Source organism: Urtica dioica, chromosome 4 (assembly GCF_054948205.1).
Source record: "Urtica dioica subsp. dioica isolate 48M chromosome 4, U.dioica_male_clone48M_v1_H2, whole genome shotgun sequence".
NCBI lineage: Eukaryota > Viridiplantae > Streptophyta > Magnoliopsida > Rosales > Urticaceae > Urtica > Urtica dioica.
The window spans coordinates 20,869,384-20,941,033 of NC_142759.1; the positions used below are offsets into that span (position 1 = coordinate 20,869,384).

General features: G+C 36.7%; 6 protein-coding genes and 1 non-coding gene across 11 annotated transcripts in view; 3 read left to right on the forward strand and 4 right to left on the reverse strand.

Annotated features, from left to right (window-relative positions):
• Nucleotides 1–11,650: 11,650 nt before the first annotated feature.
• Nucleotides 11,651–16,859, reverse strand: LOC149401150 (TCP-1/cpn60 chaperonin family protein). Its single transcript, XM_089611589.1, has 14 exons — nt 16,642–16,859; nt 16,092–16,352; nt 15,178–15,303; nt 14,899–15,102; nt 14,535–14,704; nt 14,312–14,447; nt 13,741–13,857; nt 13,496–13,615; nt 13,297–13,395; nt 13,117–13,206; nt 12,484–12,571; nt 12,308–12,396; nt 12,132–12,206; nt 11,651–12,038 (listed from the first exon to the last, which is right to left on the reverse strand). Exons 1-14 carry the CDS (start codon nt 16,654–16,656, stop codon nt 11,943–11,945), a joined length of 1,686 nt encoding a protein of 561 aa, XP_089467715.1. The 5' UTR covers nt 16,657–16,859; the 3' UTR covers nt 11,651–11,942.
• A 432-nt stretch (nt 16,860–17,291) lies between these two features.
• Nucleotides 17,292–17,365, forward strand: TRNAI-UAU (transfer RNA isoleucine (anticodon UAU)). The gene has a single exon. It is a non-coding gene; the product is annotated as a tRNA-Ile (tRNA).
• Nucleotides 17,366–17,628: 263 nt separating this feature from the next.
• Nucleotides 17,629–20,094, forward strand: LOC149401152 (protein IQ-DOMAIN 10-like). 4 transcript variants are annotated; one of them, XM_089613580.1, is made up of 7 exons: nt 17,630–17,671; nt 17,744–17,793; nt 18,039–18,144; nt 18,217–18,321; nt 18,411–18,713; nt 19,211–19,324; nt 19,789–20,094. In XM_089613580.1, exons 1-7 carry the CDS (start codon nt 17,645–17,647, stop codon nt 20,062–20,064), a joined length of 981 nt encoding a protein of 326 aa, XP_089469706.1. In that variant the 5' UTR covers nt 17,630–17,644; the 3' UTR covers nt 20,065–20,094. The 4 variants fall into 4 exon arrangements, with proteins under 4 accessions (XP_089469709.1, XP_089469706.1, XP_089469707.1 ...); XM_089613581.1 differs by having other exon boundaries at nt 18,066–18,144; XM_089613583.1 differs by having other exon boundaries at nt 17,629–17,793; nt 18,076–18,144.
• Nucleotides 20,095–24,186: 4,092 nt separating this feature from the next.
• Nucleotides 24,187–26,957, reverse strand: TCP3 (TEOSINTE BRANCHED 1, cycloidea and PCF transcription factor 3). Of its 2 annotated transcripts, XM_089612363.1 has the most exons (3): nt 26,233–26,957; nt 24,651–26,153; nt 24,187–24,532 (listed from the first exon to the last, which is right to left on the reverse strand). In XM_089612363.1, exon 2 carries the CDS (start codon nt 25,674–25,676, stop codon nt 24,687–24,689), a length of 990 nt encoding a protein of 329 aa, XP_089468489.1. In that variant the 5' UTR covers nt 25,677–26,153; nt 26,233–26,957; the 3' UTR covers nt 24,187–24,532; nt 24,651–24,686. The 2 variants fall into 2 exon arrangements, with proteins under 2 accessions (XP_089468489.1, XP_089468488.1); XM_089612362.1 differs by having other exon boundaries at nt 24,651–26,957.
• An 8,744-nt stretch (nt 26,958–35,701) lies between these two features.
• On the reverse strand, nt 35,702–38,694 carry LOC149401154 (exosome complex component RRP45A-like). Its single transcript, XM_089613631.1, has 8 exons — nt 38,243–38,694; nt 37,667–37,762; nt 37,430–37,544; nt 37,266–37,346; nt 36,985–37,173; nt 36,441–36,691; nt 36,288–36,346; nt 35,702–36,170 (listed from the first exon to the last, which is right to left on the reverse strand). The coding sequence occupies exons 1-8, from the start codon at nt 38,587–38,589 to the stop codon at nt 35,959–35,961; spliced, it is 1,350 nt and encodes a 449-aa protein (XP_089469757.1). The 5' UTR covers nt 38,590–38,694; the 3' UTR covers nt 35,702–35,958.
• Nucleotides 38,695–61,131: 22,437 nt separating this feature from the next.
• On the forward strand, nt 61,132–66,017 carry LOC149401155 (P-loop containing nucleoside triphosphate hydrolases superfamily protein). The gene is made up of 9 exons (XM_089613449.1): nt 61,132–61,746; nt 62,663–62,877; nt 63,129–63,279; nt 63,829–64,020; nt 64,121–64,283; nt 64,458–64,693; nt 64,808–64,987; nt 65,072–65,191; nt 65,526–66,017. The coding sequence occupies exons 1-9, from the start codon at nt 61,351–61,353 to the stop codon at nt 65,796–65,798; spliced, it is 1,926 nt and encodes a 641-aa protein (XP_089469575.1). The 5' UTR covers nt 61,132–61,350; the 3' UTR covers nt 65,799–66,017.
• A 4,037-nt stretch (nt 66,018–70,054) lies between these two features.
• The window catches only part of LOC149401156 (uncharacterized), a 1,696-nt gene continuing 100 nt past the window's right edge, over nt 70,055–71,650 (reverse strand). Inside the window, exons 1-3 of the mRNA XM_089610606.1 lie at nt 71,085–71,650; nt 70,634–71,030; nt 70,055–70,149 (exon numbers count right to left, since the gene is read on the reverse strand). The exon at nt 71,085–71,650 is cut by the window's right edge and continues 100 nt beyond it. Of these exons, the coding sequence (XP_089466732.1) occupies nt 70,055–70,149; nt 70,634–71,030; nt 71,085–71,650 (1,058 nt within the window). The remainder of the gene's footprint in view (nt 70,150–70,633; nt 71,031–71,084) is intronic.

The window sequence follows — 71,650 nt, forward strand, 5'->3', positions numbered from 1 at the left end:
TTTGTTATGGGTATTTTATGTGATTTTTTAAAAGAGAAGTTGCAATCCACGAAATAAAACCCTAGGTTCGTTTTTTTTTTCATTTTTTCGGGTATAAAAAAAGTTTTTCATCTTGAAATAATGAAGTTTTTGTTGTTTAAAAGCATGAGTTTGTTATGGGTATGTTATGTGATTTTTGAAGATGACGTTCATTATTTGTTGACATATATGTCAACAATGTTGACATTAGATGTCAACAATGTTGACATAAATGCCAACAATGTTGACATAAATGCTAGTAGACAAGTTTGTTAATCTATATGGTTAGCTCTTTTATTTCATTTTCTCTGACAAGTTCACCTCAATTTGAACTGACATGTGACTGTTATGTTAATGCATTGTGATTAATACTTGAATCAGATTTTGTTCATTTGCTTGCATTACATGATGGTGAGTTTTTGTTCTATATTACATGTTTTTGTGACTGTGAATCAGAGTGTGGGGTTTTGCTTAATGTTGGTGTGAACTTGTGAGATGGAAAGCCGTTGGAAGTCTTGTTGACATTAGATGTCAACAATGGACGTCAACTGTTGACATCAGATGTCAACATTGTAGACTATGTCAATATTGTTGACATCTATGTCAACAATGTAGACATCAGATGTCTACAATGTACATCTAGATGTCTACATTGTTGACATAGATGTCAACAATGTAGACATCAGATGTCAACATTGTTGACATATATACGTTGTTGACTTCATTGTTCATAACTATATCTAATCAACCTTTTTTGTATAATAGGTCAGACCATCTTCAGTCAACGAGTTTGAGGTAGTAGACAGAGAGGGGATCGTATATGCCGTTAATTTAGATGATAGAACATGTTCCTGTCATCGATGGCAGGCGCATGATTTTATTTGTCCACACGCAATCGCGGCTTGCCGAGTTCGCAACCGTCCAGTTGAGAGCTTTATTTCGAAGGTATATACGACAGAGTATTTGCGGGCAACCTACGCAGCTGTACATCATCCTCATGGCGACATTTCGAGTTGGGATATTCCCCCTGAGGTGGAGAATATCACGTTCTTGCGCCTCAGCACCAGGCACGTACTGCCGGTAGGCCAAAAAAGCGAAGAATACCCTCTCAAGGAGATGATGTTATTAGGCGCAAGTGTGCGCGTTGCGGGGAAATTGGTCACAATCGTCAAACTTGTAATAGTGCAACTCCATTGACCTAACCTCCTTTGTCAACCTTTTTTTGTTGATTTCAAAGAATTGTCTATTTTGTTTGTGATTTCAGATATTATACTATCGTGTACTTTGTTTGTAATATCAGATATTATTGTGAGTTCATACTTGTTTGGTTTTGTGATTTCAGATGTCAACAATGTTGACATACATGACAACAATGTTGATATGTAGGTCAACAATGTTGATACTCGGATGTCAACATTATTGATACTCGGATGTCAACATTGTTGACATACATTGTTGATACTCGGATGTCAACATTGTTGACATCTGAGTATCAAACATTGTTGACATATCTATGTACACAATATCATAATAAAGTACATATATAATGAAACTGAGATTATGTTAAGGTTTTACATACCATAATCATTAAAGTACCATACTTTTTACAAAACACTAAGATTAAGTTAAAGTTTTACATACCATAATCATTAATGTACCATAATTTTAACAAAAACTGATACTAAATAAATAAGAGTTTATGAATCAATTTAGCTCATTCATCCTTGTCGTTGTCCGATTGGGCCTCTCTTGCAATTTTCACCGCCCCGTGTCGGTAGAGGTCGATGGTGTACTTTTGTCGGTACATCTTTAAATAAAGCATCTTCGCACTCCTCCTCGCCATCATACCTACCAACCCTCATTAGCAAGTGGTTGATAATCTTCGAAGAGCGGTTGATTTTTGGTAGTTGCAGAAACTGGCCAAAGCAGCAGTTGCTAAACAATGACCTCTCTTCTTCGTTCATATCTGCAGCTTCCTCGAATTTCTCGAGGGATCCAAAGAAACTGAAATTATGGTCAACAATGTTCCCTTCGGGAACAAATCTCGACCAACCCTGAAAATAAAGATTTAACAGATCAGGAAATGATATGAGAATCAAGAAAAAAAAAACAATAAATTGTTGACATCTATGTCAACAATGTTGACATCTGATGTCAACATTGTTGACATCTGATGTCTACATTGTTGACATCAGATGTCTACAATGTTGACACATCTGATGTCTACATTGTTGACATCAGATGTCTACAATGTTGACATCATTGTCCACTGTTCTTATAGATTTCAACAATGTTGACATAACATATATGTCTACAATGTTGACATCGATGTCAACATTGTTGATATCTACTCAGAGACAAATACAACTACATTATGAGTATTCAGAGACAAATACAACAACAATACAGACCGATTCTCATGTTCAGAGACAAATATTCCAACACGTATTCAGAGACAAAATCACCAACAAATATTCAGAGATGAACCGATTCCCATGTTCAGAGACTAATATTCGGAAAAATCAAGAAAATTTCATCAACAACACTAACCTTTGAAGTTCCCATTCTTGTACGGGGTTTTTTGGAAACCAGTTCTTCCTCTTCCGTGTCGGACGAACTCGCCATGATGTTCTTCCTCTTTGGGGGCTTCGCCGCCGCGATTTTCGTCCGGGGTTTGGGTTTGGGCGAAGTTGTTGTTTTCCGTTTCCGAGCCGGCATTGGACTTGCCGGCTCCTCCGGGACTTTAGTTACGATTCGAGGACTCCAACGCGGGGGTGTCGGACGCAGGGGTGATGGACTTGAGTCCGCCATTTTTCTTCTCGATGTTAGGGGTTCGGGTGAGAAGTGATGGGTTTGAGTGGGTTCAGAAAAGAGAGTTACTGTAGAGACGAAATGGGTGGGTTTGAGTCGAGGGTTTCCCGGAGGTTACATGCAGTTACAGAGAGAGAGAGAGAGAGAGAGAGAGAGAGAGAGAGAGAGAGAGAGAGAAGTTCGACGGTTTTGACGTGAGAGAGAGGGAAAATGAGAAAAGTTTGAGTTTGATATGAGAAATAGGAGAACAATTCGGTCTTCATTTCGGGAGAAAATGGCTGAGTAAACATAGATGCCAATTTGTAAAGAAAATAGATAGTGAAGGGCAAACTTGACTTTTTACACTTGTCTTGGTGGCATTTTGGGACAAATTAAGGTTTTAGTGGAATGTGGGAAAAAGTTATCAAAAGAGTGGCAAATAGGGCAATTTCTCATTTATAAATACTTCGCCTTTTTCATATGATTGATTTCGCTGATATATATAATGAAACTCTAAACAACTAAATTAGTGAACTGAATCTGTACAAATTAAGAAAAAAAAAGTCTAATAAAAATGTAAACAACAAGAACAAATTATAAATACGAAAAACTTTCAAAACGAGGTGTTTTTAAAATAAAAATAAGAAACGGGTTATTCTAAAAGATTATATTGAAATGTTTCCGCTCGATATGGTTTAGGGTTGGTTTAGGGCTCTATGTGATCCATATGAAGTGTCAAAGAAATATAAAATTGGAGAATTATAGAAAATAGAGGAAGAGATGAATTTAAATCAAAATATTATCTAATTAAACCACCAACACTAAGAGAATTGCTAAGTAGCTCATTTTTAATAAATTTTAGGTAAATTATCACAATGATTACGTGGCAGCATGTGAATGATTTACGGTTTCCAAGTTTGCCCTTCTTTATATTTTTACTTGTATTTGCGTTTGAATTTTCAAATTTATTACTCATTATTATGTTCAATTAATTTCAAATCCCTAAAAATTAGCATTCAGTTATCTTAAAATACTGCTTCTCTCTCACTCACACACAATTTCTCATATCTCTTCTTCTTCTCGCTAGCGATTCCGATGATATAAGCGAGGGCAAGGAGGGTTAGACCGTGCATTTGTCGACGGCGGCGAGGACATCGCGGGATCTGACGAGGCCGAGGCGGAGGGTGCGGAAGAGCATGGATTCGAGGCAGGACGACTAAGGGAAGGACTAGCCGAATCGAGGGTGGTGCTCGCCTCAAATATCTCTCTCTCTCTCTCTCTCTCTCTCTCTCTCAATTTTCAAATCTCTTCTTATTCTCGCACGAGATTAGAAGAGATTCTAGCGAGGGCGACGGGGTGAGGTGTTACCACTTATCGACGACAACGAGGACGTCGCAGGATCCGATGAGGTTGAGGCTGAGGTTGAGGGCACGGCGGGAAGGACCCGCATGTGCCTGTGAAATCGTGTTTCATCTTTTTTTTGCTCGATCGATTGATGTATTTCAATACGACATGGAGCGAATCACAGTGCAGACGGCCATCATCCTGGAACTTGAAAAAGTTCATATGTGTAAATAGTTGTAAATTACAGGTACAACATGTCAAAAAACATTAAAAAAAACAAATTAGGAAAATAGCCAAGTTAAACGTTTGACATTGCTAAATAGCCAACGTATGGTAAATCTTAGATAAATAACCACTTCAAACATAAATCTTAGGTAAATAGTCAACGTTTGGTATAGGAAAATAGCCAATTTAAACATTTGACATTGCTAAATAGCCAGCATTTGATAAATCTTAGATAAATAGCCACTTTCAGACGCAAATCTTATGCAAGTAGCCACTTTCATATATCAAACGTTGGCTATTTACATAAGATTTACGTTTGAAAGTGGTTATTTACCTAAGATTTCTATTAATAATAACAATAATATTAATTGATAGTTCTTGTATTAACACCATACACATTAGCAAGTTGAGTTATATAATACGGGAGAAAAATTACGTTTAAAAGGTTGACTGCAAAAATGTTCATAAAATACATATTAGTAGTTGTAAATAGTTATTAACATGTAAGAAAAAAATCAATAATTGTAAATAGCCGTTTATAACTGCTCGAATTATTGGTCATTTTAAATAATAATGTGTAATGACATTGGACGGAAAGTTGAATAGGGTATTTCTGCTAATTTACGCGTGCAAGTAATAGTTTATGGCTATTTACCAAAAATTTATTAAATATTGGTTAAATGGCAAACTGTAAAGTTAAATATGGCTACATATATGTACGTGGACCTATGATGAAATGAAATTGTTCTTACTTTGCATAAATACTTAGGTCCTGTTTGGTAACATTTTTGTTTTTTGTTTTTAAAAATACAAATTATGTTTTGTTTTGTTTTCTAATTTTTAAAGAATAAAAACATGTTTGGTAGTCGTGTTTTTGTTTTTTATTTTTAAAAATAAAAAATAAAAACATGTTTGGTAATCATATTTTTGTTTTTTGTTTTTAAAAATAAAAAACAAAAACATGTTTGGTGATCACATTTTTTTAATAAATATGCTTTTAATTGTTTTTTTTTTTTTGAAAAACATGAACGTGTCTTACGGGACTTTTTTTTTCGGGATTCAAGAACTTTCCGATATCAAACTATAAGCAAGACCAAAAAAAGCTATAAACAAAATAAAATAAAAAAAGCAAACCGGTTTTAAAGAAAATAAACTTATGTCTAAACAATTGTTCTTGAAAAAAAATTATTCTCGCATAAGCAAATAAAGGAATTCAAATGTCAATATAAATTCGTCTTAAAAAAACAAATAATAAGTCTCAATTGTTACGGCGGCGTTGATTTCCATTCCATATGCGCTCCGCTATTTCATCTCGCATGTGAGCCATTTGACGCAATTGTCCTTGAGTGACATTAATCTCTTCAACATCTTGAGTTGTGGTGGTAGATTGGACATCATCTTCCTCACCTTCAATGTCAATAATTTCATATTCTGCAAACAAAGCATCTTTATTGTTGTTCATTCTTATGAAATTGTGAATCGCACAGCAAGCAATCACAATATAACGTTGTGTAGAGAATTTATAAGAAGGCATTGCTTTTAGGATGGGGAAGCGAGCTTTCAACACACCAAATTAACGTTCAATGACATTTCTTAGTGAAGCATGTCGACGATTAAAAAGTTCTTTCATTCTTTGAGGAGGTCCACCTACCCTATAATGACTTAAATGATACCTCTCCCCACGATATGGTGAAAGAAAACCAGGCATATTTGTATAGCCAGAATCAACAAGATAATATTTTCCTAATTAGAAAAAAAAACACATGTTGGTATAATAATACAAATATATCAAATGTTTATACGTTAATAATTTTAATTTAATGAAAACTAACCTCTCGGGGCCATCGGGAATTGATTCTCTGGCTTTGTAATAGTTTCTAGAAGAACTCGAGCACCATTTGCCGTTCCTTCCCAACCAGCCATCACATATGTGAACCTCATATCAAATGAACAAACACATTATATTTTGAGTGGGTTGTACTTTTCTACCCCGATATGGTATTTGTTCATTTACAGGAATATGTGCATCAACATGTGTCCCATCTATACCTCCGATGCAATCCTGCAAAGATTAATCCACTTAATTAGTTTACTCATAATGCTATTATAAAAATAATTAAATAAAAAAAAATATATTAGAATTACCTTAAAGAATGTGTAATACTTTGGATTTGATCGAATTTGTTGGGGAATTATGTCAAATGATGGCGGGATAATGATCTCTTTTCCAAGGCGACATATTGCCTTCAAGACCTTATGAAAATAATGAGATGTAGTTTCTAATGAATGTTGATAACGTTCCGCAACTACACGATGTCGTTGATTGTGAGAGAGAACATATAAGAACATTGCAACTTGTTCCTCCACAGTAACATATCTTGAATTTTCCAACCACTCTTTTTCCTTCAACACATCACACAACTTACGAAATACACTCTTCTTCATCTGAAATGACTCGTAACACCGGATTTCATGCCCTTTCAAAACTTCAAATATATAATCATGTCCACTAAGTTCGGAATCTCTGCATGGTTTCTTTGAAAAATATGTTCTATGATATTTCTCTAAAGCACAAAGTAGTCATCTTCAATCAATTCCCGAGTATCATTTGAACTTTTGAAGGTTATCGACATCTTTACAACCTAATAAAATACATGTTAAACGATTAGAAACATATACATATACGTATACATATATACACATATAAGACTAAGAGAAGATCACTTATACATAAAGAGAATCACACGAAAGATAATCAACTAGGAAAATAACATACCCTTAAACAAAATATAAGAAACATATAAGTCATAGAAATATCATAGTGTATAATTAGACAAATCACATGGTCACTCAAAACATAGCATACTAGAGTACTATTACACAAATCGCACGATCAAACAAAGGTTACTTAACATGTCTACAAGTGTACTAAAATTTATCATTTCAAACTCAACACCCAATCATTTCTCCTATGCTCCGGCATCTCTAAAAACAACGCTCTCCAAACTTCATGTTGGAATTTATCTATTGCTTTAGCATAAAATTCTCCATCAATTCCTTCTATGCTATCCAATGCGCTAACACTCTCCTTTAGTAGGTTAAAATGAGACCCCTCATGAACATCACCGCGAGATGCCATCATGTCTATTTTTTTCTTAGAAACTTCACTATACTGACGCAAGACAAAAAATAGAGTAATGATCTTTACCCGCGAAAGTTTATCTCACACATCCTCTGTGGCAGTAACTTGTCCAGACACCGCATTATATCCAATACCGATTTGTTGCAATAATAACTTGAAATCCTTTTGATTTTGCTTTAGAAGGTTAAACTTGTTCCTCAGTTGTACATCGCTATAGCACCTCTTTGTTTGAGCATAAACATTGTCATGAATGCGTCGCCATGCGGACTTTGAAAATGTCGTAGTGCTCGTATTTCCTTTCAAGACCTCTTCTTCCATAATATTAATGAAAATCTCTTCATGTCTTGAGTTCCATGTTGTAGCTTCTTCATTATTACTAAGGTCAATGATATCGTTTCCTATGTTTTCCATCTATAAAACACCTATGGATTTATTCCAAATGCATAAAGAATTATCACATCAATCAAAATACATAACATGACCAACAAAACACCAATCAATTGCATGAATCAAGTCCAGAAATTAAAAAGCCCTTAACCTAAAAAATGAACCCTAATTCTCGGATGTTCTCTCTCTCTCTCATTTCCGGTGGTTTCATCACCGAACAGAAACGAACCCAACATTTCTAACTCAGAATCAACAATAGCAACAATATCATATCATCAATAACAATAACAATTTCACACAAATCATAAGACGAGACTAACAGACGAAATTCACAAAAATCAAATTCCCACAACACACGGTCAAACAATTTCAGAGACCAAACTCGTCCAAATTCAAGAACAACTTTGAGGAATCAATTTCAATCACAAATCCGAGCATAATACACTCCAAGAATCATCAAATATGCTCTGGAAATTAAAACCCCCAAATAAAAAATCCAAGAACCCTAAATCTTCAATTTTCAGCCAAAATCAAGAAATATCCAAAGAAAACAATTTCAATTCACAAATCCGAGTACTAACCAACACAACCCGAGCAAACCCAACATCTAACATTTCAATTTCACGAAAATCATCAACGTAATAAAAAACCCCCAATTCGAAACCCTAACTTCAAAATCGATTCGGGGAAGAAGATTTCTCTCCTTTGATGGCTAAGAAATCAGTCTCCTCTCTCTCTCTCTCTCTCTCTCTCTCTCTCTCTCTCTCTCTTTTCTCCGGCGTCTCTTCTCGGTTGGTGTCATCGGCGGCTCGCGCAGTCTTTTCAGCCGGAGCGCGCGCGCGATGGAGCTTAGTGGCTTCTCCGATGTTCTCTCTCTCTCTTTTCCGGTGGTTTTCCTCGGTCCGACGGCTCTGGCTCGCTCGCGGTTTTTTTCTCCTCGGTCGGAGTGCGGGCGTGGTCTCTGGCTCGAAGAGAAGAAGAATCTCGAGTTTTGTTTTTAAAAATTTTGAAAACAAGTTTTTTTTTATTCTCCAGTTTTTGTTTTATTCTCTCCCCTATTTTTAAAAACAAAAAACAAAAATGACTTTATCAAACACGTTTTTTTTTTCTTAAGGTCACTTTTTTATTTTTAAAAACAAAAAACAAAAAATAAAAACGTCACCAAACAGCCCCTTAATTTACCATAAAATAAAATACGGTACTCCTGAAATTAAAGTAAAAAATTCGGTACTCAAGTAACTTCTTATATTTTTATTTGTAATCCTTTCAAATCAATGTTGATAGCGACCGGTATACTTCAGCATTTTTAACATGAACATTTAGAAGATGACTAAAAAAAATATAATCAAATGAGCGAGGTTCCCTGTTTTGTAGTTAGCAATGAGGAGGCATAATTATGGAGACTCGAAGAGTACATGAAAGAATTTTTGTGATAATTTCAATCCATGGTTCATAAATCAAACACCTTGAGTTTCCAATTGATTGGAAGAGTGACCATCTTCATTCAACTTTTGTTTGGAACTTTAACACTCCAAAGAGACAATAATAATAATATACCCCTCTTAAATTGTCACATACAATGGCCTTTTATACCAATTTATAGTTTTAGATTAAGATCTATTTTCTCATTTAGTCCAGCGGTACAAACACCTGTCTCATTCCCAGTTGATTCGGCGCTCTGTTTCTTTGCTGGTGGGAAGATGATGAAGGGGGGTCTTAGCTCAGCTTCAAACTTCTCATTTCCCTTGTCACACAATAAAAATTTGAGTGAGGTTGACTTGATGACAAGGAAATAATAATAACAATTATTATTATATTATATTGGCCTCACTTGAAAAGGGGTCGTTTTGAAACCATGGATTTCGTGGTCAAGCTTTGAGCTCGGTGGGAGCGAAAGTGTGAGGAAATCTTTGCTTGTAGCCTCGTTGCTTTTATTCGAGTTTTGATTACTTGCGTGAAAAGGAAAGGCTAACTTGCTATAAAAATAAATAAATAGGGTAAGACAACGAGAAAAGAGAAGTAAAACATGACGGAAAGAACGGCGTCACATAGACACTATCATTGAGCTAACCTTGAGTTTGAAGGGCCGTGATTTGGACGTGAATTCGATAAAAATGCGGAGAATCTCGAGTCTATAGTAGAGCCCGGTTGATTGTCTACAAAAGGAAATGGCCTCTTGTTGCCTACCATCATCTATGTCGCATTATTAAAACCTCCAATCAACAAATTTGTTAAATTAAAAAAAAAATTAAAACTTTGATAATCCTCACAAAACAAAACAACCCAAAAAAAGACCTTCTCTTGATCATTTGCGCGATTCCGGTATAAGATTTGGTTTGAAGGGGGCTCTATTTGAGAGCATGGCGCCAGAAATAAATTCACCTACACATGTTCTTCTTAATTACACACTAAACAAAGAGAAATTAGCATTAATTTTAGAAAACCAACTATATCTCTTCTTACCATTGAAGGAAAAGCTGGTTGGTGGTGGTGATGGTTGAGATCTTGAGGCAATATCCATGGTGAAACAAATGCGACATTGGAAGAAGAAGAAGAAGAAGAAGAAAGGTGATTTGAGAGTATGTTTTGGTGCTCTTGTAGCCTGATTCTCTCAAGCTGAGCCACACCAAGTCCTCTCTGAGGTGTTTTTTTCTTGTCTTTTGACCTTTTCCCATGTGACCTCGTTGTGACTCTCTCACCTTGCTCTTCTTCCTCCATTTCAAGGCTTGCCTAAGAAAATATCTACAACGTTTCTTGTCTGAGAGACATACCAGAGATACTACAAGATTTAAATAAATTTTTAATGTATATATAATCTCATCGCCTAATATTCCTTGAATCTAAGACTTAAATGCAGGTAGATACGATATGTCAAACTTTCCAACCAAGTAGTATTCTTATTATATTATATTTGTCTTGCCCTATACATACTAAAACTACAATCTACACATTTATGAAAATATGCAAATCTAGAGCTGTACAACACTCAGTGGCAACAGCATTTAACATTGGAATGAAGTAAAACCTCTCTCTCTCTCTCTCTCTCTCTCTCTCTCTCTCTCTCTCTCTCTCTCTCTCTCTCTCTCGTGACGCAGTGGGTGAGAGAGAAGCCAGCCAGGCAAAGGAAGTTTTTGGTTCTAAATCATGCTGAGTGAGAGAGAGAGTAGTATAACTATAAGAGGTAAGAGCCAACATGGATAGTCAATATCAGCAATACATTGTTTGTTTCGATTTGGGTTGTATGTCAATTGCATTATGTCACACTTCTTTTTTTTGTTGCTCTGACACTAAAATGTGGGCCATCCTTGAACAATGATGAACTACAACACACACACACGCGGATTTAACAAAACAAATACCCAAAATTGGGACTTGTGTGAGCCAATAATGCCAGCCAAAATACAAATTCAACAGCCACACACACTGGTATACTCGAAGGCTTTTTCCACTCTTCTATTCCAGTCCTTGGATTCATTTTAGGCTTCTTTTTTCCACTTTTCTAATCCGGTCCTTGGATTTGTTTGAACTTCGAACTTAGATAATCAAGCTGGAATAAATACTAAATTATATACGCCATATAGATATCTCCAAATTCAGATAGCACAATCAAATGGTTTCGAGGGTATCCCATATATATATATATATATATATATATATATATATATATATATATATATATATATTTCTGTTTAGGGTAGTTTCACTCGGAATAATAATAGGGAAAGGAAGGGAAAAAACTAAAAAGACAGAAATCTCCTCTACTAAATTTGACCAATTTAAGGAAAACCTGAGGTGCTTAGTCTTTTAAGAACACACCAAAATTAAGTGGACAGCTACAAAATGAACCCTCAAATGAAGATGTGACAATCTCAAACAAAGTCACTCTCAAAAGTTTGGCAAGTTAATCCCAGGGTTTTGACCATCCAAAACAAACATATTTTTATCGACGGAGAAGTAAGAGCACACAGTGGACCAAGAAAAGCTCAAACCACCCTCAACACATCGATCTCAAAACTTGGTCTAACTTCTAGAAAGTTCATCGTCTGCGCATTCCACGACCACCACGACCGCCGCGGAATCCGCCGCCTCCGCGGCCTCTGCCCATAGCAGCCTCTCCTTGAGCACTCTCAGACTGCAATCATTACCAATCAATACCATTGATCACAATCACAGAGCAACAATGGAACAAATATATAGAGGTCGAGAATCACTATAAACACGTTACCTTCGGGTTTTTTACTGTCTCATCAACACTCAAAACTAGGCAAGCTGCTTCTGTGGCTGCATTAATAGCATTGAGCTACAAGACACGCAACAAAAAAGATAAATATTGTGGTCTCTTACAGGTACACGAAAAAGAAAGAGAAACAAAATTGCAGAGTGATTATAATTATTTATTACCTTTACAACTGATGGCTCCCACACAAAATTGGCAAAGGAATCGGTGATTCCGCCAGTGTTGATGTCTACTCCGTAAGGAGCACCCTCACCTGTTTGAAACTCCTAATTAATTACCCTAGTTTTGATCATAAACCATTTTATAATTCAGCTTGGTGATGTGAAGTGAAGTCCCAAACCTGAGGGAAGGGCGTGTTTCTGTCGCAATTTATTTAGCACATCAGTTGCGTCAAATCCAGCATTGTCACACAGTTGTCGTGGGATGACCTGTAAACATGATTTACTCTCAACACTTCCCATTGTATCTTCGAAATTTGTTTACATTACAAGTCTCTGGTTAGCAATCTCATCTCCCACACTTTCATTTTCTAGATACCAAAATTTTGGGGAAATGCCTCATCTAGTTGATACATTATAAAGGTGAAACTGATGGAATCAATCAACAAAAAACACCATGACATTTTGCTAATATAACGTTGCACATGCTATTTGCAAATAATAAATAGAATAAATTTTTTAACATACTTGGGTCAGTGGCGGATTGAATCCTGTGATCTATCTTTGGACTCCCAAAGAAATCCATAAACTAATAAAATCTTTTAAAAGGGTTTTTAATGCGTAAATTATTAATGCTAGGTGTAGTTGAACTGGAAATTTTTCATAGGTGCTTCTAACAAAACAATTAATTTGTAAATCCTATATTAGCCCTACCGCAGTATGTTTCAGTTATAAAAATAGTGGAAATACAACGAATCAAAACCAGTCAAACAAATATCACAGAAAAACATTGAAACTATGCTAAGGAAGCATACCTCAAGGGCTTTAGCATACGAGTTAATGAAAAGTTGAGACTTCCCAGCAATTGTGCGTGCATGCTGTCTCAAGTACCGACTTATCTCCATCTACCATTAAAAAGCAAAAAAATCTTTAGCCGACTACTAAATAAAATTCATTTATAAAGATAGAAAAGAATTATAGTGATAAGTGCATACATCTATTGCGCCACCACCGGCAACTACAGTAGAGTTCTTCATAGCTCTTCTAACGATCATGATTGCATCATGCAAACTGCGCTCAGCTTCCTCGATAAACTAAAGATGAATATCAAACAATTAAAAAAAGGTCAGTGATTAAAAAGGGTAATCGGGAGTATATTCCACATCACATAAATATGATTTCCACATCGTAAACCTGATCGGCTCCACCACGAAGAACTATAGTGGCTGTTCTACCAGATGGACATCCGCTGAATATATTGAACCTCTCATTCCCGACTTGCCGCTCCTCAAAAATTTCACATGTTCCAAGGACCTTGAACCAGATAAAGAAGTGAAAGAGTTAAGTGGAAAGCCCAGAAGAAAAAAGAGAAAATATGTATAACAAATCATCGGCTATTTACGATTTAGCTAGCATGTAAAACAAAAAGAGGCACATACCTCATTGATTACGTTGTTGACAGATGTCTGAACGGTTCCACCAGAGGCCGCAGCTACACGTTGCAAATCTTCTTCAGTTACACGACCAGCGCAGAATATGTCTCGGTCAGCAAAATACTGATCACATACAAACCCGCTTCAATAAATCAGCAATAGAGCTTTCAATCAACTCTGTAGCCAGTTGACCAAAGTATCCTAGACCATGATATGAGCTCTGTTTTTTTGTTAAATAAAAAATCTAAGCAAACTGACATAACCTAGTGCTACAGATGAAACTTCAATTTGTAAAACACAAACTGAGAAATCAAATCCAGGACAAAGAATCCAGGTTTTGCTATTATAGTTTCAGATCAGGTCAAATGATGTTTGGAAGGATATCTTCATCAAACATTTTTTTTTTTAAAAGAAACTCGAATATCTTCATCAAACATTTACCTTATAGAACATGCCAATGACATTATAATAATATGATTCGTGACTTTGTACTACTGTTGCATGCTTAAGCCAAATATTGCTAATACGCTGATTGTTCTAAAAAATAAATAAAATAAAATAAAAAGTAAATTAAAACCTGTGTTGCCAGATCACCAATAGCAAGCCGTGAAAGAACAACTCTAGCCCCACTCTGTACACACTTATCCAACTTGTCGTATATAATATTCCATTCTGCATCAACGATGGACTGATACTCTGATGGGTCCGAAAGTCTGCAATGATGGAAAGATGGCGTAAAGTTTCATTTAAGAAGGTTCAAGTCCAACACTCACTCAAAAGAACACCCACAAGTACTCTACCTTATCTCGGCATTTTCCTTCTCGGATTTCAGCTCCAATTCAATGTTTAATAGAAGAATTTTGGGGTTCAAAAACTTCTTTGGTTGCTGCTCAAAACCTGCGTATGAAAATGTCTTCTTAAAGGCAACGCCATCAACTAGAAATGAGTCCCTCATCGTACCACCTGGAACCTGCAAATGAAAAGAAAAACTGTTGTCGTGATACGTACAATAATGGCAATAAAAAAAAAAATTAAATAAACAAAATCATCATTATAAACCCCAATATAGATATGGAACATCCTTTGCTAATTTTGGGTTACGACTCTATCCAACAAAATTTAGAAGTAAACAAATTCAAGTTTTAGTTCATGTGAGGGACGTACCTTCTTGATTCCAATCATGTTAAGCCTATCCTCGCTACCAATGGCAATGACAGCATCGACAACTATTGTAGCAAAGAACTCCTTCTCACCGCCAATGAGTTTTGAAGAAAGTGTTGTAGCAGCACATTTAGCCAATAGAGTTTTCTTTTCTTCTAAACTTTTTCCCTCTATGCTAATGGCTAGCTCTTGTACTCTCTCAAGTGCCTATAACAGGAAGATCAGTTTATATCTCAATACATTTTATGAAACAAAAAGAAATTATGAGATTGACCTACATACCAAATTGCAAGCAGTACGATAACTCCTAATCAAATTTTGAGGGTGAACACCATCCTCTATGAAAGGCTTGGCTTCCTTTAGAAACTCTCCTGCTAGCAGGACAACGGTCGTGGTCCCATCACCAACCTGGACATATATGGCCATCATTAAATATAGTAAATTATTTCTTAGGCAATCCAAATGATAAAAACATGTGAAAATAGAACTAAGTAAACTCTCGAATAAGCTACATTAAGATTCTGATGACATACAGCTGTAACTCCGTGTTAGTATTTGAATTTACAATTAAACAATAATAAGTGAATCTCTGTGCCAAAAAAAAACACTAGGAACTCAAACCTCTAACTTATAAGTGAGTACACTTCAGGTAAAATAGTACCACGCTACTTATAGCACTGTGCTCAAATATTTCTCACGCCCGTGTTACAAAACCATATGAATTCCCAAAACCCTCTGAAGGGTTCCCTCTGAAATACAAAACCCCTCTTCAAATCACTATATAAAAAAATTAAAACTGATTATTAAGACCCATTTCCAAATCAAATATGTGCCAACGTGAATATAATAACCAACTCACGTGTGTAAAAGAGTATAAACCAATTATAGATCACAAGAAATTAAAAATCCAAAACTGGTGTCTCTCAGACCCCCAATTTTCAGGGTGGAAATGTTACTTCAGAGTCAAAAACCCCTCTCAAAATTGCCATAGATTTCAAAACAGATTCTTCGGCTCGAAATTACAATGAATAAACTTGATTCTAACTTCTAAATCAAAATTGTCCCGACGTTATAACCAACTGACCTGAATAATAGAGCATAATCCATTTCTATATCACAACAAAAGAAAAGCACAAAAACGATGCGTAACGTGTGTGCCTCAGAGCATCAAATTTAAGAGGGAAATTGGCGGTTACCTCAGAGTCCTGGGAACGAGCTATATCGACGAGGATCTTAGCAGCAGGGTGAACAATATCCAAAAGCTTCATGATAGTGGCTCCGTCGTTGGAGATAGTCACTGAGCCCTTGTCGTCGTGAATGAGTTTGTCCATTCCCCGAGGACCAAGCGTCGTACGGACCACGTCAGCAACCGCCGTACAGGCGTTGATGTTGCTCACCAGCTGAGGCTTCCCTTGAGACGTGTCTGTACCTTCCTTCAACAGTATGATTTGCGGTTGCTGTTTGTTTTTCATTCGGGCATTTTCACAAACAGTTTGTGAGCGCAAATATAAAGACAGAAAGACTTAGAGAAAGATAGAAATAAACAAACAAAATGATTATGTGTAAACTGCAACAAATTCGAGATTTGAATCAACCAACACGAAAGCGTAATCTGTGATTTATGTTATCTTTCTGTTCGTCGAAGCGTTTTCGAGGTAACAGATTCAAATACGGGAAATGAAAACGAGTCATGAATGAACTGAGAGCTTTACTGAGTGAGTTGAGTGAGAGAGATAGAGAGCGTACCATCATTGCGGACATTGTTGCCTCAGCGGAGAAGATCGAGAGAGAAAGAGAGAGTGAGAGAGAGAGTTAGGGTTTTGGGAGAGTAAAAACAGTCTTCTTTCTCTCTGGCCTCTTCTAGTTTTGCTGAGTTTAATTTTCTTTTCTTTTTCTATTTATGTTTCTTTTGGTTTTTATTTTCACTCATTTCTTCCACAAATATTTCGTATGCCGTGGACACCCGCGGCTACAGATTTAATTTATTATTATTTATAATCCAGATTGGATCAGTTGTTAATTACCTTAAAAAAAAAAAATTAATACTAAGAATAGCGCAAAACTAGAAGCGTGTAGGTAATTTATTTCAATTTGTACATATTTTTTTTTTAGATGTAATATAAATATTAGAACGAAAATCAAATATAACTTAAGTTAAACATATTTACTTTCTGCATGTTTGATTTTTATAATTAATTACTTCGTTAGCAAATACCTTTTAAATTAGGACAGCGAAAACCACATAAAATGTGTTTTTATGTTATATGTTTCAAAAAATATAAAAAATTGTAATAGTTTAGAAAGAAATAACTAAAGGCAGACTTAAAAAAAAACAAAACTAGAAGGCAAACATTTTTAAAAGTCTGTTTGATATTAAATTAATAATGATTGCGCACGGTCCCGTAGCTCAGTTGGTTAGAGCGTTGGTCTTATGAGCCGAAGGTCGCGGGTTCGAGCCCCGCCGGGACCAAAATAGCTATCGGAATGAAATTATGTTACTGTTATTGTCTTTTTAATGTTTTTTTTTTCTTTTTCTATTGTTGTTGATGATCATCTTTCAAAAAGTTTAAACACCAGCTTCAGTTTAGTTGGGTTGTCAGTTGAAACTTAATCATGATTAAGAACATGATTTAGATATACAAACTCTGTCTCTCACTAAATTATTTAAAGCCTTTTTCTTTTTTTGCTTTTATTTCACTTCACCAACACTTTCTATATAATAATCATTTTCACATCCTAACTTAAAACCATGCAATCAATTGAACACCCTATTACTGTTAAGTACTATTAACCAACCATACATCTTTACTATAATTTTTGACAGCTTAGTCCTCTTGCTCATTCTCAGGTTTGGGAAGGTGCACAAACAAAGATCATTGCAATTGCGTCCTCTTTAAGGTTTCTGTTCTAAGTTCTATCTTCCGATCTTTCTTTCTGTGATATTCATATGTGTGTCTTGTATTGAACTGAAAATTAATTATAAACCACTTATCATTATAAGAGCTGATTTTTTTTTTCATTATTATAGTAATCATTTTGGTCCTATTCTTACGCTGCCTCTATCTTAAGCAAGTTTGAGTTTTATACAGCATATTCATCATCATTAGATACCATATATGAATAGTGTGTTTATATATATATAGATCTATGATTGCAAAATATACATCAAGGTTCTTGCAGAAAATGAATTGCTTGAGTGCAATAGTTAAAAGAAGAAAACCAAAGGAAGACAAATCCAAGCCACCAAAGGTAAAAAAAAAACACATTGATCCTTTTATTTATTTCTGTGAGAAACATAAATAAATAAAAACTCTGAAACAGGAACAATTGTGTGGTGAAGAATCAAATGAAAATAACAACGGAACTCCGGTCCATCAAGAAGCTAATGCCGCGACTCGAATTCAAGCCGCGTTTCGGTCATTCTTGGTATACTTAAATTTATTTTATTCACTTAGTACACTCACTTTCTCTACTTGTGACACAAGTTACAATTTTTTTTTCTTCTTTTTATCAAGGTTAGGAAGGTGCTGAGCAATCTGAAAGGGCGTGATTTGGATGGAGAAGAGAAAAGCGATCGAGCGATAGCAACGTCGTCAACGACAGGTGGCGGAGCAAAAGGGACCGTCCGATTTCACGGATCGGTGGAAGATCACACAGTGAAAGGGCAAATGGCTTCGGCGCTGGACCACATTCAGTCGTGGACGAGAATCCAAGAGCAGATTCGAGTGCGAAGATTGTGTATGGTCAAAGAAGCCCGGATCAAGCAAAAGAAGATCGATAGCCGGTTGAACCTCGATGCCAAGCTTCACGAAATCGAGGTAACTCAAATTTGTATACACCTTAGGGGCAAAAACTTAAATATAATTCAAGTTTTTCTAAAATTTTGTATATAATTTCTAATCATAAAAAGTTAAGAGCAATAATTTTAGATGTTATTACAAAAATTAATAATTTAATATTGATTAAAAGCAATGACAAAAATATTAAGAATGTAATCATTAATTTTAGCACACGAATAAATTATTTATAGGAAATAAAATTAAAAAAAAAAGGTGCAGGTCTAACGTTGCTTTTTATTCAGTGAATTATTTCCCTTTTGTCGAACAGTGAGAGTTAGAGTAGGAGATTGTTCAACGCTACACACTTTTGGAGTCGTTTTTTAAATGACGTTAAAATAACAACTCTTTTTTTTTTTTTTTTTTTGAGAATTTTAAAATAACAACTCTTATTAGTATATTTGTGTAACTGTGATTCTATACAAAATAAAAAAAAAAATTAGCTATGCACAATCTTAAACAAATAAATAAATGAACAGGTTGAATGGTGTGGGGGCTCAGAAACCATGGAGGAAATCATCAGTAGAATTCAACAAAGAGAAGAAGCATCGATCAAGCGCGAGCGTGCTATGGCGTACGCTTTTGTTCATCAGGTTAAGCATCACAAAAATACGTACCCCGGATATTATATATTTTTCCGAGTCTTATGTCACCATACAATTCGAGTTAATATTAACAAAATAAATAAATACTTGAATTAGCTTTCTTGTTATTATATATAATTACTTACTCTTTAGCCTCCTGTAAGAAAATAAAAAACAAAAAACAAAAAACAAAACAAAACCATATCTAAAAATAGTGGCAAAGCCAAAAATTGCAGTCAGGTATAGCAAATTTGAAAAGATACCATGCGGGGAGACATATATGAAAAACTAAATCATATAGTTACGGATTAAAAATAGGGTGACAATTAAAATTCAGGAGAGCATATGGTCGTTAGCTGGCTCAGTGTCTAAAAATACCACATCATACACTCATCCATTTTACTCATCCTAAGATTTTCGAAACCAAAAAATGTGTAAATACAAACCGTTTTGTTTTTTGTTTTTTTGGGCAGTGGAGAGCGAACTCGAGCCAGTTTCTTGGGCAAACTTCATTCAGCCTCGGGAAAGAAAATTGGGGTTGGAGTTGGGTGGAGCGATGGGTCGCTGCTAGGCCGTGGGAAATTCGAGTAGTTCCGTGCCCTTTAAACTCTAAAAAGTCTCTAACAAAGCCGTCAACCAAATCGGATCGAATCACCGAGACTAAGATCTTAGCGGCTCAAGATTCGTCCGCGTCTAATCAGAGCTGCAAAAATCGGAAATCTTGCTCGACTCACCCTCTTCCGATTTAGATTAAGAAAAAAAAAAAAAAAAAAAAAAAAAAAAAAAAAAAGATTTGTGGAGTGAATGAATGTGTGTAAGTGTTCAATATCCCAAAAAAAAAAACAAAAAAAACAAAATTGGCTGGCTTGTTTACGTCATTATTTCTTGTACTGTGAATTTGGGTGTACTACTACAAGCATAAATGTGGCTACATAAGTTTGTGGTCATTGAAGACTTGTAAAATTTTGTGTTTTTTTATTTTTTTGAAGTCTTGGCATACAAGAAAAACAACGGCCATTGACTTTGGAAGAGTGTCCTTTTTTCTTACAATATTCTCTCAATAAAAGAGGACAAAATGGTGGTATCAATGATTATGATTCTTACATGAGAATTTATTTTACCAGATGAGAGATTCAACAGCACAACAACAAAGTCCAACTAGTTTTTTTTTTTTTTTTCTTTTTATTTCAACACAGCACATATATAAACTTTATGCTTAGTTAGGTAAGATATGTCCAAACGACTTTCCATTGAATCATTCTGATGTAATACTATATGATTTTTTTAATATAAATTGTAGTACAACTTCTTCTTAATTATGAATTGAATATAATCCTCCTATTTTTAACTCAAAACTTCATAAATATAATTTTTTTTATTCCAAAATACAATTTATATCACTTCAAACAATATTTCATCTTCAATCAAATATTTCATTTTTTACACACAAAAAAATCATAATCCATATTTTCTCTAATATTTTAATAATTTTAACTTCTTAAGTATTACATTATAGTCCAGATATATATTTAACTTGTATCTTTTATATTCAATCATGCTATACAATTTTATAGATATTATATAAATTTAAAATCATTATGTGACTTTCCAATAAATAAAAAGTAACATTTTTTAAAATAAACACACATTGCATATAACATATTTTTTTATGAAACCCGAACTTAAAAGAGTTATATAGAATAGAACAAACTGAAATATTATTAGAAAGGACCGAACGACGTCGTATACAACGACGACAACAACAACAACAAACAACAGCAACAACTGACTTCTTCTACACAAATTTCATTTAGCAATATTTTCAATGATGAGGAACCCTACATTCCTAAATACTATATGTTGCTTATGTCTATCATTTTGTAATTTGTGCTTGACTTTGTAATGTATTATATTTTAGCAATTTATTTTTTAAAGTTTTAATTTATGTATATGCTATGTACTTTAATGACTTTTGATCAATGTCCATACTAAATTAAAATAATATAACATGATTTTGTGATAAATTACTATAACCACATGTAAAATATTAAAATACATTAAGTTTTTGGGTCACTTTGTAATCATTTAAATTATTTTAATATGATTAAAATCTCACTCTAAAATGGATTGGAATGAATAGAGAAACTCCATATTTGGAGTTTTTATGTTCACCCACTTCATAATAGAGTGGAAAATGGGGTTGAGTTTGAGCAAATCCAACTTCATTTTGTCACATCTCACTTCATAATGGAGTGAGTTGGAGATACTCTTAGAAAAACAACTATTAAATAAACTCATTCTTTCTCACTCGGAATCTTTTGAGCACGCCTATTTAAGAGCGAGTTTTTATTCAAAATTAATTGACAATTAGATGAGTAATTCATAATCTTATTATAAACTGTTTGAGCTCTCTCCTCCTAGGTAGTATTACCTAGGGCGGCGCAAAAAAACTGTAGAAACCGTAAACCGGACCGGACCGGTGATTTTTAGACCGCCGGTCCGGTTTAAAACGGTTTTTTGTTTTCCCGGTCCGGTTTACTCAATGCAAACTGTCCGATCCGGTTTTTTTAAAAAAAAAAACCGTTAAACCGGACCGGATCGGTTTATTTATAAAAAAATAAAAAATAAAAATAAATTAATGTCCAATTAGCCAAATTAGACATTTGTGCATGTATTTAACTCCCATATATGACTATATGTTTGTGTTTTGGTGAAAAATTAATGGTTTTTATTTTTTTTAATTATGTAAAACGGTTCAAAACGGTCCAACGGTCCAAAACGGTCCGGTTCGGTCCGGTCTAAACGGTTCAAAACGGTCCGATCCGGTCTAGATGATTTAAAACGGTCCGGTCCAGTCCGGTTTTTACAGTTTTTTGGTCCGGTCCGGTTTGGATTTTTTTGAACCGTTTTGAACGGTCCGGTCCGGTTTTTTGGCCGGTTTTGGACCGGACCGGACCGTGCATAGGCCTAGTATTACCTTTGGGCATATTCTGCTCTAATGACAAAATATGCTCTAATAATACCATACAAAGAAAGTACTTGTTGGTTAAGCTGAATAATTAGGATTATTATTATTAAAAATGAATGTAATATCATCTTTACAGACAGGGACGGATCTACCATAGACACCTATAAGAGATTTACCCCTATCAAATCTCGGATTTTTTTAGTTCATTTTTTTTTTTTTTGGTAAACTTAAGACTTTGAAATAAATCATTAATTTTTTCAGATTAGCCTCCCTAAAAATATTTTATAGCTTCGTCTTTGGACACCAATACAGTATAACCATACGCTAATATCCATTGTAAAATAATTGTCAATTCTCTAAATCAATATGTAGCGCGACGAAATAAATCACGAACACAAATGTGCGTGCTAAGCGTTCACTAGAAAAATAATAAATTATTGAGTTTTTTTCTTTAAAAAAAGCAAGGTTTTCTTTCATCCTTGACCATGTGTGAAATGGAAGCATGGGAAACAAGAAAATCTCAAAAATACTGTGTGTGAATCTCATGCAACATTTGAAGAAAAAAAATTATATTGAACGATACATCAAGATTCAAAACTTCACTACACCAACCAACCAACGGAAGGTTGAAGAAGATTAGAATTTCTTGCGAAAAAAAAAAATTCAAAAATAAACACAAAATTAAAAAGCCCTTTATTGCATTTGTAATAGTACGCTGTCATCTACCATAGAAGACAAATACCGACAATAATAAGAAGCAAATGTCACCATCTCAATAGAACCTACATGAATCTCTCTCTCTCTTTCTCTGTTCAAGGAAAAAAGAAAATAAATTCAGTTATGTTCCTTCTTCTCTTTTCTTTTTCCAGCTAGACCCTCCAAGACATTTTTATTAGGCACTGGGATTTACAGGCAATTGTTAGTAGGGGACCAAAATACAGATGGGCAACAATCAAGTATAACATATTTTGGCATCTCTCTCTCTCTCTCTCTCGCATGTATTGTTCTTCCATTATTGAGTTTTGGTTATTATGCTCTTCCCATTCCTCTTCTCTACCCTATGAGCCCACCACTTTGGTCTCTTTCAGCTATCTCCCACACTAACTTGATATCATAGATCATATGACTTCCTCAAATTCCCATCCAAACTTACATATATTTTTATATGTATATAGAGAGACCTGAATTTAATGGCGGAGCTTAAGATGGTGATTCACTCAGACAAACCCATACTAATTTCTTCTGTGAAAAAAAAAAAAAAAAAGCCTAAATGCTTTGTTCATTTGGGCGTGTCTTTATCTTATCCACAAATTGTGTTCTCAACTTGCACTACTTGGGTAAAGTGGGAATTTATTTCAGATTCACTTCTTCCTTTTGATTTCAAAGAAGATCTTTACCCATAGCCAGCCCCTATATATGTATTCTAAAATTAAATAAGCACATTTCAAATGAAGTTTGCCTAATTTTGAAGCTTAGGACTTAGGAGTTGAGGAGAAAAAAAAAAAGGGAATTTTCGACTGTTCCCATAGGAAAGTGACTTGTCATTTTGATGCTCCCAAAATCAGAGCAACGATAAAGATGTTAACCACCCAACAAGTGACCTCAAAAATATAATATTTATTTTCCTACGTTTATAAGTAGATAAAATTTGTTTTGTTTTTTTCTGGAAAAAAAAAATATTGTTGCTTTGAAAAGAAGTAGCCGCAAAAAAAAGTTAATAATTAACTTTAATAAATGAATGAATAAATCTCTATCATTTTATTATCACGCTCGAAAAGTAATGGACCATTTATAAAAACTCGGAGGAAAAAGGTCTCGAACGGAAAATTAAAAATTAAAAACACAAATGACATGTAACGATGCTAAATGTAAATAGGTTATGCTAAATGGTAGAAGTACTAAGAAGTCAAACACAAACTAGTTCCATTCAATTCAACCATAGAAATGAAAAAGCTAAGCAAACCAAAGAGACATCATAGTAAGTCTACGAAACAGAAACATAATAATAGCAATAAAATAAAAACCGGCGAAAAAAGGTACTAAAACACGCATAGTTTAAGCTCTATAGAAATAGAACCCAACCCAACTATTTGAAGAAACACAATGCAAAAAGAAAAACTAGTACAGAACTTAATTGAAAATAAAAACCTCAAGTATTGCACTTGATTTGACTTTGCCATTTTCAACGCGACCTGAAAATTCTCTTCGCTCCACCGAGTCGTATAATAATCGGACTAACTAGTCCTTTCCTGCAACAGAACCAATAGTTCAGTTAAAAAAAAAAAAAAACAGAAATATACTTTTTTAAATGACAGAAATAACCGAACCGGACTGGACCGAATTGACTGAAACCCTAATGAACCGAACCTTGAGAGAGAGTGAGAGAGAAACTCCGGTGCGTCGTCAATGGCGAGAGTCGGAGGAAGCAGAGGACGGCTTATCGGCGCCGCCGTGGTGCTCCTCCTCGCCCTGGAACCGCGCGGGGAAGTGGTGGTGGAAGCCGCCGGCACCGGAGAAAAGTCCGGCGCCGAATCCCATTCCGATGCCGGAAGAAGAAGCGACTTGATTCTGGTGATGAGGATGATGCTGGTTATGGTGGATCGAGTGTTGAATCTGATCAGCCATTGACATAGGCTGAGATTGATTAGACTCGATCCAATTGGCGCGAACCGAGGGCGTGTTGTTACTGGACTGAAGGGGTCCCCTCTGAGAAGAAGAAGAAGATGAACCGAACAGAATCTGATGACTGTTCTGGTTATTGTTATCGTTACTCCGGCCGAACTCCGGCGAATTGAACACGAAGCTCTGGTGGTGGCTATGGTTTCCATGGTCCGCCCATCCGAAACTCGCCGCCGCGATGTGCTCGCTGTTCTGATGATGATGGAAGATCGAGGAAGAATCTTGGAGAGACTGAAGCGAGAGCCTCAGATCTTGGCTCTGCGACGAATGAAGCTGCTGAAACTGGAAGCCGGAGCTCCCGGCGGTCATCGGCTGGTCGCCGGAGACGACGGGGAAGAACGACTTGATCGTGTCGGCGATGGCGTCGGAGTCGAGCGACGGAGGCAGAAAATTAGAATTCGAACCGGAACCAGGACGATCTGTTGGCTCTGGTGCAGGCTCGGGTTCTTGAGGGATCGGATTCCAGGGAGGAAGGTGATCGAGCTGATCTATGGCGTTCTTGGCCTTCTTGATGAGCCAATCGACGGCCTTGCTCGGGCGATCGTAGCCGAGGCGGTCTTGAACGTCGTAGAATTGAATGGCCGTGTGGGCGGAGAGTCGGACTCGGCGGTCCCGGGGACCTTTGGCGGTGCACACTTTGCTGTGCCTGTCTTTTCTTCCGGTGGACCGTACAATGTGGCCTCCTTGGACCTCCACTATCTCTCCGCCGCCCATCCTCCTCGCCGCCGTGAGCTCCGATGACTTCCTCGCATTCTTCGCCGGCGGCGGCGAAGGAGCCGCCGCCGGCAGAGAGTGGTGGTGGTGATTCTCCTGCAAGGTTTGGAGGTACGAGAGGTGGTTTTGGAATAGAAATGGCTGATGATTTTGCTGTTGTTGTTGCTGATGCTGTTCTACATGGAGGTTGTGACTGTTTGGGTTTGGGTTTGGGTTTGGGGTCTGGTTCTGGTTCTGGTTCTGGTGATGGAAGTGGAGATAGTGGAGATTCTTTTGAGGATCCAGAGTCAGAGACTCTTGGTGATGGTGGTTTTTGGTTGATTCTTCCAGTTCCAGATTTTCTTGTTTTTCTACTGAAGCTATGACTGTGAATACGATGACTAGTCTTGTTGTTCTTTTTCTTCTTCTTCTTCAGCTTTGGTGGTCTCTCTCTCCTCTTGCTGCTCTGAAACTTGCTTCTTCTTCTCCCAAAAGGCTCTGCCATTCAAGTTTCCCAATTCCATTACCAAAGCAGAGAGGCAGAGAGAGAGAGAAAGAGAGAGTGAACAGAAGAGACCTTGAGAGAGTTGAGACCTCCTTTTTTCCTCACTTCCCTTTCCCTTCTTTCACAGAGGCTAAAAAGCAACCCTGCCTAACCCATGTCCTACTATAGCTCTCTATCTCTCTCTCTCTTTCCGAGCTTCTTTTGCTGATAGCTCTCACTCTCGCCCTATAGGTGCTATATTGCTCACAGCTGATATACCTTCACCACAGCAGACAGGCTTGGGCAATAATAATGAATGGTGTATGGATGGTATGTAATAAAGCCCACTTGAACTTGTAGAGAGAGAGAGAGAGAGCTATCTCTTTTGTTTGGAATGGAAACTCTCTTTTCGTTGGTGTTGGGTGTGTGTGCAAAAGTCTTTATCTTTTTTGGCTGTGGCCTGTGGGTATATATATTCTCTCCCAATCTGCAGTCCCACGCGGCCACAGCGAGCAAAAGGAAAGGAGAGAAGGGGAAGAGTAGATTGATTGTGTTCGTTTTGTGTGTGTGAAATTGAATAAGGGGAGTGGCAAAAGAGTAAATAAGAGAGAAAGGGGTTTATAGGGAAGAGAGAAACTTTTGGGAGAGGAAGGAGGGAAGGGAAGAAGGGGTGATGATGGCAGTGGAGAGGGGTGGCAGTGTTTGGTCAGAAAGAGGATTAAAGATCTCTCTGACCTCATCACTATCACTGCCCCTTCCTCCTTTTCTTTCTTCTATACTACACTACCAATTATTTCTTTCTTTCTTTCTTTTTTTTTTCCCAAAATAAAATAAATATACAATGATTTAACAGATTCTTTGCAGCTAATCAGTCCAAAGATTATAATTAATTAGAAAACCCAAATTTTTATTAGAAAATTAGAAAAAATAGGCGATTAAACGTTTGATAATGTTAAATATTCAACGTTTAATAAATCTTAGGTAAATAACTGTAAATAATGACGTGGCATAATACATGGAGGTTGCTATTTATTGAAGATTTATGTCTGTAAATATATGAAAATAGTTATTTACCTAAGATTTAACAAACGTTGACTATTTAGCAATTTTAAACGTTTAAATTTGTTATTATCCTAATGGACCCAATTTTTATCAGAAAATTAAAAAATAACCAACTTAAACATTTGACATTGCTAAATAGTCAACGTTTGATAAATCTTAGGTAAATAATCGTAAATAATGATGTGACCTAATATATGGAGGTGACTATTTATCTAAAATTTATGAATGTAATTACATGAAAATGACTATTTATCTCAGATTTACCAAATATTGGCTATTTAGCAATATCAAACGTTTAAGTTGACTATTTTCCTAATGGACCCAATTTTTATCGGAGTAAAAAGGTTGATTACTTCATTTTAAATATAATGACAAACAAATTATTAATTAATTTTGATCGGTTTGGTTTTTGCAAAAAAAAAATTTACTTTTTAAAAATATAAAGAATAATGGGATTTGGGTTTAGAAAGACAAAAAAAAAATAAAAAAAATAATAATAATAATTAATTTTGATTTTGACAAAAAAAAAATTACTTTTTTAAAAATAAAGAATAGTAAGGGATTTGGGTTTAGAAATAAAGTAAAAAAATTAGATATTAGATATTGTGGGCGTTTGGTCGGAATAAAAATTATGTTTCGACCCCAATTGGAATTCCGATCCTTCATAAATAGGACCACAATGTTCCATTTCACATAATGTCGAAATTTTGGTCAAATAGAAAAGTAATATTAAGTTCCACTTATTTCCAGCAATATTCATCTATTAAAAAATGAAATAAAATTGAAACCTAAAATATAATCTACTTTTCGAGGAAAAAAAAACAAATATTCATAAATAGTACCAGAATGATATCGGGATTTTTGGTTCCGTGAAAAGTGTCGAAAACAAGTTGTCGGTTTATTTCAATAGTCCAAGGTCAACGTCAACTGAGTCATTATACGAGTTAAGATTAATTTTAACAGAAAATTAGAAAAATAGTCAATTTAAACGTTTGACATTGCTAAATAACCCACGTTTGATAAATCTTAGGTAAATAGCCGCAAATAATGACGCGACCTAATATATGGAGGTGACTATTTATCTAAGATTTACGTATGTAAATACATTATTTATCTAAAATTTACGTCTGTAAATACATGAAAATTGTTATTTACTTAAGATTTAGCGAACGCTGACTATTTAGCAATGTCAAATGTTTAAAGTGGCTATTTTTCTAATTGATCCTGATTTTAATGTAAAACAAATATCGGTTAAGGTTAATTGGTGTTAGCCTAATACTCACTTTTAAGTAAGTGAATTATTAATCGGATTATTCTAAACTATGATTAATTCGAATAATTTATATACATAATATACACAATAACCGAATTACGTAGGGATGAAATAAAAGCCAAATTTATATATTCATGGGTTTTAGATTTAGTTGAATTTTTAACCATTACAATTAGTTTTGGTAAAATTTCGATGAATTTATAATTATTTTAATTTCTAATGATCATTTAGCTACACTTATAACAATGATATTTTTATGACTTCCTTCTTTTATCTTTTTCAAGCGCCACCCAAAATCGCAACCAAGTGTTAAATTTCAATGAAAATAATCTCTAAATTATTTCTATTAAAAAATGGTTAAATTTTTGTTTACGTAATTCAAAGATTTTTTTAAAAGAAAAATCTCACGGACTAGGCCACTTGAAACGTTGGATTTGTAATCTAGCCAACGTTTCAAGCATATTATAAATCTAGTCACATTTAGTAAATGACTAATTTACAAAAATAAACAAAACGTTAGCCAGTTCTTTAAAATCAAGTTTGAAATTGGATAGATAGCTACGGCGCCCTTTTAAAAAATATAAAGTAGCTCAAAACTTTCTTTTAGATCTCATGTATTACAGCTACAATTACATAGATCAAACACTTTTTAATATGAGGGAAAACCGAGACCTCAAAACTGAATGAGTTAAAAATTAGGATAAAATGATAGCGCATCATTGGTAACTTATGACCAACTTTTTGAGAAAACATTAATCTCTTTTATGATACGCTTAAAAACTAATGGATGAACAAAAATAATTGAGGTCAAAACTCAAACTAAATAATCGTAACGGAACTCTGAAAGACGACTACTTCATCTTCATGCCAAAATGACCACACTATATATAGAGAAAAACAAACCCAAAATTAATCAAAGCAAAGACAACATAGTTGAAACTAAAAATACACTATTAAATCAACAGAGTGGTAAACCATAAAAAAGGCGTTGTCCACTCACTCAAACCGTGAAAGATACGTGGCTCACCGTTATAAGAATCGCGAGCCACCACCGAGCAACCTGCAATCCTCAACACACTGGATTTGCACGTGAGCATTGATGGGGCGGATGAAATAACGTTGTTCGCTTATGATGTAGAAGACAGAGACGAGCGATCGATGTTGGTTACACTATGAATATTGTGCATTAATTTACTTTTTTAGAAAATTTTATTCAAGGCATACAACTTTCAGGGCAAGTATTCATGCCCAACTTGGTTTCTAAATACATTTATTGGCTTGTATTGATTCGATTTCAACAAGAGATGAGTTAAAGTCTTTGATTAATTATGCAATAAAGCCTACCTTCTAATAATGGTAGCATGTATGAAATTCCCAATATGCGTTACTCGATTTAAAAGTGATTTATTAATCAATTAAACTCTAATCATAGCTATTTATTTTGTACAAGAATTTATTTGATTTATTTCAGCAACACCGTATTAGAGTTGCTATGCTACCAAGTCAATTATTAAACAAATATTTATTGGGCTGTTATCAATTAATTGTGCCACTGTAGTTTCACACAATTTCAATTACAACTCAGTTACACTATATTTAGAGAAACCTAATCTATTAATTTTCTCATGACATGAAAGATTATTTTTATAACACGGTGTGACTAAAAGTATAGCATTGCAAGTTGCGACAAGCCAATAACCTCTCGTTATATACTGGAAGTTTTCGGTTGAATAATTAAAAGACTAGAAAAATGTTATTATTCTTTTTCTCAGAAGAATTATGTTATTAAAATATACGGTAAAACAGGGATGATAAAATCAAAGTCAAGTTTTTGGTCAAATCATTATTTGTTGGATTTTTTTAAAATACCGGTCTTAAGTCTAAGAGCATCTCCGACCCTAACATCAAATTTGGTGTTGAAATCACACTATTTTTATGTGTTTTTAGCACCAAATTTTTTTCTACTCCAACCACAACAACAAATTTCACACTAAAAACACTATTTTTTATTATTATATTATTAAAACTAAACAACCTCTTTTAATAAATAATTATAATTCTTATATTTTTTAATTAACTGATTATAATTATTTCTTACATGTAATATTTAACAACAAAAAAATGTACTAAATGTAAAAATAATAAAATTCTGAAAAAAAAAATTACACTACTTAAAAATATATTAGTTTATTTGTAGTTTTTATATTTAGTTTGTGTGTTTAATTTTAATTTTGTAATTTATGTATAATTTTTTAATGTTTTAATTTAATTTTATTTTAATGTGTTATTTTGGTGATTTATACAAATTTATATGGAATATACATATATATAAGTGATAATTAGATAAAGTATCAAAATAATAATAATAATAAAATAAAACAAGTTATACTGTGTTACACAGTCACACGGCATATATGAAGTGATACTGTACAAACGGTATAATTTGATGATGGTTATGCAGTATGGTTGGAGGTCATTTCACGCCAAATATAGTTTTATACCGTGTGGTTGCACATGCCCTAAACATCGACAAACAAACAGAATAGAAGAGAATTAAAATTATATATGTCCAGTTAGAAAGACATGAATCATAATTCTATTCCGTTTTAAATCAAGACATTTAATAAATGAGTAATTTTTGTTAACAGTACCGGAACATATGTTTCATTCTGATTTTTTGCCGGAAGTCCGGGCATTTCAAAACATAATATTACGACATGTATGGAAATAGAATTCCGGTTTTAGGACAATCATATAATTATGTTCCAATTGTGTGTTCATGTTTAATAATACCGCTCCTCCTCCTCCTCTGAAAAAAAAACAAAAAAACAAAACAAAACTTCCATATAAAGTAATAGTAAAATATAAAAACAATTCAAAATTAATAATTTTTTTTTAATTTATCGCTTGTTCTAGTGATGTTTTTTTATTTGTTTATTAAGATTATGAGCTAGACTGCGAAACGAAATCGTGATAGACCACGATGCCAAAGGCATGAACCCTAGTGTTGCGATTTTTCCGTACGCAAGTGCACGTAGTCGCTCAAGTAGTAAAGTTCGTAAGTACGAGTCGATCCCACGAGGAAAATGTTTAATTAAATTGACAAGATTACTAGCACGAATTGAACCGATGATTTGATGATTGTCAAAACGAACGAAAATTAAAAAACAATTAAAAAACGATAGATTACGATAATGAGAAAGCAAGAACTATGGCTTCACAAGTTATTCCTATGGTTTGGATTCGGAAATTAAGCACAAAACACACACTCTTATGTTCGCTAATCACGCTCACGATAATGGTAACCCAAGATTTCTCTCGAACATCTAAGAATCTAAACCTATGCCGGGATATATTCTCTCGATCTCAACCCCTAAAAACAACGGTTAACATTAAAAACAAGAACGTTCACACGACTCCGAAATAGCCTAGTTATTTCTAGCCTAGGAATGTATCCCAGTAAATTAATCCTTGTGCACGACTAACCTAATCTCTTCCGAGCATCAAGCAATCCTAATATCATGAACACGGTAGCTAATCGAATTCAAGCATTACACACGGAATTAAAATAAACAAACATGATAGAGCATATGAACATTAATTTGACATGATTGAATCCATTACCATATTTCTAACTCGCTACACCATAGCCCTTAACGAATTTAGTGCATGATTGAACGGAAAATAAACAGAGATGAATATAAAAGCAATCATGACTAAAAACTTAAATCTATTAATAAAAACGGGAGTTCCAAAGATTCAGAGAGTATAGGTAAAAACCGTGAATGGTGAAAACGATATTGTGGCGACGATGATCCTCTCTGAATGCTTTTTCTTTCCCTGGATTTTTACAGCCGAATCAGAAAACAAACTAAAAACAAAAGCAAAAGATATGTTTCTAAATAAACTAAAGTGTTTTTGTAGGTTTCCTAGGTTTTTCAGAGCTCATGTGGGCCGTCGGATCGCATCCAACGGCTTGGATTACAATTAAAACGCATGACAAAAAAAAGTGGGAATCGGGGCCTGTGCACCGCACAACTCTACATGTGCACCGCACAGGTCTTCTGGGCAGCCTGCGCACCGCACACCCAATGCACAGGGTGAGCGCACAGGGCTGTGCACCGCACATGGGCCGCACAGGGCAAATGCACAAGACTTTGGAAGTTTGTGCATTGCTTGGTTCACCTTGAACCACCTATCTTGAGCTCCAGGTGTCGGAATTGAGATCCGAAAGATGTTCTAAACTCCTTACGATTGCCCCGTCGTCCTCGAATGCTCTATTTGTCATTTTGAACTTCCAAACTCTGAAAATTAAGAAAAACACTCCAAAACACATGAAAATGCTCTCAAACTAACTTCTTTTCACTTCCGAAAGTACAAACAAACACGTTTATAACGCGCTTATCACTAGGAAGCAAAATTATTTAGAACAAATTCACAGAATTAATCTATTTTAATATTATTCTCTTCATTTACTCTTCATTTATCGCAGTTTATCTTTATCTTAGGTACATTATCTTTAAAATTTATTTATTGATGTATTAAAAGCATAATATTAAAAAAATGTAATAATTCTTACTATTTTAAAGAAGAAACTCAAGTTTTCCATAAAAAAAATGACTTCAAAATCGTCTGACATCAAAGGAGTTATATAATGTTAACAATTACATCAATGACATCTAAGAAGCTCGGACCTTATGTTGACATTATAATTAGGGTTGACCCAAACTCACTCGAACTCATTAAGGGTCATAGGCGAATTAATATTTTTGGGTCCTTCGATCATAGTAAAAATTTAAATATAGTAAAAGAATTTGTAAATTTAAATATTTTGGACATATATATAATATATATTTAAAATTTTTAGGCCCAGTCCAATCGGAATACATTGGCCTTGCTCGATGATGTTTGATATAAAAATAGGACAATACAAGAGTTGCATATGATGATTTGTGCCCACATTTCAAGATGGGTCGAAGATTATAAAAATTAAGAATTTATATGATCAGTGGTCGCTCACCGTTGTCAACACATCCATGAGACCCATCTGACAAGTGGTTCTCACAGCAATTAGCGAATAGTTGATGTTTATAATTTTTAATAAAAATTACACATTCAAATTTTTGGACTTTAGATTTTAAGCTCCCGATTGAAATCATTGATATGTATATATATAAGTAATATAATACATATATGTGGAAATCATTGATATGTACATATAAGATATAAGTAATATAATAAAGTAAATAATCGGAATAATCTTTATCATTGAAAAGAAGAATAAAAAGAATTCGGTTATGGTGACTAACTTTATTTCCAACTTTAATAGTGCCTCATTTAGAATGGAATATGTAAGAATTTAGCCGTCTTCCTATTTGAGCCTCAAAGAATGTATTTCCCTTCTTTTTCTTACACTTTGGTCCAATTTGTGGGTATGTGCTTTGTGTCCTTAAAGTAGACATGCATATTTGAATGGAATCACTACTTTGATAATTTCTTTTTGACATTTCATTTCAAGCTTGTAAAATAAGATGTGTAAAAAAAAAAGCTCCAAAATTAAGAGAAATATATCCTCGTTAATCATACCACGCTTAAAAAAAGTATTTTAAAATATAATTTGTTGGCATTTAAATATGACTTTAACTTGTTTTCAAGGGAATTGATCCGTACAAAAATTATATGTAATATTAAAAAAAATTATATTTTTTCCTTTCTAACTTTCTTGATTTCCACGGAAATACCCTTTCTTTTTCCTAAGATTCTCATGTTGACGCTTCATAATCGTATGGCTATAAATAATGCATAACTTGGTATAAGCTATTTTCATGGAATTTGAGACTTTCGAGCGTGTACACATATTCAAGCATATTTGGATCTACATGATGAAATATTGTTCCCTTTGCGCGTGGAAAAATATAATGCAGCCTTGAATTCTAAAATAATGGATATACAAAGTTGTTCTTTGTTTTCGCGATATTTTCCAAGATCCGTCACATCATAATTTGACGATTTTCTTTTTCTAATACATGGATTCGTGACATTATTTATGTTGCAATAATCAAATGAGATTCCACTAAAAAGCATAAAAGTATATATATATATATATATATTATCCAGCCACTTACGGTAATTATTATCTAGGCGTATAACTATTGATTTTATATGTATATTGAAAATAATTGCAAACCAATAAAAATTGACATTATCTGTACGCCTAGAAGCCCATCAATTTTCTTAGAAGCCGCGGCTAAAATGAATCGGTTCAAATCTGATCAAAAGATTAAAAAAAATAAAATTACCATATTTATATTAGTAAAATAATCTTCGAACGACGATTACATACCTTTATTTACAATTTCGGTTTCAGAGCTCATAGGCGGTTTTACATTGGAACTATGCAACTTTTTTTTAACTAAAGATAATGTAAATGAACAAGTATATGGATTTGTTTTTTTTACTTTTGTTAAGAGAAACGAAGATGTGAAATGATCTCCTCTCAGGTCATGTAAAGTAATTTCCTTCAATCGGCGATCACTGCGACGTTTGCTCCCGTGGTTGGCCATGGTCTAGCTATCTGTTCTACGTTTCGTAGCGGATATTCGATAAATTTCAAAAAATTTAGGTGATTTAATTTCATTGTATTGAACAGTATTTACCTTTGAGGATCAATCTCGCTATCAGTTAATTAGGAATGAGAAATGATTCAATTTTCGTGGACCCCACCAAAATATCATATTTCCCAATTTCGGTGGATTTGGAAGGATGAAAACAAAAAATGAAGTAAATTATACATATAACTTTTATTTATATAATTTACTAAGCACATTTAATAGTAATGCATTAATTTTAGTACAATAAATACAATTATTCCTATCTATTTTTTTTATCTATACCAAACAACAAAGAGATGAATTATAGTCCATCATTTTTTTTTCTTTTCTATTCCATTGAACTTCATCCATTCATCCACCCACTTTTCCCTCATTCCTACCAAAAAAACAGAGCAAAGTTTCAACAGTGTCCCATTCTTACTGCTGAAATAAACTCTCCTGGTTCGATTAAAAAAAAAAAAACAAAAAACAAAAAACCAAAACAAAAAACTCACCGGGCAGGCTACCAAAAAAAAAGTACTTGTAATACACACAACATTTCAGAAACAGAAGGTAGGCTCAGCCATCACAGCAGAATTAAATTTCTCAAACTTTATCAGTTCAAAACATCTGTATATTCCATAACAATTTGGGCAACGCTGTACATTTATCCGGAAAACTGGTACAAGGTAAATATTTTTTTTTTTAATTTACCAAATATAACACAAAAATTGTCGGAGAATTATAAGAATCAGCATCACAGCAATAGTGAAAGTTATCCAGACATTTGTCCTGAGTGATAATGAGTTCAACAGTCATCTTCAATCCTGCTTAAGTTATATCAAGATACTACTTGCTTCGTATCGTCACCGCTGGTCTCGAAGAAACGCTCGTTTAAATCGCCCCAGAAGAAGGTTGCTTCTTTTTTCGTTTGCTCTTGGGCTTCACAGCATCTTTCAGAGTTTTTTCTTTGATTTGCAGCTCAACTTGAACTTCCTCAACAGGCAAAGATTCTTCATCGACAGCTACGGGAGAGTCCTCCAGATTGATTACATTAGGCTTTTCTTTTTTCTTCTTTTGATGTTTCTTACTACTTATCGACGTCCCTGCGTGTTCACTTGAAAAGGTTACAAAAAGTACCTCCAAAGCGACACTATATAGAGTGAAAAAAAAAAAAAAAGTTAGATCATATTTCTGTTCTGTGAGAGATAATGCAATCTTACCGCCTGAAGGGACGGAAGTTTTTAACAAATCCGGATCTACGCCCTCTGAATAAGGATCCCTATAGAGTGAGAGAGATCAAACCGAAATACGCATAGGAATGTGGATTCGACAACAAATTAGAGTGAAAATATTTCAAGAACCTAGCAACGTACCAACTCGAGGCACCCCCAACAAAATTATTGGCACCTTCATTTCCCTTTTTATTTTGCTTTGATAATTTAGCTCCGTCCTCAACCATCGGAGATTCACATGGAATGTCATACTTTGACGGCGCTTTCTCATCGGCTGGTAAAATTTCTTCTTCCTTTACATCTGAGTCAGCTCCGTCAACGTTCATAGGTGTAGTAGATGAAGGATGTCGTTTGATCTTCTTTAAAGCTCGTTCTATGTTCAATGTCTCGACCTAATAGATTTTCATTGAGAAAGTAAGCACATAAGATCAAAATGAACCAATCTATCCAAACAGACACACACAAAAAAAGGGGGGAAAATGAACATACGGAATATGGAACAGATGCTAAATATAGGGTGTTCGGACGTTGTTTGAGTTAAATAGTTTTTTTTTCCTTAGCTGAACAGTAACAAGTAAAATGGCAATTCATATTTTGGATCACAGATACACACTGAACAACTATTTGAAATCCAAGCAGAAAACTTGCAACGGATTTCAAGCAAACAAAAGTAAGACTAGCTTACCGCTTTCTTAAGCTTCTCTGTGATATCACCTGCTTTCACAGAAGCGATCCTCAAACACTGCATAATAACACTCTGCGAAATACCCTCTCCTCCGCCTTTCTGAATCGCACAGATGTCCCCGTTTGCATTGAGCGTCGCAGTCATTCGACCCCCCATTACAGCCTCTTCATGGTGAGTCGGATCAATCATCTGTCAAAACACCCATCTAGTTAGAGGATGAAACTCTCAAAACCAACCGTCCAAATATATAAAATATGTATGTAGACATCTATATCACTTACAACGCCACTCTCGTTACTGAAGAATGCGAAGGTTATTGCTATCGGAAGATGATGGATCATCAGGGGAAGTGGATCTCTTTCCTGTGTCACGATCAAATAAATATACGGCCAAGTAATTTATAATTGGAATAATATATACATACACATTACATTACATCACACACCTCTGGTGGATGAACAATCACTTCTTGACCATCTTCTCCTCCCAATGAGCACTCAGGTCTTCGGAATGTCATCAGAGCCGCTAAAGCCGCGACATTCGCAGCATCGACAAGATTACTATAAAAAGGAAAGAAGTACAATTTGACCTTAACCTTTTGTCACTCGGCATAAAGTTAATAGCTTTTGATATTGGTAAGAACAAATACTGAATTAAAATGCATAAGTTGAATTGGAATTACCCTCCATTATCGAGAATGTGGAGATCAATTCGAATCGCCCACGCAAACTTCCCTGGAAGAACACAAAGTGATTCCGTGTCAACAGCTCTGCTTTCCCTGGTAATTCAGAAGCCACAAACACAAATACACACATATATGCATACTCACGTTAAACCCCAAGTCATGGAAAAGTAAGAACCATTCTTTACGGGTATGTTCGGAACCCGGAAAATCCATACATAAAAAATGAGAATCATCGTATTTTCTTGGTGTTGTTCGGATCGTGGAAAATTCTAGGGAAATAAGATTTGAGGGGAAAATTTGATGGGATTTGTATGAGCAAAATTGAGGTTTAATTTTACTTTAAAGGTTATATATTTCTCTGGAAAATGAAAATCCAAACAAATTTGCTCACTTTCTTCTTTCTATATCCCCGTAAAATATTCTCGACTCCCAAACACAACAGAATATTTCAATATCCCCTCACATTCTCCTTCCGATTTCCTTTTTTCTAGAGTAAGATCTGGGTTTCAATTCCAAACACAGCATATGAGATTGAACCCTAAGAGACGTAAATATGAAAAAGGAGATTCTGACCTGAGGCCTCGATCGACGACGCGGCCGAGCTCCACGGCGAACTCTCCTGGGCGGCCGGGCTCGAAGGAAGGGTCGGCCATGGGAGAGAATTCGGTGAAGACGGAGATCGAGCCTTCGTTTGGGCGGTCTCGGTAGGGCTGAGTGAGTTGGGCCGAGATGAATCCCATGACGTGAGTGTGGCCCAGCTGGACCTCCGCCGAGCCGTCGGACTTGCCGAAGTTGATGCTCAGGTTCCGGTACTCGAATGGCCGTCGACCGTCGATTCGGAGGTCGGAGAGAAGAGCTGTCTCGATGAATTTCCTCTCGTTCACTGTCTGATGCCACTGATTTGCCAGTCTCGTCTCCATTGTTGGCTCCGGGAAGAAGAAGAAGAAGAAGAAGAAAAGGGATTTCGCTAAAACCCTAGTAGTTCTTCACTGGAGGTTTTGTGCTTTGTTTTGTTCTTTTCGTTTTGATTTGAAAAGCGACGACGAGGATTTGAGACGACATTTATCAAGAAATATCAGAGAAACGACATAAAGTGTAAAAACGACAATGGAAGAAAAGAAAGTGATTTCTTTTCTACGTAGATGCATTTTCTATGTCTTATTCCAAATTTGTTTTGTGTAACAGTATTAGGGGTGAAACTGGATCGGTTCGATTCGATTTTTGACATTTTTAGTATCCGAATCCGAATTTTCGGTTTTTAAAAACTCGGTCCAGTATCCGGTCCAATTTAGTCTAAAACCGAAATTCGGTTATCCGAATATTCGGTTATCCGGTTTCTTAAATCCAGTATCCAGTCCAGTATCCAATTTTTAAAATTCGGTTATCCAGTTTGTAAAATTTCAGATCCAGTTTAATATCCAGTTTTATAAAATAGATATCCAGTTTCTAAAATCCAAATCCCGTTTGTAAAAATTCAAAAAACGAGTACAAACGACTCTTATAAAGCTCCAAAATGACAATACATAATCTAAAACTGTGTAAAAAAATAAAATTCAAAAAGACACTCGTCTCCAACTACCTGCACATGTAAATATCATAATGTAAAATTAAAATTACTACCCTAATGATCATAATAAACCATACAACAATTGAATTTGTATGTTACCTTTATAGATCACATAATCAAGTTATAGTAGCAGTAGGAGTTGATATATGAGAAGTTTGTTCTTCTATGACAACTTGACCATCATGTGTTAATAATAGTGACATAAATTTGTTTTAATATATATTTATTTTTAATTAAAAAAATCGGTTAAATATCCGATATCCAGATTTTCCCAAAATCAAATTCGATATCTGATCCAGTTTTGTAAACCGGATCGGTTATCCGAATCCGAATTTCGGTTAGCTGACGTGGCTCCAAATTTCGGTTTCAGTTCGGTTTGGATATCGGTTTTATCCGATTTTCGGTTCGGTTTTGTACAACCCTAAACAGTATGATATATTATTTGGAAAAAAAAACATAAAAGAGGGAAATTTGCCATCATAAAAGAAGAGATATTTAATTATATTAATTAAAAAAATAGCATTAATTTCATAAAATATTATGTCTATATTTTTCAAAGAGAAAGTTATCTTCCTAAATGTTTACAATATTTTTTTGAAAGTTTGTATAGATCGGATAACAGTGAAATTTATCCAAGACCTACCGTATGAATATCAACTAATTTTTTTTAGCAAATATAACTATTTTTTTTAATGATTAAATTGTAATAATTAATGGGTACTGTGAAAATGAAATGTGAATTTGAAAAATCAGGGACCCGACTAACTTATCGAGTTATGAGTATATAGAAAGAATAAATAATAAAATGAGGATAGGAAGTCTGCAGTCTGCTATACAATAAACCAATTTATGAAGTGATGAATCCAAATCCGGAAGTCTTCAACGATTCAAAGGAACAAATTTAAACTCCAAAACACGGAGGATATAAATAGATAAGAAAAATGGTGATGAATTTTGAGAAGAATGTTTTTATAGCATAATTGTCCATTGACGGAGAAAAAGAGTACTCCTTGACCCTAAGCGTGTTGGGTGACAAAATTTCGAAACAAAATGTGATTGAACCCCCATGATATAGAAGCTTTGGGTGGGGAAGAGTTTCAAACATAAATGAGCATAGTATGACTATGATGATACCCTTGGTTGTGGAACTTGCGATTTATGATTGAAATTCTTATGTTTGAAGCAGGGTTCTAAATGCCGGCGAAAATTGACGACTTTCGCCGACGAAGCCGTTGCTCGTAGACTGACGGTCAATGCATATGACAATTTTTGTTTCGCCGTCGTATGTCGTTCGATATTCGACGAAACGGCAAGCTGGTCGGTGGAAAAACTACCGCAATCCTTGGACTCTCCAATAACCGACGGAGACGCCTCAATTTTCCGGCGAGTTTCGGCGACAATTGCCTCTTTCAGTGTAGTTTCGGCACGCTCTAGTTGAAAATCATGAATATGATGGCGACAATTGATGAAATTCGCCGTCACTCCGAAATTGATTGTCTGACATCAAATTTTCAGACCTTCAATGGTGGCTTCAATGGAGTTTTTCTTCACTTCGTTCAATACGAAGAAGAAGATAGAAGAATAAGGGAAAATGAGTGAGAAATTATGGTCCCACTAATTACATTTTATATTTTTTTAATCATATCTCACTATCTTCTACCGTCAACTAAAACAACAACAACAACAACAATAATAATAATAATAATAATATTAAATAATAATAATAATAATATATAATCCCCTCTCTCTCTCTCTATCCGTTTTTGTATTTACCTTTCGGGCCCCACTATATATATATATAATTGTTATTTGTTGTTCTTTACAACTTCTTGTCCATGCCTTATTCAAATAGAAGCCTATAACTATTATTAAGATTTAAATTCATTGGAACATTTTTATTACAAGTTTATAGTATGATTATTGATATTTATCAGAATTTTTTTATAGTTGGAATATTGAGCAAAAAGTGATCGACTATTTAGTTGCTTGGAATAATTATTTTACTTAAGTAAACAAATAACAATTAATTTTTAATATATTGCAACATTAATACCAAAATACACTATTTATAAACAAATAAAATTAAAATTGTAAAATACGTATATGTGTATATGTATATATTTTTAATATGCTCTAGAACATTATTTCCGTTCGATTTTCCATTTGCATGTCAATTTTCCATAGAAAACGGTATTTGAAAACGACATTTCATTTGCCCATTTCCACATTTTTCTCGTTCGATTTTCCGTCGACATATCGGTTTTTCGTAAATCAGGAGTTTCGAAATGGCATAAAAAACGGCATTTAGAAACCTTGGTTGTGGACTCCACGAATTGTGACTCAAAAAATATGATAAGCTAAAATATTGGGTTTGTTTTTTTTTTTTTTTTAAGCTGCCAATGGTGTTTTAGAACTATGGATTTGAAAAAGGAACAATGTATGATGATAATCAATCTGGAAATATTGAATTATATATATATAATCAATCTGGACATACACATTGTGCATATATATGTAAAATTATATAAATTTTACAAATAGCTCATATGTTGATTATCTATGTTGAGTTTAATGTTTGATTTTAAAAAAAAAAATCGATTTTTTTACCATTTGTTTAATTAAATGACGAAATTAAACCATAAAATAAATAACTGTGTCACAAATATTCTTTTTATTGATTTTTTTATTATTGATGTTGACTACATTTTCTCCCAATTATATGCACACCCCATTTTATCCTTATTCATTCGCACCTTATAGCCCCATATGTAATTTATTTACAATAAAAAAAATAAAAAACAACGATATCTGAAATCTGAATAGTGGAAAACACAAGCAGATGAAAGGATAAAAATCGACATTCAAAAGTAATCAAAATCAGTGATTTGAGTGTAAAGTTGTAGGAGAATGTGAGATACTCCTACGAGGCACCAATCGAAGATAACTCAATGAGATAAGCGAGATACCGAAGTGATATAATGACAAAGTGATTTCAGGAATCAAAATCGCAATTTGAACAAGGAAGAAAGTTATCTCTTGGAAAGTAAGAATTTTATTAGTTTATTTTTATTTCAATTTTTTATATTTTAAATAATAATTAAATTATATATGTGGGTTATCAATAATATTTTATATCAGGGTCGACATCAATGAAAAGTCAATAAGAAGAAGATTTTTGGCACAATTATCTATTTTAAGGTATAATTTTATCATTTTAATTAAACAGTGAGTACAAACTCGACATTTTTTAAAAATCAAATGCTAAACTCGACATTTCACTTAAACACATGATAATATGTATCATTTTCTCATTATAAAATGAACTCGAAAGAAACTAACTTTGTAAATTGTATACTCTATAAATTTGAGATTAAAATAATTGTGTAGTTTAGTGTGCTTATTCGTTTTCATTAATGATTTTATGCTATGACTAATGATTTTACAATATTTTGTAACAGAATTTGTTACAATATAAGTTCCTATTGAATTGGAAGGATTTCGATTAGAACAACTTTATAAGGAAAAAAAGAAATACAAAGGTAAAAACCGTTGTTTGTTTGACCATCTACAAAAGTACTCACATTTGTAAATAATTGAATTAGATGACGAAATCGATCTTGTCTTTTTGTAATTAAATAATGTTTGGTATATATATTGACAAAAGACCCTGGACAACAGTACACACTTGGACGTTATTTTATTTTTGCGCATGGCATATTGTCATGATTTTGTTAAATTATCCTCATTATTTTCTTAGTTTTGTTTGTATGTGTTTTAAATTATTCGGGGCCATTCATTAATTTTTATTTTTTGGGGCAACTTATGATGCGTGACAAAGACAATCATATTGGTCGCAAAAAAAGTAGACGCACACGCACACGCACATATATATATATATATATATATATATATATATATATATATATATATATATATTAATTTATATATATTAGCTGTGTGCATGTGTAACTTGTATATTTACTGGACGAATAAATTAAGAATGAGATATGTTGTTGAATTGGTACATAAAAAATTAGAATATAAATTGTTGAATATTTGTCAAGAAATAATTAGACATAGAATTGTGAAGATAAGCATAATTGTTAAACTTGTAGACAAATAAAATTATTTTTATGAAAATGATTAGAGAAAGTTGAATTAAATGCGACACTTATAAATACATTGACACTTGTCGAGGAGAGATAACTCGTAGTTAAAATGGCAAACGAAAAGAGATTATAAATATATTTTTCTTACTCTATTTGGTAAGAGTGATAGAAAATAAGAAGATAAATTAAATACAAAAAATTAGGTAATTAGTCAACTAAAACATGTGAAATTGCTATATAATCAACGTTTTGTAAATCTTAAGTATATTAACCATAAAAATGACGTGACATTCTTGTTTTGTCCTTTAATTGAAATAAAATGATGAGATATTTACGTCAATTTTACACGTGTAAATACACGAACGCGGCTATTTCCCTGAGATTTATTAAATGTTGGCTATATAGCAATGTAAAACTATAAATATGGATAGATAACTAATGGCCCCAATTAAATATGGTGGAAGAGAAAAGAAAAGAAAGTAATGGTTTATAAATTTTAAAAAAGTTGATTGGTATAATGTGAAGAAAGATTACTCCTTGTTGTTTGGTATAAATAAAAAAAAGAGTTGATTGGTGTTTTTTTTAGAATGACATGTGCTACCGGTGAGGATTGAACCCTGACTTCCACTTTTGAAGTGACATGGAATAACCACTTTAGAGGTGGTGTTTATTACACTAAAATTATTTTAGTAGTATTATCTTTATAGAATAATTACATATGAAAGTTGTATTTATAATTTTCTAAAAAATTTGACTTCCATCCTTCTCAATCCATCCAAATTTCAATAGATAGACAAAAAATCAATCTCTCCTAAGCACTTCATCTCATTATTAGAAGTGTGGGCCTAACTCACACTCCAAAGCTAGCCATAGAGTGGAATGATGCCAAACACTTATAAGGAGCACATTGCTCAAGTACCCAATCGATGTGGGACATTCTAATACACCTCCCTCATGCACAGGATGGATAACTGGAGCGTAAAGTTTGTGAGAATGAACATTCACGGGCGGTCCCACAATCAAAATTGGTCCCCGCTCTGATACCATATTAGAAGTGTGAGCCTAACTCACACTCAAAAGCTAGCTTAAAAGTGGATGGATGTCAAACACTTATAAGGAGCCATTGCTCAAGTACCCAATCGATGTGGGACATTCTAATACACCTCCCTCACGCCCAGGATGGATAACTGGAGCGTGAAGTTTGTGAGAATGAACAGTTACGGGCAGTCCCACAATCAAAATTGGTCCCCGCTCTGATACCATATTAGAAGTGTGAGCCTAACTCACACTCAAAAGCTAGCTTAAAAGTGGATGAATGTCAAACACTTATAAGGAGCCATTGCTCAAGTACCTAATCGATCTGGGACATTCTAATACTCATTGTCCATCCTCTCTACCAAACATCATAATGGATTAAATTTTATGGTTTAATCCCTCTATCTGTTGGCATTGGTGCCCACAAGAAGAGTAGTAGTTATAACTTATATACATTTGATGTAATAAAGTCTCACGAAGGCTCTTGCTTGTAACTGCTTAATAATTAATAAAGAGTTGAAACTTTCATTCATTCTTCCTTGTTTATTTGAAGCTTTATGATAAACCTTAGTCTTTAGTCCTTAAACAAACCTAACAATAAATGAAGAGTCAAATATAGATTTGCATGAACAAACTCTTCATGGTTTGCTTAAAACAACATATTCACAATCTAAGGATCAAAGAGCGCTATTGATCTCAGTATGATTGTTAGGAGAACCTATGATGTCTGGTTATGAGACATAGAGAGTTGGAGACTCTATAGTTCTTCCTAGGTATCTTCTGAAGATATTGAATTGACCAGTTCACTTCTGGAGACAGTATAAGAACAAACCATTTAACCTCTTCTGCCTCAAAGTCACTATGTATGAATTGCATCATGCTTACCTCAATCCTGAAATGAGACATGTCATTTCATAGCTAACATACTCTCATTCGAGAAAGTCAGGGGGCGTTTGTTTATCAACTCAAAAACTGTTTTTGAGTTTTCAAGAAGTGAAAATAGGAAACAAAACTGGAAAATGTGTTTGGTAAGGTGTTTTCGGAAAAAAATTTCTAAAAATTTTGAAGTTGTTTTGGAAAAAAGTAAAGAAAACTGAAAACAAATAAAATGTGTTTTTGAAAAAAAAATTCTTCTCTTCTCTCCTCTTTCTCCTCATCTTCTCTTTTCATTCTTTCAAAAACAAAAATGAAAACTATACCAAACACTTTTTTTTTTTCAGTTTTTTCACTTTCTCAATAACAAAAATGAAAACTGTACCAAACAGCCTTTTGAAAACAACTGCAAAATAATTTTTCAGTACAACTACAAAAATTAGAAAATAGAAAACAAAAACTTTTTGAGTTAACTACCAAACACAACCAGAGTTCTAGATTTATTGTGTGATATAGACAAGACCTATTTATGAAGATGTCATGAACAACTTTGTGAAGATCTCATAGATACAGAATTCATGTACAAGATTGCTGAAATGCAATGTATATCACCTCATGATTTGTTCCTTGGAATGTGAATAAATGAACTGGCCAGTATCCAAATTGAGTCATGACTCTTTTGGATGAATCAATGTGACTTGTTAGCTCCTCGTCAATACATTGTTTCTAACTTATTCACAAGTGACAAAGGAGTTGAGGAAATAACAACTAAAAGAGTAAAATGGTAATATTATAAATCCCATCTAATTGGTGATATTCATGAAGGGTAAACATAGATAATAGTCAATGGATCCACTCATCAAAATTAAGTAGAATTTTGAGTAGTATATTCATTTGAACCAAGAGATTTTCAGTGTCAACTCTATAGTGGAGTCAGTTGACATTAAGCTAGAACTTGGAAAAAGTTTGTGAACTTTTGTGTCCAAGTATGCTAGCTCAAGCTTTGTTCATTTAGATCCATGAGGTCACTATCACAAGTAATTAGAGTAGGATTTGTTAAACTAGTAGTTAAGTCAAAACAAGTTCAAATGTTAAATTAGACGAATTTTACGAAAATTGTCTAAAGGATAATTTTGTCCATAAGGACATAAGATTGTATAAATGTCAAAATAAGATTTTGAACATTGTCATATGATGACAATGTAAATTGAGTCCACATGGCCAAGCATGATATTTGGGCCTTGAAGATTGAATTTCATTTTATGGAATTTTATGTGAAAATTCTACATGAGCTTTTCTTATATTGTCTTGAACAAACAAAGAAACATCTAGAAGCATGTTCTAGATGAAGAAAACCGTGGCCATCATCAAGAGAAAGAGAAATTATTTTGTGCATTGATGTAGGAAGATAATTGCCAAAAAGGAAAAGAAGAAACAAATTTATAGCATCATGCTATAAGGTATAGACGGCCAAGGGAGAGAAAAAGAGAAAAGGGAAACAAATTTCCAGCCATGGTATTATTGTGATAGGAATGAGAAATAAAGATTGTGCTCATGAATATGTGATATTCAATAGAAAAGAGGAAACTACCTCTTCAAGACAATTCATTCTCCTATAAATACCACACCTCATTCACAATGTTGAAATAAGTTTTTGAGTTGAGAACTTCTCTTACTAGCTTGGCCGACCCTCTCTCTCTCTTCTTGCTCTTTTGTTTTGGCACCTAGGTCCTCATTGTGTTTAATAGTGCCCACACACTAAATCATTTCTAAACTCGAAGACTAGTGATAAAAGCTGTCGTGGTTGCTCGGATTCAAGAAGACACAAGGAGACAAGTTAAGTGGGGGAGACGAGCGATTCAACCTTTCCAAAAGCTTATCAACGCTCAAGCTTCAAGCAAGATTGGTACAGAGAGAAAATTCGTTATAGTTTTTTTTAATTATATGTTCATGCACTTTGTCTAGGTAGTAAAATCGTTTTACATGTTTTAAAGAATTTTTTATATTCCGCCGCTTGCTATAAGCGATAAATTATTTTTAATCCTAGATCTATTCCAACACTATCTTAATCCATCCATCAGATTTCTCTTATAAATTATGTGGCTTAAAGTCATTATATGCCGAACAAAGCCTTTGCACGACATAATAATTTGCAGCTATTTTGTCCCAAAATTTGAACGGTGTAAACGAGTCATTGACATCAGAATGTCGTTGTCTTGGCTTAAATTTATTAAATTTTGACGCTATAAATTGAGATAAACAAGTGAGTTTCTTTTTATCTTTCCTAAGATGAAAATGACAATATGCTTGTTGAATCGTAATTATAAGTATTTTGTATATTTTTTTATTTTGGAATCCAATATTAGCATACATCATTTGGCGATTTTACAATCAGAAAATTAGGAAAATAACCAATTTAAACGTTTGACATTACTAAATAGTCAACGTTTGGTAAAAATTCTTCGGTAAATAGCCACTTTCAGACGTATATCTTAGGTAAATAGCCAATGTTTGGTATATGAAAGTGGCTATTTATCTAAGATTTATGTCCAAAAGTGGCTATTTACTTAAGATTTATCACGCGTTGGTTATTTAGCAATGTCAAACGTTTAAATTGGCTATTTTCCTAATGGATCCTTTTAAAATTTATAAGTCATGTATAAATGAAGCAAAATTTATATTTGGTTGACCATTAAATTAGGAAAGCTTAACAAATAGGCAAGGACGTTCACTAATTCCCGTTTTTTCGTTTTTTTTAATAGAATTATAATTGGAAACCTATTAACACACGCTGATTAGGAATTGTTTAAAGAAAAAGGAAGTAACTACAAAAACCTAATAATATTTTTTAAATAAAATTATAATTGGAAACCTAGTAATGGAAATAAATTGTAATTGAAATTTGATTTCCCCCTTTCCTTAGAGTGTCGTGTGTGCACAAATGGAGCTAGAAGATCCAAGTTCCAATATGTGGTGTGTTATAGGCTAAGAGGTGAGCTTATTTGCGGTTTTCAATTTTTTTTGGGAAAATAACACATTTATACCCTGTGTTTTAGTGAAATGTCGAGTTTAACCATCGGTTTTCAAAAATGTCGAGTTCATACCCTATGTTTAACTAAAATGACGAAATTATACCATTTGTTTAACTAAAATGACGAAATTATACCATGAAATGAATAACAGCGTCACAAATCTCAATTTCATTGATATTAACTCTTATATAAGAAAAACTAAATCAAATCTAAATCAGTGCCCTAACTTCCAAATTCTCAATTTTGAAATAAAAATAGCCTTAAATTGAAATTAAATAATAAAACTCATACTTCCTAAGAAATGACTTCATTCCATGTTCGAATTGTAACTCTAAATCCTGGATTCTCTGTTCGAATATGCGATTTTGATGACTATCAATTATCGATGTTTATCCATTTGCCTCTTTCTGTGTTCTTCACGATTAAGATATTGTTGTTTATTTTTTAGTTTTTAAATAAATTACATATATGGCGCGAATGAATAAAGATAATTTGTGTTTATATATAAATATTATAGTCAACGTCAATGAAAAGTCAATAAAAAGAATATTCATAATACTGTTGTCTATTTCAGGGTTTAATTTCGTCATTTTAGTTAAACAGAGGGTATAATTTCATCATTTTAGTTAAACAGAGGGTATGAACTCGACATTTTTGAAAACCGAGGGTTAAACTCGACATTTCACTAAAACACAGGGTATAAATGTGTTATTTTCCCATTTTTTAATGAGTAAGTGTGATTGTTGTTAAAAAAAAAAAATACAGTGGTTGGTATTTGTTTGTGTTACGAAAACATGGGTGTTAACATTTTAGATAAAACCATTTTCGTATTTCCGTTTTTGGTTGCTATATTACATTTGTTTTGATGTTTGGTTGTTGGTGTTTTTTTTTTCAGCATGTCTCAAAAATGTAAAGTTAAAAGGTTTGTTTGTTTTGAAATAATTATAAATCTGGTTTGAGCTCCTTTTTTTTTTTTTTTTTTTTTTGTTTTGTGGAAGCTCATATTTAGTTTTGATGAATTTAGAATAATTTGTTTGTTTTAGAACATGATGAAATGTGTGTGCTGATATTAATAAAAATCTTTAATTTAAAAACACATTTGTTTAAAAACGGAGTTTACGTCGTGTGTGTGTGTGTGTGTGTGTGGTGTGTGTGTGTGTGTGTGTGGTAAATAACGAAATTTACACTAGAAGCCTATATTGAGTGTTATTAATTTGAGCTTATGAAGGACACTTTGGACAAGTTAAATTCACTAAGTGAGTGGGCCTATTGGCAACTAATTTAAAACTGTAAAACTTTAGTTACTTTTTTAATAGCCAAAATTTAAACGAGCTATTCTCTCACTTGCCCGAATTTTAATGTATGGTCTTTTCTAAAATGGCTATTTGTTTCCCCGGTAAACTTTACCGGCGGCAGTAACTCTAACTGTCCTAAGGTAGCTCTCTATATTTTTATATACATTAAGTATTGTATAATATAATTGTATAACTACTATATTCTATGCCACGGATGTCAGGGTCGACTTCCACCCTCGGATGTCAGGGTCGACCTCCACCCTCATAGCAGTCAGGCTCGACCTCTACCCTCGTCAGCCTCGGAGGTCAGGGTCGGCCTCCACCCTCCTAGCAGTCAGGCTCGACCTCCAGGCCAGGCTCGACCTCCAGGCAGGCTCGACCTCTAGGCCAGGCCCGACCTCCAGTCAGGCCCGACCTCCAGGCAGGCCCGACTTCCAGCCAGGCTCGACCTCCAGGCCAGGCTCGACCTCCAGCCAGGCTCGACCTCTAGGCAAGATCGACCTCCAGACCAGGCTCGACCTCCAGGCCAGGCTCGACCTCCAGGCAGGCTCGACCTCCAGACCAGGCTCGACCTCCAGGCAGGGTCGACCTCCAGGCCAGGCTCCACCTCCAGGCCAGGCTCCACCTCCCGTCAGGCTCGACCTCCAGGCCAGGCTCGACCTCCAGCCAGGCTCGGCCTCCAGTCAGGCTCGACCTCCAGCCAGGCTCGACCTCTACCTCGTGTCTGAAGGGGGGAGCCTGAGTAGATGATGGTTTTACCCCAACCCATCATCACATCTCTATAAATACCTCTATTTTTCCCATTTGGAGGTAAGTTTGCTCACACTTACAAAACCTCTGCTTCTCACTCATCAGAGCTTCTCTCTCTAGAACTTTGAAGCACGACACCTAGACTAATGTTGAGCGTCGGAGTGTCCGCCGGAGGAAACCTATCCGCGGTCCTTTAGCTCACGTTTCTCTCTTTTCTCAGGTGACGAGTCGTCGGAAATCCTTTTCCAGCACGGCAGAGGTACACGTGTTGGGACAACTTCTCCGTTCGACCACCGCGCGGTCATAGGGTCCGGCCCAATCCCGAACCGCGGACCGGTTTTCGTGTTGATCCATTTTCAGGCATTAGCATTTTGGCGCTAGAAGGAGGGGATCTCTCGAGCAACAACCACGAGATTCCACCGGCAAATCTTTCCTCCACGACTTTGAAGGTTCACCTCCTTAGGTACCGAAGAACGTGATTAGGAACTCTTCTCACGAGATGGCCAACCGTGTGACCGTCTCCGAAAACGCAGCCCCTCGCCCCGCGGGGAGCATCGTGATGAACACTCGGGCTCAAATCCAGGCCCGCCAAAATCAGGCTCAAAACGCCCCCCAGGCGAGCGTGACCTCCGACCCCGTCCATGATGAGAGGGACGCGCTGATGACGCGCCTGGAAGACAATCTTTTCAGGTTGACTGGCGCGTTGGCTAGAATTATGGGGTACGAGCCCGCCCTGGAAGGAATCTTCGGGGGAGGGGAGCAGTTGGAAACCTCGCCTGAACGTGAATGGCGCGATCCAGGCCCGACGAAAGCGAAGATGCCCCGGACCCAAGCCTCCGAGGTGTTGACCGCGGACGCGCCTAGTGCGCGTCGCGCCGCCCCGATGTACCGACAAGGGGCCGTCACGAAAACTCACTTCCCCAAGACTCTCGCGCACACTCTATTGCGTACACCGACGCGTCCCGTCGGTCGGCTTTCACCCGTCTCGAAGGTAGGGAAGAAGTGGCGGACGGCGGAGATTCGCGCGGGTTCCACCAGCCCCGCCGCATCAACACTGCAAGACAGGCAGGCAGGAACAAAGATCTCAGGCAATGGGAGATCCCACGACGCCAATCTCCCCCGAGGAGGGCCGAGTCTGCCAACTACGTGGAAGCCCCCCCCGGAAAACCGGCTCCCTCGCCAGGACACGCAAGCAAACCAGGCAGCCGAGGACACTGGACGAGTGGTCATGCCACCCCCCGCGGCGACACTGCCGGCCCCTGACACGGAGTTGATGAACCTTGTACACGGTTGGAAAGGAAGATACGGGAACTCCGAGCGACGTAAAATTCGAACGCCGCGATACGAAGCATGGTCGGAGGCACGGCTTCACCCTTCGCCCCCGACCCAAGTCTCCAGGATGTCGATCGCGAGTGCACCCAGCGCGCGCGGCACCGCCCAGAGATGTCAACTAGGTACCCCGCGAGAATCCGCCTCCCCAAAACATACGCGCGCACTCCGTCGCGTACACCGACGAGTCCCAATGGTCGGCATTCGTCCGCCTCGTAGGCAGGGAAGAAGTGGTAGACAGCAGTGAATTGCGCCAATTCCACTCGCCCCGCCGCGTCGACGTACCCAGGCGAGAGGGCAGGGACGAAGACCGTAGGCACCGCCTAAACCGACAATGAGAGATACCGCGACTCTAATCTCCCCGGAGGAGGACGTAATCCACGAACTACGCGGGAACACCTCCTGAGAACCCACTCCCCCGTCGAGACGTACGAACAAGCCAGTCAGTTGGAGACACATGACGGGTGGTCTCACCGCCCTCCGCGGCGATACCGCTGACCCCCGACGGCGAGCTAATGAATATTGTGCAGAGTTGCAGAGAGAGATGTGGGAGCTCCGAGCGACAAATCGAGTGCCTCCAACTGAGAAGATAAATTGAGGACCTCATACAAGGAGGTCAGCTTAAAGAATTCTTCTTACAGATGGTAACTTCCAAGGAAGCCCAGCTAGCTGGCGACCCCAGACCGTCGAACAATGACGGCTTGAAAGCACGAGGGTCACCACTATCCGCAAGGACGACTGAGGGAAGGCGGCAACAACCCCACTCAATATCTTGCAGAACGACGATGAAGTCAGACTCATAGATTTTCTTCCGCAATCTCTGCAAGATTCCACAAGAAACTGGGGGGTTGATGATGAACAGGGACTAGAGACGTCAAAAACGTCCAACCCAACAGCGAGGAAGGCGGCGAGGCGCCCTCCGGGGCACTCACGCGGGTCAGAGACGTCAAGTGCGTCCAACCCAACAGCGAGAAAGGCGGCGAGGCGCCCTCCGGGGCGCTCACGCGGGTCAGAGACGTCAAGTGCGTCCAACCCAACAGCGAGGAAGGTGGCGAGGCGCCCTCCGGGGCACTCACGCGGGTCAGAGACGTCAAGTGCGTCCAACCCAACAGCGAGGAAGGCGGCGAGGCGCCCTCCGGGGCACTCACGCGGGTCAGAAACGTCAAGTGCGTCCAACCCAACAGCGAGAAAGGCGGCGAGGCGCCCTCCGGGGCACTCACGCGGGTCAGAAACGTCAAGTGCGTCCAACCCAACAGCGAGGAAGACGGCGAGACGTCATCCGGGGCACTCACGCGGGTCAGAGACGTCAAGTGCGTCCAACCCAACAATGAGGAAGGCAGCGAGGCACCCTCCGGGGCACTCACGCGAGTCAGAGATGTCAAGTGCATCCAACCCAACAGCGAGGAAGACGGCGAGACGTCCTCCGGGGCACTCACGTGGGTCAGAGACGTCAAGTACGTCCAACCCAACAGCAAGGAGGGCGGCGAATCGCCCACGAGACACTCATGCGAACAGGGACTCGAGGCATCAAAGATGGCCAGCCCGATGGCGAGGAAGACGGTGAGGCGCCCACGAGGTACTCACGCGAACATGGACTCGAGACATCAAAGATGCCCAGCCCGATGGCGAGTAAGGCGGCGAGGCGTCCACGAGGCACTCACGCGAACAGGGACTCGAGGCATCAAAGATGCCCAACCCAACAGCGAGGAAGGCGGTGAGACGCCCACAGGGCACTCACACAAAATAGGGACCCCAAAAATCAAAGATGCTCAGCCCAACAGGAAGGGTCACGTCTAAAAAACAACTTTACAAAAAGAAATTTTTGAATATGAAGACCGAGAGACTAGGTTGGAACGCCATACGGACGACAAAAAAAACATGTTGAGATTAGGTTAGAAGCCCTCGGGCGGCTCAGGACCTCCGTCTCTAGCGGCACGCGAAACTCCACGTCGAACAAGACATCAAACTCGTCCCGAAACCTCTGGATCTTGTTGAAGGTAATGGAACTCGGCGCGTCAAGACCGAAAAAACCGCATGGTTTCACCAAGTTTGGAACGATGCGGGGGCAGGCTTTCTACAGGTGGCCCCAACTTCCACCGCGACTTCTTTTTTTTAAGGCGAATGGTGGCCCCGTCTACAGGCGGCACCCGATCTCTGCCTTCGCCTCCCGTGCGACTCTAGATGTTTCTTCTCCATTCTCTTCTCAAAGGAAGGGCGGTAGTCGGGATCGGCACGGGGGGCCAATGTAATCGCCGGAGCGCGCTAAGAGTCCGTTTGCGGCTTGGAAGTGGGTCGATCCGACCCCCGACTTGCTAGAACAAACCTAACGGGGGATACGGGCGGCCTCGGCGTGCTCCGACCTGCGAGTACGCAAATCTTTATCCACACAGAATCCCGAGTCGAAGGACTTACCCCCGTAATCCGCAACTGCGCTCGCCGAGACCGCGACACCGGCTCAGGTGCCACAAAACTTGGAGGAAACCCCTCTTGACAAACTCCTGAGTGGGGGGACGCTATACCCGAGAGGTGGCAAACTCCGACGCACAGAACTGGGAAAGGAGACCACGACGGACCGGGGAGACCCGTGCATCCACGGTCGAGGTAGAAGAGATCCGACGGCGGCCGGATCTGGCCCATGCACAAATCGTGCGGGGAGGACGGGGCCAACGCCGGGCTTAGAGCACGCGAAATTGCTAATGAAGCCCAGGCAACGTGCGCGCCTTGATCGGCTTACATCCCGATGCCCAAGGGTGCGACCCCATCTCCACGTGCAGGTGGGTTCGAGCTCGAAGGCACATCATCCCACATGAACGAGGTTTGAACACCCCTATCCCGGGATAGAGATCTCAGGCCAGGAAGTGAGAGCTCGGGAAGGAGCGCCGCCGAGCTCAACGCCGAACCCCAAACTCAAGCTCCTCGCCGAGGAAGAAGAGATGACCAGCCATGCGCAACCTGCAAATCTAGAGACGGAGAACCACAGCCACACGAGGAGGAAACCCGAGCGCTTTTCAGAAAATCTCGTCCGTGCACCCACCGCCCGCGCGAGTTGAAGAGACATGTGCGTACGACGCCGGCCTGGAGACGGAGCGAAAAGCCCGTGCCTACGCCGAGCTGGAGAAACCTGCGCGCCCGCGTTGAGCTAAAGAGACCCGCGCGCCCGACGTCGGCCCGGAGACAGAGCGATAAGCCCGTGCGTGCACCTAGCTAGAGAAGTCCGTGCGCTCACACGGGGCTGGAGAGGCTCGTGCGTCCGACGTGGGCCCGGAGACGGAGCACCCCGCCGAAGCCGATGGAGAGAACTCCCAGCCGAGCGCGATCTTCAAGCGCTCGCCACGCGCGTCAGAGATCTCGCCACGTGCAACCGAGATCTGAAAGTGCTGCTCCTCGTCGTGGCCCAGGTGACGACGCCCGAGGCGTGGCCACGAGTAGCTCAGACGACGAAGAAGAAATGAAGGGGAGGAATTCCAATTTCTCAGATCTACAACTTGGTTTTGAAACTCAGAAACTCACAGTCAGCGCAATTGAACTGGAAATCGATAACGGTCAGGAATCACCGGACAATCGACGATCCACCTCATAAATACGTGAAGTTTCTTGAATTACTAAGTCATCAAAGAAACTGGGGGTTAATGTTATGTGAGATTTTTCCCATACTAAAAAATATTAAGGCCCAACCCGAACGAGGAAGCAAGGCGAGCCCGGTCCAAAGAGTAGAGCCTGAAATTGAGACAAGTCGGGCTCACCCCTAAGGGGACCTCCCATCATGGCGTCCAGGGTCGACACCTCCACCTTCATAGCAGTCAGGCTCGACATCTAATCTCGTTAGCCTCGGAGGTCAGGGTCGACTTCCACCCTCGGATGTCAGGGTCGACCTCTACCCTCATAGAAGTCAGGCTCGACCTATAACCTCGTCAGCCTCAGAGGTCAGGGTCGACCTCCAGTCAGGGTCGACCTCTACCCTCATCAGCCTCGGAGGTCAGGGTCGACCTCCAGTCAGGCTCGACCTCTACCCTCGTCAACCTCGGAGGTCAGGGTCGACTTCCACCCTCATAGCAGTCAGACTCGACCTCTAACCTCGTCATCCTCGGAGGTCAGGGTCGACTTCCACCCTCGGATGTCAGGGTCGACCTCCATCCTCATAACAGTCAGGCTCGACCTCTACCCTCGTCAGCCTCGGAGGTCAGGGTCGGCCTCCATCCTCCTAGCAGTCAGGCTCGACCTCCAGTCAGGCTAGACCTACAGGCAGGCTCGACCTCCAGGGCAGGCTCGACCTCCAAGCAGGCTCGACTTCCAGCCAGGCTCGACCTCCAGGCCAGGCTCAACCTCCAGGCAGGCTCGACCTCCAGGCAAGCTCGACCTCCAGGCCAGGATCGACCTCCAGGCCAGGCTCGACCTCCAGCCAGGCCCGACTTCCAGGCAGGATCGACCTCCAGGCCAGACTCAACCTCCAGGCCAGGCTCGACCTCCAGGCAGACTCGACCTCTAGGCCAGGCTCGACCTCCAGCCAGGCTCGACCTCCGGCCAGACTCGACCTCCAGGCCAGGCATGACCTCCAGGCCAGGCTCGACCTCCAGGCAGGCTCGACCTCCAGCCAGGCTCGACCTCAAGGCAGGCTCGACCTCCAGGCCAGGCTCGACCTCCCGTCAGGCTCGACCTCCAGGCCAGGCTCGACCTCCAGGCAGACTCGACCTCTAGGCCAGGCTCGACCTCCATCCAGGCTCGACCTCCGGCCAAGCTCGACCTCCAGGCCAGGCATGACCTCCAGGCCAGGCTCGACCTCTAGGCAGGCTCGACCTCCAGCCAGGCTCGACCTCAAGGCAGGCTCGACCTCCCGTCAGGCTCGACCTCCAGGTCAGGCTCGACCTCCAGCCAAGCTCGGCCTCCAGTCAGGCTTGACCTCCAGCCAGGCTCGACCTCTACCTCGTGTCTGAAGGGGGAGCCCGAGTAGATGACGGTTTTACCCCAACTCATCATCACATCTCTATAAATACCTCCATTTTTCCCATTTGTAGGTAAGTTTGCTCACACTTACAAAACCTCTGCTTCTCTCTCATCAGAGTTTCTCTCTCTAGAACTTTGAAGCACGACACCTAGACTAATGTTGAGCGTCGGAGTACCCGCCGGAGGAAACCTCTCCGCGGTCCTTTAGCTCACGTTTCTCTTTTTTCTCAGGTGACGAGTCGTCGGAAATCCTTTTCCGGCACGGCGGAGGTACACGTGTTGGGACAACTTTTCCGTTCGACCACCGCGCGGTCATAGGGTCCGGTCCTAGACCGAACCACGGTCCGATTTTCGTGTTGATCCATTTTCAGGCATTAACAGTTACTCTCAATAATTTTGGTTAATTTAGCTTTATCAGGACCACAAAATTTAATAGTAGTATATTGAATCCACACGCATGGCAAATCTCAGGGCACAAACTAATTGGTATATTAATTTATGTAGTATCTATATAATTCGAAACCTGAGAATGAGAAGAAAAAAAACACACACATCGAAAGAAGAGAGGATCTTGCTGATTTTCTTAATAGTTAATGCAACTCTCTTTGAAGAGAAGATCTTAAACCTTAAATTTAAATCATACATCTATTTCTCTACCTATGCCAATGCCATGCAACTCTTTGAATATCTATTTTTGTGTAATATGGTTTTTTTTAGGAATATAATATGGTTTTATATCAACACGACACATGTGAAAGGATATGTACGCGCATGCATGAATTGGGCAGTTAAAGTATTTATTTATTTGGGTGAACGGAAATAAAGCCCGCCCTTCAAATCTTAAAAGCTTAAAATAATTTACATTAATGGTTTGAAATTAGCACTAGAGAGTTTAACTTAAACGTGTATATATAGTAAGTAAATTACACAAAAGTCCTTTATGAGAAAATATTTTCTTATTACTTAACCCCCATGATTAAGATTTGTGGCTCCGTCCGTACAGTACCCTGTTATGCGTAAAGATGAGTTATAAAATTATGTGATGGAAGTGAGAAGAGGCACGCAAAAAGTAAAAAGATTAAATGCATTAATTTTATGGAGCAGTTCACCAATACGTTGAGCAACGTGTAATTATTTCATAAATGTTCGTGTTCTTGAAACTTAAAAAACTTACATCGATCCAATTTCTGTTACCTTGTTTAGAGACACACGCACAGTCATACTATTTCATGCATGCTTCGTATTACTATTTTACGTTTTGTTTTTCCTTACAGTTTTACATTAGAATTTTATATTGGATTTGTTTGAGCTAAAGCACAAAAATCTCTTGGAAGAAAAGAAAAGACGTTATCAAAGCAGACCTCTTCAAAGAGCGCCGACCCTTACCTCTTTGAAACCCTCACCTCAAGAAAAAGAAGTTGACCTTCCCCTGTTTTTTTAGGAGGCTGACCTTGTCCTTTCTCAAGAAAGGTTTACATGTCCTCGAGAGAGGTTGAGATTAGTTTCTCTCCACTTTGTAAAATTTTGTAACTTTCTCACACGAATTTCTCTCTAAACTCTAGAACCTAAAAATGACCCTCACCATACTTAAATTGAACGTACAAAAACATGTCGAGAAAACCCTATGAGCCACTCTGGTCCACATATGATCACTTCTTCTATTTTTCAGGTGATGAGCAACCGTAAATCGACTTTTCAACGAGGCTAGAGCTTAAATACGAGGAGTACACGACCCTCCAGTCCACGTGTGATCGTAAGGTCCAGATCCAACCTTAGAACTTGCCACGTGGTCACTTGATCCTAAGTGTTAATCCATTTTTTGACATTAACATAATCTAAGCTCATCATATGGAACCCGAGAAACAGGTTCTTGTCCCGTCTCGTAGTTTGCGGGAAATGAGACTCTTGAAATTATTTTCGACGGGACTAGAATTTCCGATATTATATTTTATAGTTCAGGGAGTCTGTTAATGCGATTTCTACAAAAGTATATTTTTATTTTCTTTTACTGCTATTGTTTACTTCAATTTTTTAGTAACTTATGATATAAGTAAAAAATAATTACAACTTAAGAAAAAAATTTAAAGCGGTACTAAATGAGACTAAGAGGTATCTCTGTTTAGCCCCATTTTTCAGATGGTACTGAGGCAAAATTTAGGTACCATTTTTCCTAGTATGATTTTTCAAATTGTAAGCAAAACTTTTAACAGATTAATATATGGGATATTGATTGCAATAATATCATTGGCTTAACACTTACCAAAAATCCAAATATTGACACAACTAATACCCATCCTAGTGCATAAAGACCATTATACCATTATATATTATTAAAAAAAAAACCTTCCCAACTTGCACTGTTTTCTCTCTCATTTGTCACGAAATGCTTCCATTTCGTGACATATGTGTCATAAAATGCATCCACTTCACATATGTCACAAGATGAATGTACTTCGTGACACATGCATCACAAAAGTGCATCCACTCCATGACACATGTATCAAGAAATGCATCCACTTCGTGACGCATGTGTCATGGGATGAATGTACTTCATGACACATGTATCACGAAATATTGAAATCAAACAAAACTCCATTTTTAGCGAAGTAGTAATTCAGCAACGCATTGGAAGCACGTTCAAATTGAAAGAAATCATTGAAACTAGTTCATTATCTGTTAAGAGGATGAATTTACCCAAATATGGTGGAGGAATTTTTGTATCTCAACCCAAAGCTCCGGAGCAGGGAAGAAGACAACCCAAATCCAACCCACGATTAGACGACGACTAACGAAAACGATGAGCAGATTTATTTAAAGTTTGGACTTAAACTAAAATTAAGTTTAGTATTCAAACCTGGAAAACATGACCTAAATCTCTTATCTTCAGGGAAAGACGATTACCTCCTTTGTGAGATTCTAGCCAGCCGAGTTTGTGAATTTAGACGAGCACCGTGAAAAAAGATTCCGGCGAGCTGATGAGGCTGAAAACGTGAAAGTGAAAGAGAAAAGAAAAGAAAAGAGATAAGAATGTGAAAGAGAAATGGAAGAAAGAGAAATGAAAGAGAAAAGTAAAAGAAAAATAATTAGAGAATATTGGTTGATGGTAGCTGGAGAAATATTTTTTTCTCTTACTTAGCTTTAGTATTAGATGTGTCAATATTTGAATTTTGAGTGATTTTGGGTAAATGAGAACTCAATAATATTACAAAAAATTGGTTACGTAGTCATCATTAAGGCTAGCAATTTGGGTTTAGCCAACCTGTCGTTAATTTTCTGTAAATAGCCAGCTTACTTACGTGGCAACTTATTAATTGAAACTTTTTTACACGTTTACCCTTATTAATTAAGCTGACTAATTTAAGATTTTTTTAAAATTTGAATCTTTCCGATTTGGAAAGAGTTTTTAACGTGTATTTCATGGTTTTATGGACGTGAGATATGCGTTGATTTTAGCTAAGTTTGTTTCTATTTTCGTGGCTATTAATTATGGAATAAAATCAGTAAATATATTCTTTTATTTACTGAATATTATTTGATTCAAAACAACGAATCATCCTCAATGAAACAATTGGTATTAACTGTAAATATGCTTTGTATTTAGAATGCATTTACGATGAAACAATTGGTATTACAAATCAATGTTGTATTTACAATACTGGATAAGAATTCACCAGAACCAAAATCTCAGCAAATTCACAATCACTGAAACAAATCTCATATACTCAAAACCAACAGCAGTTCCGATGAAAAAGAAGAAGAAGAAGAAGAGAGAAAAAAATGAAGGATCATAATAATACAAGAAATCCTGTAATCCCAATTCTTCATTAATAAAAAATAAAATATTTGGGTTATTCTTTCCCAATTCTTCATCAACATATTTTCCTTTATGCAAAAGAAAAAAGAAAAAAAAATTAATGGCTATTTAGATCTCTAGTCGAACATGGCCACGACAGAGAACACCATGGCCGACATCACGGCGTTGACAAAGTCAACGAGGCTCACTCTGTACCGCCCAATTTCTCATCTTTTAAACGAATCTTTTCTTCTTCAGTCGTCTTCTTTCTTCTCGTTGCCTCACAGGAGAAGAAAGAAGATGACAGAAGAAGAAAAGATTCGTGGTGCTCCTGTCGGCGAGGGAGCATTTCGGTGAATTTGTGGTGCGTGTGTTTTGAATGGAATTTGTGGTGCGTGATGTTTAATTACGTTTGTTAATGATGGTCCCTTGATTAGTGCCAGAAATTATGACCTAATATTTGATTTTCATTTTAATTAATGGGCTGAAAATAATGAGCGGAAATTTGACACTGAGGCCGGTTTGGTTTTTTTACTTTTTGTAAATTTGTGGGTATGACTATTTATTAAAAATTAACAAAAGATTGACTAAATTTAAATCCTCTTATAACAAAAATAGCTATATACTTATATAACCCATAATATTATTGCTCAATATCCCAATAATTTTACATAAATTGTCAAAATCAGTCGTGTCGTAAGTTGTATAATCCCAGTAGTGAACGGAGGTAATGGTAATAAGAAGAAAAGAATAATCGATTGATTTTGGAAATTTCTTACTTATCTTGTTTGGGATTCAAGTCACCTATTTATTAATTATTTCAAGAAACAAAAGAGGAAGAGGGAAAAAAAAAAGAATATACCTGAAAAAAAAAAAAATCGAAACCAGAGCACAAAAAAAGATAAAGAAAAAGGTATTGGTGTATACCAGATATAGGACCAATCTTGGAACTGGTGTATGAAAACGATGCAATATAATATTCTCCTCCCGCCAAAACCCTTGCTTCGTTATCCTCTCCTCAATCGCCAATCAACCATCAATATCCCCAACGCTGCCTCTAGTTCTTCTGCGCTTCGTCGTCGGCGAAGATTGTCGTCGTTTCAGCTCTGTCGTCTCTCCGCCTCCGACCCTTCTCCGTCATGTCGTTCCGAGTTCGGCGACGAGTTGGATCGTCTTCTGGCTCTGTTGCCGGACCACATGAGGCTCAAACTCGCCGGCCACTCGGAGCTCCATTACCTGATCGAAGTGGTCATGGATTTGGGCCGAAACCCATTGGCTCGCTTTCCCACCGGAGATTTCGAATTGTCGGAATCTCCCATCACCGTGCAAGACCTCGAATTCGCAACTTCTCAGGTAATGAGTAAGCTCACGCAGAGCTCGCCCGCCAACTGTTTGATCAATTGCCGCTTACAGTGTCTTACGTTGGGCATGCTAACTAATGATATATTGAGCTCTTGAAACGTGTTTGGTACGAAGAAATGTTAGTCATATCCCTAGAAATTAGTAGTGTTACAAGAGAACCACATATTTTAATCACAACTCTTGCTTTTACTTTAAAAACAAAATAGTCATTTGAATTAGCAAAATAACAAGGTTTTATGTTTTCTTTTAGCAAATTAGCCCAGGTTTTTCAGTTGCTTGATAAAATAATTTAAGTTTCAAAAGAATTATTGACACTTGTCACTTCCACATTTTTGTATATTTTGAACAAAAAATTGGCTACGTAAGCCACCTAAACTATATGAATTGTAAATTAGCCAACCTTTGGTAAATAATTTGTAAATAGCCAACTTGCATACGTGGCAGCCTATTAACTACCTAAAATATATGTTTGGTTGTGTTAAATAAGGCTTTTATTAATTTGTTAATAAGTTTACTTGGCTATTTACAAGAAATTAACCAAAGGTGGGCTATATCTCAATCCATTATATCCGTGTGGCTATATAACTAAATAACCCTATTTTGAATGTTTCACTAATTCTAGACAAATGTTGGCTATTTTACAAATTTATTAGTTTTAATACTACATACAAATATATAGCATTAATATGCTCATTTCTCAACCAAACGTAGCCATGCAATGTTTTCTGAAATATTATTACTTATTAATTACTGACAGCCAAACACTACAATGTTAGATTCCTAGTTATGCCAATACATTAATATGATTAACTTCAATCTGATAGAGTAATATTACTGCTATATATATATATATATATATATATATATATGTATGTATTCATAAATGTAGAATTGAATATGAAACCAGGTGGGCGACTTTGCTGTGGATAACCGAGCGGGAATCAGCAGGACGTTGCACAGAATCAGCGGCATAAGAAACCGAAAGGGTGAGATCGTCGGCTTGACTTGCCGTGTCGGACGAGCCATAACCGGAAGCGCTAATTTGCTACGATCTTTGGTCGAGGACGGGTCTTCTCTGCTCTTGATCGGCCCTCCCGGGGTCGGAAAAACCACTATCATCAGGTATTTTTATTAGTCGGGGAAATTTCGGTATTCCTGATAGGATCAGGATTTCTGCACTTATGAATAGCCACTGAGCTTGGTTAATTTTATGTTTTCAAACATCACCGTGAGAGTCATTCAGTTTCTGTGAATAAAATGTAAGGAAATTCATCACCTTGGCGAATTCCCGATTCTACCCGTATCAGAATGTTTCATGAATATGTGAAACCCTAATGTTGGTCGTTGATGTGGTGGTCTGATTAATTTTGCAGAGAGATAGCTCGGATGCTTGCGAACGAGTATGATAAACGCGTAATGATTGTCGACACGTCGAATGAGATCGGTGGAGATGGTGATATACCTCATGCTGGGATCGGCAACGCTCGTCGTATGCAAGTACCAAACTCCGCTATGCAACACGAGGTATAGTATAAAAAGTATTCAAGAGTTTATTAACATATGATATTAAATAGCGACATTTTTTTTTTTGAAATCTCATCTACCCGTGGATGATAATTAAATAATCATGTTTCAAAATACAACTTTAATATTTTTCATATTATTACAATATATTTTTAATATTATTTGCCTCCTCGATTTTTTTGAAAAAAAATATTTATAATTATTTTTCTCCATTTATTTTACATTAAAATATACAAATTAGCTCCTCCTGAGTTTATTATCTTTTAAATGAGCCCCCTCTATAATAGAGTCTCTAGTCATTGTTTCTTATGATTTTTTTTAACATTTTATGAAATATGTAAAAAAAAAAAGATGGATTTGTATTAAATTGACAAACTAATGGGTTTTCATTAAATAATGAAAAACGCAGGGACGAGATGGAATTTCGGCATAAGTCTCCAGATCATAAAAAGTGTTCCAATTGAACCTTGAAATAGAAATATGAATCAACAACTAGCATTGTATACTATTTATGCTTCTTTGTTAGGATGACATATTTGATGGATTCAGGTACTGATAGAAGCAGTGGAAAATCATATGCCGCAAGTGATTGTGATCGACGAGATCAGCACGAAGCTGGAGGCTATGGCTGCCAGCACGATCGCTCAACGTGGCATTCAATTAGTCGCCACCGCTCATGGCATCACAATCAGAAATCTTATTAACAATCCCTCTCTCGAAATGCTCGTCGGAGGAATACAGGTGAAGATATTTTTTTCAACGATTTTTGTTATTTTTAAGACTCGGATAATTTTTACAAACTTAAAGATCAACAACCTGAAACCTGTCGTACACTGTTCAGAGTGTGACACTCGGGGATGAAGAGGCAAACCGGAGGGGTGTCCAAAAATCGATATTGGAAAGGAAAGGTCCGGCGACTTTTAGCTGCGCCGTGGAAATAGTTTCGAAGACGGAGCTGAGAGTTCATCGTAGTTTAGAAACCACGGTCGATGCTATTCTCAATGGTAACTTTCCATTTCTTATTCGTTAGGCTCTCGTGGATTGTTTTTGTGGTTTTGGCGAAATACAAGTGTTTTTGTCGGAGATGTGTTCAAGGCTGTTGTTCAACACGTTGTTTTTCATGATTGACATTTCGGATTTTCAGGGATTTTATTTCGTATTGATTTTTTGGAGTTTAGGTCGGCCTCCGTATGTTGAAGTTCGTAAGATAAGCTCTGGTGAGTCGAGTGAAACTATAGAGAGAGAGCCTTTCATCTTCGATTCATCCGATACGGAGGACGAGTTGGACGATGAAGAAACAACGGAGCCGATCGAGAATGGAACTTTCTACGCTGACAACACCTACAAAATATCTCCAAACACCCGAGAAGAATCCGGAGAAGGAACGATTTCCGTCCGCCTATTTGTTTATGGGGTGGGTAACTAGCATTTCCATTGAATCCAAATATTGGAATCAAGCTATCCGTTTTATTTAATGCAGTTTTTATTTATTTATCAATACGAATTGGTGAACAAGTGGTTCTTTTAGATTCTTGAGGCGAGTGTGATACAAGGGATTAGGCAGTTGAAGATGGACGATTCTGCTATACGCATGACCAATAATATAAGCGAGGCAGACGCGTTACTAGGATTGCAAGCAAAGCTCAAGAAGAATCTCGGTATCCAAACGGCTGCCAAATCTAACAACATACCGGTTTATATGATCAAGGTAATCATATTTGTGTTCTTTCTCTAAACCCAAAGTTAATCCTCCATTATTGGTTTTGATTATTGATCTTCATTTCCGGAGCAGACAAGCTCATTGGTGCAGATAAGAAAGGTGGTTCGGGCGATAATGAGCGATCACGAAGATGGGTTAAAGGATCTTGGATCGGATAAATTGAAATCATCAGAAAAGACCGATGCTCTAGAGGTAAAGACAAACAATTACTTTGTGGTGTTTTCTTGATATTTGGTGCTCTTGCCTTTATTTGAATCTGAATCTCTTTTTTGTATGACTTCCTATGTCAGTCCAATAAAATGACAACACGCCATATGTAACTAATAATCGATGCATCATCAATCTGAGTCAAACCGAAAAAGCCCTTTACAGAGCAAATGATGTTGTACTCTTTTTATTGCTTCCTAAGAAAAGCTATGTTTCCACGATTTTGATTTTAAAGATCTGACTAATCCATCTTGAATGCTCGATTTTGAGGTCAAAATTTTGACAAGAGAAACACATGGTATCTAATTTTTAATTTCAGGAGGCGAGGCTATCGATCGAGCAAGTTGTGATCCCGAAAGGAGAGGCGGTAGAGTTACTGCCTAGGCCGCCTCGGATAATGTCTCTTCAGCTCAACCTCATCCGCAAATACGAGCTCGAGGCTGAGAGAATAGGGTCGGGTCAAAATGCACGGATTCGAATCTTGCCTTTCAGTTGCTCAAACGAAGAAGAGCTCAACGATCCCGGTAACGTTAATGGAAATTCAAATGGTTCAGCCTTTGCTGTTGAGAAATTGCCACTCCTTCCCGATTAGTGATCCAAGTGTTATATGTAATCGGGTTATTTGAATATGTTATATAGGTCAACCAAATCAATTGTACAAGAAATATTAGTGTGTTATAAGTAACCTTAGTGTATTCTCATGTTATAATATGTGCAGCAATGAAAATATTTTGTTGTAAAGAAGTTTTGCTGGTTGAATAATGATGAAATTAGACTTCACATAATCTTAGGTACTTCTGTTATTTTAAGTGAGGTGCTTAATCCATTTAATCACTAAAACTATTATCTTCAAAATATGGGACATTCTTAATATTTCTTGATCGCATGAACTAGTTGATGCTACACTTAAATATTCAAGAGTAGTCTTATTTATATTTCACTTTTTGCTTCTCCATTTATATGTAATGTTGTCCTCATATTTATATATAATTAAACAACAAACATAAAATATTTTTTGCACTTGCTTGTCTTTTTGCATGATATATATATATATATATATATATATATATATATATATATATATATATATATAATATTTCATTTTGATTTTTTGCAGTTAATTAGAAATGCATTCTTTTTGCAGTTAATTGTTTTTTTTATGGTTCATTTTGATTTTTTGCAGTTAATTAGAAATGCATTCTTTTTGCAGTTAATTGTTTTTTTTATGGACAGTGTAGTAATACTTGTAGAAAGACAAAAAGCAAGGGATTTTTTTTATAAATATTTTGGTGGAAGTGACTTTTTTGTCTTAAAAAATATTTTAGTCTTAAGAATAATAAATTTCATATTCACGACACTTTAGATATATAAATCCAATCGAGTGTGTTTTATTCATATTTTCTCGAATTTCTATTTTCTAAAATACAAGAAAACTGAATTGACCAACTCATACTTTAGTCATTCCACTCACTTCACACTTCTAGCACCTAAAAAAAGAAGTGTCACAAATAGGCAACTAAATATAAAAAGATATCAACAAAGAAAAAGACAAGAATGGAATCAACATTTTTCCACTTCACACATTGTGTATGCACAAAATAGTTTTTGATGTCCTAATTTTTATTTTGTCGATCAGAATAATTTCCCAAAGCCAGCTAATACTGCTGACAAACTTAGCCAAAAAATCATATTATTTACCAATTATTTACATGTTTTAAGGAACTTGTATACTGGCCATTAACACTCATGAAATATAAAAATTAAGCCTGGACATTACCTATGCAATGAAATCTTATGAATATATTGAAGATGTATTATCACGAACTTTACCCTTAAAAGCACCTTTGTTCATTGATCAATACGCCAATGTATATTGTTATTTGTTGTCATGCACTATATCTTATGTGTTCTTGTTGTTATTTTTTTAATTTTTTTTTTCCGATAAAAAAAAATACTCTGTCCCTTTTTATGTGTCTTTTCACGAGATGATAAGGTATTAACTATGACATACATTATAAATCCGATCCAAAAAAATAAAATAATATGACATACATTATTACAAAAAAAATATGCAGAAAAAAAAGAAAGGTACAGATTTTGAGTCCCACACGCCTCTAATGAATACGACTGAATGGCATAGCTAAAAAAAAGACCGCTTGATCAATCATTCAATATTTCAAAGGTCATTACGTGAATGTAAACTACACAATCAAATGAATATATATATATATATATATTATAATAAAATGAACTTATTTAAACGTACACCTTGGATTATATGCAACATGTTAGTATATTAATGTATTGTGTTTGTTTTTATTTTTTTTTTACCGTTTCTAGCTTTTTTGTTTATCTTATTTACTTATTTATTATTTTATACTTATCCAAAGCCGACAGTTTTCGGATCTTTAGAGAAAAAAAGTTAATCAAAGTCACCCAATTGTTCTAAATATTATTAATCAATTAACATGTAAATGGATAGTAAATACAAATTATATATTCAATTATTTTACTGTACTTTAAACTAAAAATACAAATAATTATTCATTATTTAGTTCATAAATTGAAACTAATTTATTAAAAAATGGGCCTTTTTGGGATAGGGTCTTAGACAATGACCCCAACTGTCTTCTTAGAGCATATTTAATGGTTTAGCTAAATGTATTAGCTCTATTTGTCACATAGATTTTTCTAGAGCTAAATAGTTAAGCAACTAGCTTAATAGAGCCAATTTGCTTAGATTTGTTTAGCTAAATCAATAGCCAATATGCAAAACAATGGTTAAGCAACTAGCTAAACATTTTTGATATTTACAAGCAAATCCCTACAATTGTTAAGTAAGAAACCATTAAAGATGTTCTTATACCCCCTAAACTCGTGTGTGTGTGTGTGTGAGAGAGAGAGAGAGAGAGAGAGAGAGAGAGAGAGAGATGTAAAAATAATTAATGTATTAAATAGAATAAGTGCGTTGTCATTTAACAATTTCACTTTTTATTTTATACATTAAGTGGTGTTAAATTAATATGAAAAAGGAAAGCAGCATAGTTTCTATTTTATTTAATGTCTATGATTTCTTGGCAAAATACAAGAAAGGATCGAAGGCTTTGACCAACCACTTTAAAGTAAAAAAAAAAAAAAAAATCTCGAGGATTCGACTTCAACTTTTGTTTTCATCATCTACCATTAGGCCACGAAGGCAATGACTTTAAACCCATATTTACCATAGATTAAAGCCAAATTTTCATGAATAATTTGTGATAAGTTATGGTAAGAGTTCATATGATTTTATTAATATTCAAATCTTTATTTTTCTTGTCAATACACAGTAATTAAAATATTTATATAACGCAATTTTAACTTACAATAATTATATGATTTTAAAATTATTAAAATATTAAAAAAAAAACGTACAATACTTTGTATTATTAATTATTGAAAAATTTCACGGACTATACCACTTCGAACGTTGAATTTGTAATCTATCCAATGTTTTAAAATTGTTTAAAATCTATACATATTTAGTGACTCTGCCTCAATTAATCAGATAGTATTTTACATGATTGTCTTTACCATTTTCAAACGTTAATTTTGATAAATATACGTTAATTTTAGTAAATGGCTAATTTACCAAAATAAACGAAAACGTTGACTATTTTCTTAAAATCAAGTTTCAGATTGACTAAATAATTACGGCGCCCTTAATTATTTGATGTGACTCTACTTGCTCGTGCTGATTATTTTATATTTATCCGCTAAAAAGAGACCTAACTTTTAAATTTAACTAATGTCTCAATATATATTGGGCAGGTTTAAGCAATCATACTCAACTGCCATATAATGTAGAGATTTGTAACTAACTAGGCCACTTTAAACATGTAATTTTTGATTAGTCTACGTATGATAATTTTTAGGGATATAGCCAAATGGCTTATGTGACAATAATTAAGGTCTGATTTGCCCTTATTTATTAAAAAATTCGTCACTTTCTCTCTCCTATTGTTTTTCAAATAATTTTTTTTTGCATCAAAACTTCAAAAATTCGTATCTTTCTAGTACGAACTCGAAATTGAGTGATTTCAGATCCTACAAATTCGTGGCGTCGAGATTTTAAAAAATAGACCAATTGTGTTTGATGAAAAATTATGTTTAATGCATCATATTTACGTTTCCATTTATTTTTTTTGATAATTTCAAAAAATTTCAGTTATTTCCATATTTAAGGTAATAATGTGATTTTTCTACATCTATGATATTAAACATGATTTTTCATCAAATACAATGGATCTATTTTTGAAGATCTCGGCATCAGAAATCCGTAGGATTTGGAATCACTCAATTTCGAGTTCATATGAGATAGATATGGTTTTTTGAATTTTTTATGTAAAAAAAGTGCATGAAAAAAGTAGGAAATAGAAAATGACAAATTTGTTAATAAATAAGGGTAAATCAGACCTTAATTATTGCCACATAAACCTATTGGTTATTTATCTAAAAGTTGTGAAACGTAGGCTAAAAATAAATTTCATAGTTTCATTTTGGATATTTTGCTACACTGCCCAATAATGTATTAGTTTGTGGCATAATCATAGACTAGACTCGTTAATGTCCACTTTTTGTTTTAAGATAGTGATGTCAAAAATATTACACCAAATAATATTTATAATATGAAAAATAAAAAAGTTTGGACGGAAAGTTAAATAAAAAATTGAAACCGATTATTATCTTATTTTATAACTAGATAAAGAAAAGAAACCAACAAAAATAAATCTTAAACCAGAAAAGAAGGAAAGAAAAAACGGAGGACGTTGATGACCGTTCGACGGTTTTCTTAAAGCTTATATCCCTCTCTCACGAGTGTTGGAGTTGATTAAGGATAAGCCTCTCAGGATACAACAACGTTGATAGGAACTTTACACCAACAGTACTTCTCCTACGAACAAAACCTGTAACAGAACCAACCACAGACTACAAAAGAAAACAAAATAATTTCAGGAGGAGAAGAAAGTAGAGAGAATTCGAATCGAGGTTTGTTATGAATGAGAGCTAGAGGTCTCTATTTATAGTGCAAGATCTCATAATGGTTACAACCTTGAGCCACAAAAAAAGTCCCAACCATTATGGCCTTTTTTTTACGGAACCGTGGACGGGACCACGGGAATAATATATTAAAACCCTCACATATGGCGGAGGAACACCGTGGTTACAACAAGGCTTTTTGGTCATTGATGACATTCCGCAAGGCACAAGGTGGGACAAGCCCCACCCAATGCACATCGGAGCCAACAACAAGAGAAAAACGAGCCAAATTATGGGCTACGACGTTACAAGAGCGCGAAATAAAGACAACACTAAAAACCAAGAAAAACCGAGCTTTTACCTTGATATCGCTGATGATGGTACCAAGCTACGTTAGTGGAATGGTCAAACTCTCAATAGCACGAACAACCTCGAGACAATCAGTTTGGATGACGACCTGATGGATACCAAGGTTCTCGGCCAAGAGCAATCCTCGGAGGACGGCGGTGGCTTCCGCAACCGGAGGAGAGGAACCCACATAGTTAGCCGAGATAGCCGAAGAGATAACAATGCCGTTGTGGTCGCGGATGACGCAGCCCGTTTCGAAGCGGAGAGCTCTCGTGTCAAGCGCCGCATCAACGGAGATGGCCAAGATACCGGGCTGCGGAGGCGGCCACGTGGGAGTCACGTTACCACCATCCGACGGCGGGGTCTTCTCATTAGCCTTCCTATAATCATCAAGGTAGTCCCCGACCCAACTCACGAGCTCCTCCGGGACCCATCTCTCCTTGCCCGAGACAACGTTGTTCTTATGATTTCATATTTCCCAAGCCAACATAACAAAAAATTCAAAGGAACGTACCTCAACGGACTCCATGGCGTTTGTGAAATTGCTAGTAGGATCTTCCTCGTGCACAACTTTAATCACTTCACCAAACCCGGCGGCTTCCCACACCTTCCTCGTCCACCGACAACCCCAAAGCGCATGAGAGATCGTTTCTGGGCCACCACGACAAAGAGGGCAGCGATTGTCGTTGGTAATTTTCCGTCTCTCGAGCATGGTTCCCACCGGAATCCACCCCTTACACACCCGCCAAGCGAAAAGCTTGGTTTTCGGAGGGATCGGGAGTTTCCAAAGAGTGTTCCACCAAGAGGAAGAGGAGGAAGACGTTGAGGAGCTAGAGAGCGGAGACCTGGACATCGCCACTCTATACCCACTTTTCACCGAATACTCTCCATCTTTAGTATAATGCCACCGGATAACATCGGCGGCCCCACTCAGGCTACCCGGGATACTAAGGATGGCTTCCGCGTCTTCAAGGCCAAACATGGCTCGGACCAAGGCTTCATTCCACGAACCATCAAGATTTTTTAACTCCGCAACTCGCATATTTTCGGGAATGAAATGAGGGTCGATGAGAGAAAATC

Coding starts and splice junctions, on each gene's coding strand:
- LOC149401155 (XM_089613449.1), top strand. CDS start 61,351: ATGAAAACGATGCAATATAATATTCTCCTCCCGCCAAAACCCTTGCTT. Junction 63,280..63,828: donor ACTCCGCTATGCAACACGAG/GTATAGTATAAA, acceptor TGATGGATTCAG/GTACTGATAGAAGCAGTGGA. Junction 64,694..64,807: donor TCCGCCTATTTGTTTATGGG/GTGGGTAACTAG, acceptor TGGTTCTTTTAG/ATTCTTGAGGCGAGTGTGAT.
- LOC149401152 (XM_089613580.1), top strand. CDS start 17,645: ATGCAATCAATTGAACACCCTATTACT. Junction 17,672..17,743: donor CAATTGAACACCCTATTACT/GTTAAGTACTAT, acceptor GCTCATTCTCAG/GTTTGGGAAGGTGCACAAAC. Junction 18,714..19,210: donor CCAAGCTTCACGAAATCGAG/GTAACTCAAATT, acceptor ATAAATGAACAG/GTTGAATGGTGTGGGGGCTC.
- LOC149401154 (XM_089613631.1), bottom strand. CDS start 38,589: ATGGAGACGAGACTGGCAAATCAGTGGCATCAGACAGTGAACGAGAGG. Junction 37,347..37,429: donor TGATTGTTCATCCACCAGAG/GTGTGTGATGTA, acceptor ATCGTGACACAG/GAAAGAGATCCACTTCCCCT. Junction 36,692..36,984: donor CAGAGAAGCTTAAGAAAGCG/GTAAGCTAGTCT, acceptor AAAATCTATTAG/GTCGAGACATTGAACATAGA.
- LOC149401150 (XM_089611589.1), bottom strand. Junction 12,572..13,116: donor CGTATGCTAAAGCCCTTGAG/GTATGCTTCCTT, acceptor TCATGTTTACAG/GTCATCCCACGACAACTGTG. Junction 12,397..12,483: donor GAAACACGCCCTTCCCTCAG/GTTTGGGACTTC, acceptor AGTTTCAAACAG/GTGAGGGTGCTCCTTACGGA.
- TCP3 (XM_089612363.1), bottom strand. CDS start 25,676: ATGGGCGGCGGAGAGATAGTGGAGGTCCAAGGAGGCCACATTGTACGG.